The 71,870-nt window shown below is 42.2% G+C and overlaps 3 protein-coding genes across 6 annotated transcripts; 2 read left to right on the top strand and 1 right to left on the bottom strand.

The window, feature by feature from the left end:
- The first annotated feature begins 19,185 nt into the window (after positions 1–19,185).
- On the top strand, positions 19,186–44,233 carry prickle1a (prickle homolog 1a). Of its 2 annotated transcripts, XM_053427542.1 has the most exons (9): positions 19,186–19,530; positions 32,474–32,668; positions 37,301–37,504; positions 39,242–39,355; positions 40,215–40,352; positions 41,061–41,264; positions 41,491–41,677; positions 41,779–42,648; positions 42,776–44,233. In XM_053427542.1, exons 3-9 carry the CDS (start codon positions 37,316–37,318, stop codon positions 43,633–43,635), a joined length of 2,562 nt encoding a protein of 853 aa, XP_053283517.1. In that variant the 5' UTR covers positions 19,186–19,530; positions 32,474–32,668; positions 37,301–37,315; the 3' UTR covers positions 43,636–44,233. The 2 variants fall into 2 exon arrangements, with proteins under 2 accessions (XP_053283517.1, XP_053283516.1); XM_053427541.1 differs by lacking the exon at positions 32,474–32,668.
- A 65-nt stretch (positions 44,234–44,298) lies between these two features.
- On the bottom strand, positions 44,299–61,100 carry LOC128444872 (periphilin-1). 2 transcript variants are annotated; one of them, XM_053427548.1, is made up of 10 exons: positions 60,916–61,100; positions 60,487–60,606; positions 59,208–59,269; positions 57,681–57,911; positions 57,325–57,386; positions 54,769–54,855; positions 53,987–54,150; positions 51,954–52,030; positions 51,025–51,156; positions 44,299–45,206 (listed from the first exon to the last, which is right to left on the bottom strand). In XM_053427548.1, coding segments are annotated over exons 2-10 (1,062 nt in total). In that variant the 5' UTR covers positions 60,488–60,606; positions 60,916–61,100; the 3' UTR covers positions 44,299–44,960. The 2 variants fall into 2 exon arrangements, with proteins under 2 accessions (XP_053283523.1, XP_053283522.1); XM_053427547.1 differs by having other exon boundaries at positions 60,487–60,550; positions 60,916–61,095.
- Positions 61,101–65,924: 4,824 nt separating this feature from the next.
- LOC128444873 (YY1-associated factor 2) lies at positions 65,925–70,706 on the top strand. Of its 2 annotated transcripts, XM_053427549.1 has the most exons (4): positions 65,925–66,083; positions 66,369–66,494; positions 68,486–68,638; positions 68,766–70,706. In XM_053427549.1, the coding sequence occupies exons 1-4, from the start codon at positions 66,058–66,060 to the stop codon at positions 69,004–69,006; spliced, it is 546 nt and encodes a 181-aa protein (XP_053283524.1). In that variant the 5' UTR covers positions 65,925–66,057; the 3' UTR covers positions 69,007–70,706. The 2 variants fall into 2 exon arrangements, with proteins under 2 accessions (XP_053283524.1, XP_053283525.1); XM_053427550.1 differs by lacking the exon at positions 66,369–66,494.
- Positions 70,707–71,870: the final 1,164 nt, after the last annotated feature.

The raw sequence follows: 71,870 nt of genomic DNA, 5'->3' as shown, positions 1-71,870 counted from the left end.
GATGCGGGTCACTGTCACTGCTGCAGGCGAAGGATGGATTTAAGTAAATAGGGGTTGAGTTACACCCACAGCAAGGAAAGATAGGATCTGTTTCCGCCTGGGTAAGGTATAGGGGGAAGTGGGATGGCACAGTAGGAACCAGTTCAGGGATTTCATGTAAAAGCCCCTCTTGTTGGCTTTCCTGCTGTCCAAAACCCATGTGACAGAGATCTGTGTTGGGATAGCACTGCTGCTTCCCACCACAACAAAGGCCTCCTGCTTAAAGGCCAATGCTCCAACAAAAACTATGCCAGCGCATATCCGCTGGAAACGGAGCTGTGAATCCTATCAAGATCCTACAAGATGGGAATGTATTTTAGCTCACCAAACTGGGCTTGTTCTGCAGAGAAGGGATCAGAGTCAAGCTTGGGGGGAAATTGAAAAATAGAGACAAGACTATTGCAAGAAGACACAGTGTAATTTTAAAGTCTTTCAAGTTGTTTTCAGACATGAACTCTGAAATGCCCGAGAAATTGGGTGTGGACGTTTTCAAGAGTTTGCCTCTCACATGTGAAGAGCGCAGCAGGAAATTGTGCAGGGTCAGACGTGTTCACAACAACAGAAACATTTCTGGAACATGCAGGTGAGGAGTAGCACCTGCAAGCAGGGGGAAGGACATGACACATACATTCTGCTTTGGAAAGCACAGTGTTTTCATATACAGCACAATGTCACTAACGTGTTAACCCTCAATGTCAAAAGCTCTTGAATGTCATTGTCTTTCTTATTTTACATCTTCATCAGCCTCCTCTGCTTGAATGGTACCTCTTATTCATCCTGAGATATGTGTATTCTTCCAGTTTCATGCCCGTTGCATTTTAGAAACGTCATTGCCGACTCGCTCACTGTGAAATTACTAGATATTATCCTGCTGTGTTCTCACATGGGCTCATTCAGGTTATTTGCAGGCTTTTTACCGAGAACAAAACAGGAAACATTTTGTAAAATGTCGAGAGCAACTGACTCAGACATTTGCACAAACCGCAACTCCAGAAAGTTTCAGGTAAATTTGCAGACTCCTTTGTCTGTCTGAAAGCAGCTCCAGAGTCATGGCCTCAGTAACCTGCTGCGTAGACAGTGGAGACTTGTTCAGCTCATCCTGAAATCACACCATCAGTGAGAGGAAACGGAACCGGCAGAGTTGTTTTTAAAGCCGGCCCTGTTCAGGGCTGTCTGTGCGGTGCTAGAATCTCAGCTCCTCGTCAGTACAGCGCATCTCTTTGGTATGAGGTCGTCTGTGGGATCCGGGGTGCCATGGGGGCAAACTCCCTATTACGAGACAGACAGTCGTGCATGGTCCTGACAATGAGATATGCAGAGGCATTTACCCTTTATCCAGCCAGCAATCGCCTCAATCATTTGGTAAATATGCTTGTATAACATCAACAAACATGACGACACAGTGCTGACAAGTTTATGACTTTACTTTCATCACTCACTTTTGTTTTTGGTGAGGAATAACAACTAAAGATTAGTAAAAGATTTGATGCAATTTCTTGTCTCAAACTGAGGTGACTGAAATAAATCTGATTAGTTTGCTTTTTAAACATGAAAATACCTTTCCGACACTGAGAATTGACAAACGCTTAACAAGCAATTTAAGGTTTAACAGCAACGCAAAGGTTTATAAATTTGAAATGTCCCAAAAACTTGAGGAAACAATCTGTCCAGATCACATCAGGGGTTTACGCATCCACGGTTGAACAATATAAGAGAACTAAAGCTGCAGATATGCTTGACAAGTTTGTCATTGCGCGCTCTGACTGTGGCACAACATCATGACCAATCCTCTCTCCCAAACAACAGGTGTAGCTGCTCAGAAAAATACAGAAGTACCAGAAAAAAAGAAAAAAAATGCAAAAACAACAGTTTTGCGCTGACTTGTTTACTCCACGCTTTACATCGCCTAGGGATGTGTGCGCTTTTCTGCCTTGACAAACCAGTTGCAGAGGATTTTCCATAGTTTCCTCCAGAATGGTCTTTACCAACAGCCCCTGCAATCTTCCTCGAGGAGCCATGGGTTCATAGAGATGTCTGTTGAGACCAACTTGTTCTCAGACTCTTGGCTCAAGCTCAATACAGTTGCAGTAATTGCACCGCATTTTCCAGATTAAAAATGTTGGCAGGTGCACGACCAGCCAAGATTCTGGTCTACATGTTGCGTCACCAGCTTGTCCCGTCGTTACAGCCATCTCCAAGTATCACAGCTATGGACGAAAATGTTCTTCGGTTGATGTTTTTTTTCCGTTCGCTGTTCAGTTGAGTACTGACATTTAAAAATAAATTTTCCTGAAGTTTTCGCCTTGCTTTTAAATGCTAGTACCTCTTTGAAATACAGTTTGTGACTGAAGCGCAATGAATCATAGGATATCTTGAGCCGGGAAGGATCTAACCAGTGGAGCCTACGTTGCTCAGGGGGTGGAAGGACATATTTGTCGGCCACATTTGTAGGACCTTTCGAATTGGGACAGTCTACTCTCGCCACTGTGATGCAAACGGTCATAAGTATGCATCCGATGAGGGATACAGCCCCTAATTTGAGACACAGTTTCTTTCGGGCTGTAATAAGGCTCAGAAAATACTTTGAGCTAAAGGCTAATGTCAGCATGCTAGCTCACAGATTTTTTGAAGGTATGATCTTCAAGTCATCCAGAGAGGGACTGAATTTCTTTTCTAGATTTCATGGCAGTTCTTCATTAGTTGTCAGACATTTACCCCAAAAATTATAAAGGTGGTCGTCATGGTAGCCGTCGATGGAACATCAGGGCAATCATCATGATCAGTAGACTTCAACCTGTGGTTTCCATGAACGTCTGTACCAAATCTCACTGCAATTAATCCAGTGGTTGTTTAAATATTTCAATGGTGCAAAAGTGTGGTTAGAAGTGACGCTTACAGGATTTTTCCACGAGCAATGCGGCCTGATGACAGAACTGTTTGCTGAGGCCGTGCAGGAGGTGTTCAGCCAGGCCTGATTCCGGTTAGAGGGCTGAGAGATGACACAACACGTTCAGCTCAATCCATCTGCACACCTGCTGGCCAGACACGGGATGTGCCAGAGCATGCCAACTGCTTCCTGTCTGCTGCCCAGCTCCAAGTGTTGGAGACTGTCCTTTTAGTCAGAAGAGAAGGTCATTAAGGAGTCAGCATCAACATACAATAACAATGTTGTGCCAGAACTGTGTTTTGACAGAGCAGTTAGTTATGACACGGTGGTAAGACGTCTTGTTGGCTTTAAACTGGACGCAAAGATTTAAATCCTGACTTCAAGAGCAAAAAAACTGCTTATTGGAAAATCTGTGTAGTTTTATTTGGGGAAGGATCAAACCGAGGGCGAGTTGCCTAATGAAAAGCTAATAAATGAATGTGTGTACTGGGGGAAGTCTCAAGTGTCTCCTATCCAGGCTGCACTCTGATCAGGAATGTTAGTTCACTTCCTTACCTTCTGTATCTGACTGTAATTACAGGTCTTGATATTTCCTGTGCCCATTCTCAGTGCTAACAGAGGGACAGGGCCTCTCCGTGAGCACAGAGCCATGTTCATACTGCTATTTTCGGTACTAATGGCCAAGATAAATGTAGATTTCTCTGATAAACAGAGGATTAGGAAATACGTGTTTAATAAAGTTTCACCCTCAGTTTGTTTGCTTGTCCCGTGTGCCAGAGCGATTTAGTGCAAAAGCAGAAATGGTGCATATTTTTGTGGCCGCGCTGCATAATTGAAAAATGCTGGGTATCAAATGAACGGCCACTATCCAGGTGTGTGTAAAAGTAAATGCTAGCACCTTTTTTTTTTTTGCTGGAATGCAGAGACTTGAGAAAACATTTTTTTTGTGCACCTAGCGAAGGTGGGGGAATGAAAACAACATGGAATGAATGCAGGGCCTCAGAGCGCTGTGTCCGGCATGTGCTGACGAGAGCCAGAGACCAGACCTAATCCACACTCCTGGCTCGAACCAACACAGGCACATGCACACATGCAGAAAAGTGCCTGCTCATGCACAAACGTTAGAGGACTGCTAATGTAGCTCAAAACGAATGAAATGGAAGAGTAGGAGGGGGCAGACAAGTGGATATATACTGCAGGCTACTGTTAAATGCCCCAGACTGAAAGTAAACTTGTGTGATATGTCTGAAACTCACTCACTCACTCACTCACTCACTCTCCAAGGTTTCATTTAATTAGGCTGCGTGCTCCTTGCAGGCCTTTCAAATTGTTTCTCTCGGCAGTCTTGCTGTCTGGGATACAGCTGAGCATTTACAGGGCCACAATGCATGACTCGCCAAGACCCAGCAGGACTAGAAGCCATAAACCATTTTCTTTATTCATCATCATAGAAAGCTGACCTAAGGTATGAGTGGGAGCTTGGTCTGGACTGCAAAGACTCTGGCTTCTCTTAACTCATGGATCCTCTTCTCTTCACTTCCACACGTGTACGTTGCAGAGATGAAAACTCTTTGGTTTTCTTTAGTTCAATGAAAACTGGATGCAGAGCTGATGACGAATGGTTCAGGTTGAATTCATTAATGCTGCTAATAGTGCATCTCAAGCACAGATCATCTAACAGTTGCTTTATCAGACACGTTAGAGCATGTTCCTTCTGTTTCTTTTTAGCACTTTGCACTTGCTTATGTTTCCACAATGAAGCGGGAACAGTCGTGCCTTCATGTAAAGCTGACTGACTTGCCCCATTTCAATCACTTAGCAGTTCATTAAAAACCCTCCCTCACATGGACACACTGGGAATTCCTCTCCTCTGAGTTCTGTTGTGACCTAAATAGAAATCCACACCTACAAAGATGGAAACCTGAGCTTTACAGAGTACATGTAGGAAAGTATATTTCTCAAAGTGAAACCATATGACTCAATCCTTCGCTATGTTTTCAGCTGCAGCATCGCCAGTCAGGGAGAAAAGGTGCTGGGGAAACACAGAGCTATTCTCAGCTGACTGAAAGTTTATCATGGACTTTGCGCATTCAGGCGAGCCGAGCGTGGTACTTCTCTTGGTTTGGCGTTATTAATAAGGAATCTTCTCGTCCAAGGGCAAGGGGAGATGAGGGGATTCAGACCACATTATGCGGTGAATCTGAGGAGTCGCTGTGTTTATAAAGTTTACAAAGACATTGAAAGGTTACTGTCCAGCGCTGCAGAGGAAGAAAACCACCATAGAAGTTTCACTATTGCATGAGAGGGAATCTACCCTACGTGCTTCTATGAAAACTCTAAATATCTAGACATGTTCCAGTGAATAAGTGTATTTCACAGAACGTCAAAGCAGTCATTTTAGCAGCATGCACAATATTAGAAATGTCAGACAGAAGCAGAGCCAAAAAATGTAACACATTGAGCTCATATTTGTTGCTCATTGATGGATAAAATTGCATTTTAAACCTGCAGCACTCAAATCAAAACCCCATCAGTTTCAAGTAGGTTAACGGCAAGGCAGAAGGAATTGGGCGCTCAGCATTTCAGGGACGCCCTATCTCTATTATTGTACACATGCACCAGTGCATTTGGGAACAATTGAGTCCGCGGCCTCCTGTGACAATCTCTCTTTTACAAATCTCCTGCCATTACTCATCGGTGGCATTCAATTTGTCAACCAAACACTCGCAGTAATCTATTCATGTCTGGCTGCAGATGCTGCACAGCCCCCTGAGCAGGGATTGTCTGTGTTCTGTCTGCTCAAAGAAGACGTGGTCCCTTATCACAGCTCGCTGAGCTCACACATCTATTAAGATACAACATCTGCGCTGCAACGTCTCCTATTTCATCCAACGTTTTTCCAGTCTTTTTGAGGGAGATGGGGGAACAAAACTTTAATGAGCCAGCTTGTCCACTGAGGACGGGTTTTATTATTGCTCTTTCTGCTCAGCTCACTTTTATTGCTCATTGCTATAACAGTGACCAAACCGCTACACATAAATAGAGATTTAATAGAAGCTGTAATGACTCTAAGATGTTTGAAAGGCAGTTACTGTGGTAAGTTAATTGATTGTCCTGCATTTTGTCTGTGTGTTTATTCCAAACAAACTACATTTTACTCTGAAACATAGAATGTATAAAAAAGATGGACGACATGACGGCTCCCTAAAAAGTGAAGCCAAAGCATCTTGATCGCCACCCGGTGGCTGGCTGCAGTAAATGTCAGCTGTCCTCCGGGGTTGGGACATGGACCAAAATATAACAAAAGTGTGTTTTGTTTCCATTAGGTATTTCAATAGGTATTTCATGCTATTAAACGAGGAGGGAAATGATGGGCAGCTGAGACTGACTCTCGATTGGTCAAGAGTGTGTAGTGGGACCTCGCATCCATGGCTGCACCCACTGTAGCCACTAGGCAGATGTCTTTGCCCCAAAATGGCAGTGTTCGTAAGCGGGATATCGTGGCATCATTTCTGGATGGTATGAAAGTGTTAAACTGAGGTGTTCCATGTGCAGCAATGGACCAGAGAACTTTGTTTACTGCAGTAATAGGAAGTGCAGTGTCCGGTAAAGGAATCACTACTGAATCACTGTTATACGAACCGGCAAAAAGAGAAAAAATTCATAAAAATGAAAAAAAAAGAAAAGATTATGACTTGAAAGCAGCGAGGTTACACCAGATCTGTCCACCTGCCTCGAAAGGTGCAAGCAGCTGAGCCGTCAGGGGGAGGATGAATGGACCCAGGGCCTCCACATGTCAAAATCTGAAGTTACTGTAGCGTGGAGTGAGGGAGCTTTTGGTGCACCCTCAGCTGACACCCCCCCCCCCCCCCCCCCACCCCCCTCCCTCCTCCCTCCCTCCAGCCCTTCCAGCCAAAGCTCGGAGACACAGGCAGAGGGTGTTGGTTTGTTTGGACACAGCTTGACGGACAGGCCGCGGGCTCTGACAAAGATTGAATGGAGCATCACCGGACCAGCCGCTGGTTCCTTCGCTCCCCAAACAAGACAAAGAAACCCTTCATTGGCTGTGTCTTCATGGCAGAATCATGTGTTTTAATCTGCTTGTTTATTATCAGTTGCTGCAAAGATGACACCGTGCTGGCACTTCATTCTTCTTATAGCCCATAAAAGAAGAATGTTCCACATAATTCATGCTTCTTTTGTGCACCAGTTGGAGTGGGCACTGGCTGCCTGAGGGTTTGGACCATTTTGGGTTATTTCAGCTGTGGTTTGTGCTCAGGCAAAGGGTGTAAATCCTCAGAGCGTGAGCCCAGCATAAGCCTGTACAGACTGTCAGACCTTGTGTTTCCAATTTGGCTTTATGACACTGAACACTTGATATATGTTTTGTATTTCATTATGGAGAAGCAGAGATGTCTTGGAGGGAGTGGGCAGCAGGGGTAATTCTAGATTAATCATATGATAATAAAATTATAAATTATTCATTTACTGTAATATTGTATGACTCATTTCTAAAAAAACAATCTTGATTTTCACAGTAAGGCGCTGGTTGCAGCATTCACAGCTGTTTATTTAACAGTTTGCTCTCTATAGTCATTAGGATGGTTATGACCGTGGAGACTAATGCATTCATTTCACATACAATTATCCCTATTGTATATTTACACTGTTGTCCACTCTCTACACAAACACACACACACCCACACCCACACACACACACACACACACAAACACTCCTTTATTCCAACAGCCCATAACTAAATTGCTGTGCTTGGGAAAACAGCTGAGAGAAAGAGAGAGACAGAGAGAGAGAGCATTGAGAAAACAGTCTGCAAAGTGACTCATGACTCCTCACAACATGGCTTCAGTCCACTCATCACTGTGCGTCTCGCTCACAGTGACAACTGTCTGGCATTGTTCTGTGGTATCACTGTAATAACAGATTGGAACAAGTCTCATTCTGAAGCCTTTATTGTAGTGTTCACCCGTTTCAAGCTGCCCTGAGGGGAAGTCATGAGTAGCTGTTCCCATTAGCTCAAAGCAACTTCTCCGTGACTGAGGGGGGGGGGGGGTCAAAGGGTACAGATTACCCCAGGTCAGGACCCAGACGGGGCCCATGCTGAGGTCATCGGAACGTCTATGATTGGCCCCTAAATGATCTTATGATGATGATTTACTTACTGACATATATCACTGACATTAGAATTTACATGAATTTAAAAATAAATGTGTGTTTACCCCCCCCCCCCCCCCCCCCCCCCCATTGCACCCTCCATTGTTATTTTGAAAATGGTGCAGACGTAACGCTTGACCAGTCAGATGACGATGGCAAAACCTGTGTGATGTGTTCATCACTACAAGCCACTCACATTCAGATGAAAATATTGGTTATTTCAATGTACGCTTCTAATCTTGTAAATAAACAGTTTGGAAACATTTAGTTTCAGTTAAAACACGATTTCACGACGTTCAAAAAGAAGACACACAAGACTGAGTCTAAAGCTGTTTTCAGTCAACAACCTTCCAGTCTTTCACAAATGAAGAACGCAGCAGGAATTGCATAGGTCAGACGCGTTCACAACAACAGGAAAATATCTGGAACATTCAGGTGTCAAGAAATTGAAATTAATGTTATGGAAATTTAAATTTCCCTATATACAGCCAATTGATACCAAAGTCAACCCTTATGGCCAAAAGTAAAAAAGTGAACTTCCCAGGCATGTTCCTGCTGTATTTTCACATGGGCTCTCTCAAATATTTTCCGGACAGTTCACTCAGGGGCCTGAAGATAACAGGACTTCAGTGCCTGTCTGAAAGCTTGAAAAAATTGTTTCATCTCAAGCAAGTGAAGAATGGAGTGCTAATCTGTAAGATTTTTTCTTCTTAAAAGAAGATGCCTTTGTAAGATGGATATTTTTTGCAGCGTGATCCTCCCCTGGCCTGGGCTCCCTCTCTGGGCAATAAACTGGTGCCTAATATAACCCAGAACAATATGTATGCCCTGACAGTGAATTATGGTCCTAGTTTACTTTTATATCTTGGCCTGATCGCCCTCATGGTCCAACTCAATTGCTGTTTCATTGGGGGCTGAAGGAGAATAATTTGTCTTCATCAGAAAGTGCCTGCAGAGAATGTGAACACTTGAACACAAATTTTGTCCATCTGAGATGTGCAAAGCTCTAATTTCCTCTCTTCCAGGCATTTAAAAAATATCCCTTCCCACTTTGAGGGTGACAGACTATATCTGCAATGATGGACACAGCTCTGACACTCAAACCATCACCTTGCCGGACTGAAAGGGTAGTATTGTGTGCGTCTGTGTGATTGTTCACATGATCCATATCTGAGTGCCTCATGCCTGAAGTCGGAAAAAGGAGGGCGATGACACTCTCTGTTGCCCCCGGCTGTTGGTCGCCTGGGAGCCTGGATCACTCCACACCAAGCTGATTGTGCAGGAGACAGTGAAGGAGTGTTGGGTTGAATTGATGGAGAAGCACTTGAACAAGAGAAAGAGATGCTGACAGGGATGTATACACAGACGTTATGCTACACCACCTGAGTGGCAACAACCTTTTGTTCCACTGACAGCTCCTCCGAGTTTGGTGCAACTGATCTCCAAGTGGTTACTGCCACTATAGTATCGCTAACCTTAATAACCTGGTGTTTCTAATTCCCGATGGATGATCCTAAAGTTATGCATGTGTAATGTGCTATGACAAGCAAAGATTTGGGCAGCGTGTATCAGCAAAACTCATATCAGTAAGTTTTATGAAATCAGGATTTGAATTGAATGTATTGTGTCACACCATAGACTGTAAATAAAGACGGACAACGCGTCTCCACGTCCACCCAGTGTCCCGAAATGTTCTGTGGTGGAGGTAGAATTTATGGCCTCTTCTGCAGTAAGACTGTAGGATTTATATCTATACACACAGCTGTGCAGATGAGGCCCAACATAGAGACACGCATGTATGAGTTACTGAGCTGGGTTACATTGACGGTTTCAGGCGAGCATTCTTTTGTTCTCTACAATGTTGGTTGTGGTTCAACTGGAAACAAGAACTTTAACATATGGAGGTAATTAGTATTTTATTTAAAAAAAACTTGAATGAAGGTAAAAACCACAATGTGAGGAAATATTGAAGAAGAAGTATATGTATTGTGTTGCAGATGTATCGACTGGAAATGGAAACCAGCAAGTCCCGAACTTTCTCATCAAACCAAATAGGGATCACTGTTTCACCCAGGGTGCCTTGTCGTCCAACATGAGAGGACAAAGAAATACTAACATCGATTAGCTACCCATGTCGCGGCCATTATCCCCTCAATCCCCAGCTCTTTCCCCAACCTCAGTCATTTATGCTGCTACTCTAGCTGCTCTGGAAAGTTTTTTTGAGAGCTGCCGCCCAACAATGTGGTCCCGAAGACCCCAACTTTCTATAAACATGCTTCCCTGTAGTTGGCTAATTCGGCTCTGCCCCAGTAAATTTAAATGATTTTATCAAGATCAAATTTTGCGTGGCTGTCTAAAAAAGAAGAATGGAAAAGACACCAATTCAGATTATCTTGTAAATGCTGGCAAACCCTGATTTTAAGCTTACTGTAAAGAATGGACCCACCTCTTTGATCTTAAGTGTGAACTATCAAATAATAAGAGCAGCTACATGATGGTCACAATCTAAATTTACATGATTAAGTCGTAAATGAATGTTGCATGAATAACCAGCATTTCCTCAAGATCACAGTCTTTATTCTTTTCGAGGCTGCACTATGTCAGTAATATGAAAAACTGTAACCAGCTTTTGATTGATGCTCTTCATCAGACGGTCACCATCCATCAGTGTTTCCTGAGTCACCCAAAACATTTATCCAACTTTCCTGCACATGGCAGCTCCTGACAATGACTCATGAATATGATAATAGTGTTTGTGTCTGAACGTCACAGAAGACTGGCTGGTAATGGGCCAATGTGACCCTCCACGGTGTGTGTGTGTGTGTGTGTGTGTGTGTGTGTGTGTGTGTGTGTACGCACCCCCTTTCGTACAAGTCCTGCCATTTACATCCTTAAAACGAAGCATGCTTACACTGACCTTGACAGAGAAACACGTCCACAGACACACAGGCACGAACACACACGTGCAGAATCAGCAGTAATAATTGGACATCAGATCTTAGAAACTTTCTGTCTGCTAATGGCGTGATTGTTTTTCGAATTTCAAGAGGTCAAGTGTGTGTTTTTTCCGAAGCCGATCTCAAGGGAAAATCATCTTTTTGGCTAATTGGACAGATCTGTGGCTCAAAGGCCACAAGTTTCCTTATTTCAGACTAAATAAGTGAATTCTGTCTGGTGACACTCTTAATGAGAGCAGCGTACAATGGAAATGGTAATGATGTGCTGTGGCAATAGTAATAGCTCGATCATTAAAAGTAGCACACAGCCGTGCACATGGTCCAGCTTTCTTTCATTGTCCCAACCTCATTAAATCCTGAGACTGAGTGAGAGACCCAGGTTGTTTTCAAAGCAAAGACGCCCAATTGAAACCAGACGACATTCACAGATACAGTGAGTCTAATTAGGAAGGTGTTGATTGACAGACAAACGGCCTATGTGAGAAGACATTCCCGCTCATGCAGTTGATGCTACCGGTTGTGTGTGTGTGGGTGTGTATGTAAGTGAGATAGAGAGAGAGAGAGAGCATACGAACCACAAGGTGAGCCAAAGGGACAAGAGACTGAAAGATAGTACAAAGGCACTCAAGCATTATGAAAGAACATTGTTTATGTCTCTGACATAAAGTCAAACAGAGGAGACTGTCCTCGGAAAATTTGCAACAACAGTTGTTGGCTTGTTCAAAGGCTAAAGATGTTTTCCGTATAATCAACCTGCTGCAGCCAAGAAAAACATGAAATGTAAAAACACAGCAGAAAAAAAGAAATATTGATGAGAAATTTGGTTTTCAAAATTGGTTATAAAAATGTAGCTGTATCGGAAGGAAACTACAACTTTCCGTAAAGTGGTGTATTTGAGCCTGTTCTTGAGTTCAGATGAGTGTGCTCGAGCCAGGACGATGGATATTAAACAGGAGCGATGTAAAAAGGACAAAATGTGATCATCAGCAGTTGGCTTCACATATGGTATCATGTAGTGGCTGCCAAATGAGAGAGCTGAGACAGATTCACAGGGTTCTTTTTGTTCTTAACTCTTAACTCCTTTCCAGCCTTTGATCGCCTGCCAGCGGCTGTGCTTTCTGGGTAGTGTAGTCCAGTTTTGGAGCCTGAGGCCTGAGAGGCTGGTTGGAAGTGGTCCTCTCCAGAGACTCCGACAGCCAGTCTGCACACAGTCATGAGTTTTAAATAATGCTCAACATACTTTCCATTCACCATCACCATATAATCACACCATCAAGCCCAAACGGGCAGTTCTACATGTCTTCTACATGTCTGTTTCCATTTGTCCTGCTCACTGTCTCACTCATGTTTCACTTCCTCAGTATTTCTCTCTCCGTCTCACCCTCTCCCTCTCTCCCTCTCTCTACTTGTCCAAGGGTTGTTTTGACATTTCCGCTGTTTATATCCTCCACAGACATCTGTGGCTGACCCTGACCACACTGTGATGTCCCCCAGGCGTGAACCTATGTTATTATCATCCAGTAATATTTGTAGAGTGGAAAATGATTGTCAGGACCACAACTACACCAGTTTCAAATTAGGGCTGAAGAGCTGCAGTGGGAAGTGCACACAAATCCCTCATCCTGGCTCAGCCCCTGGTTGGTGAAAAACAACACAGGCGAATGGCGAGCCCGTGCAGGGATGGGTCTGCTGATAAAGATCTGTCAGTGGCGCATTACCACACGACAGAGCGTTGGAGGGAGGGAGGGAGGGAGGGAGGGAGAGGGATGGAGGGAGGGAGAAGGGAGAGTTTAAAGTGATTGTTGGGAAGAGGAGGGGACCAAAGTTCTAGATTTGCAGAAAAAACTCCTGCTGGGCAGTGACAAACGAGCATCATCAACTGAAACACACTGCTCGGAAGAAAGTTGCCTAGCAAGGAATTCGGGGAATGGGGCAGATTCCTCTGTGGCGCTGCTACCTTCCACTACCTTGCTGAGACCACCCCACCCCCCACCCAAAAAAACATTCCCACATCAGCCCATCTTGCAGAGGTGCAGACAGAGTTGAACTGGCTCAGCCCCAGGTTGATGATCCTCAAGATAGTGATGTAGAGCAGCATGAAAAAAGCCTTGCATGGAAAGGCAGCTTTCACTGAAGCAAATACCAGGATCCTGGTGCCACAAGCTGAAGTCAAACTCAGGAACCTGTGCCTGCAAGGGCCGATAGTACAAGCGAGGTAGTAAATCTGGTTATCTGGCCTTTTCTTCAGCCCCTGACAAGTCTGTAAAAAGTAATGTGTTATATGTGAAGTGTCGCCCAGAAGTGCATCTGGCCTCATTTTGCTAATGTATTTTTTTTGTGGCGGAACAAAGCTGTTGATGGTATTTTAGCGGAGCAATATGACCCAGCGCTGAATTCCACAGGCACACATTAAATTACAGCCCACTGCCGCTGAAAGCTGCCCGGGATTGCCGTTGAAGATGTACAGCCTCTATTATGAGGGAAACAGACACTATCCACTGGGTCGGCCCTCTGCAAGTGGTTCTCATTGCCAAGTATAGAGAGGATAATGCTGAAAAGGGATTATATACAGGCAGGGTAAGAATTTTACAAATAGCTTCCAGGCGACAACTCTCAACCACAGCATTTCTCCAACTAACGTATGCTGCGTGTGTAAAAGCTGAACTCTCATCAGTTTCTCCCCTGGAGTTTGCAATTCAGTAATCACACACTGTACATATACCTTTACAATTGCCTATAATGTTAGTCTTTGCAAGTTCTTATAACAAGGGGATAACTACTGGGGGAGAGCTCCCTCAGGGGGTGTTGGTTGCAGTTGTGTGAAAGAGCCACCAACAGAGATATAGAAACCAAACACCAAAGCTGGTGTGCTACTTCTGATTGGGCCAAGTCTGGAAACTCAAACAGGGAGAGGGATGTAGCAAATCCAGTTGGCTACCGAAGCATCAGGAGTCATAAGTGAGGACAGAGGGTAAGAGGAAGGAAGGGAAACATTAAAGAGAAAAAGAAAGTCAAGGCAGAGAAAGAAAGCAGAGGTCCTCTTAAGTTCCTTATCTGGGTAACATAAGGCATCTTAATAGTAGTGCAAGTTGTGTGCTCTGTGCTATCTCACAGGCGACAGAAGACTGGGCTGGGGAATGCAGCATGCCTAAAGGAGCTTCAGTCCACTGCTGAGGAATTAATAGCAGAAGCACTTCAATGTCTGGGATAAGAAAGAAAGGCTGGGGGAAGACACTGAGATGGAAAAAAAGGCAACGGAAACCATCTAACATCAGGGTCTGATCCTCTGGCAATTTATGTTTGAGGCATAACATTCGGAGGGGCTTAAAAAATCTCAGCAGGGAAACTCGCCCACACAAACAAAGACGCAGGGATAATCAGCCGAACTGCATTAAGGAGAGGAAGATAATGCACTGAACTCAAATCTGTTTGGTGGCTCAAATTAACCCCCTTAAGTGTTTTCTTTCCCCCAAGCTCCCTGGTTTCCCTGCTTGGAAGCCTGCAAACCTCACTCTGTCAGCAAACCTGGGACTGGGAGTGAAGTGCACAGCATCAGCTGGTGTAGTCCCTCAGATGTTCACCCTGCACATTCCCTGCAGAAGCTCCACAACTTAAAACCCCACTAATTGGCAGATGCAAAAGCACTATACCTCTGAATTGCTTTTATGGAATTTTGATGGTTGAAGACAGGTCAACATCTATGAAGGTGCCTATACTGTACTTGCACTGTGAAGGTCTATGCACTAAGCTATAGCCTGGCTCTGTATAAAAATAACAAACCAAGCTACCAGTACATCCACAGATAACTTATAAATGCGTTGTATCAATTGAGTTGACCAAACTATTATCTGCATTTGGTCTCTAACAGGAACATAGACCTTAAATAAAGATGGATGATGTGTTTCCACTTCCTCCCATTTTTACAAAACTAAATATATATAATATGCTGGATATAGGCTCCGCCATCTTGGCCTTTAATGTCATTTGGAGCCAGAGTCTGTGCAGTGGTAATAATGGAGTGGAGACACGATTGCAAGGTCCCACTGGTTCATGTGTTTGACCAATCGTAGTTTCAGCTGTCAATCGTGACGTTTCCCACTGTTTTAGAATCAAATAATTAATTAAAACCAAACTTATTGGGAAACTGAACAATTGAACATACATCAGTGTGAAGAACAACCTAAAATGACAGACAAATAATTAATCTGCGTGCATTTGCTCTGACCATTCAAATATGCTTGGAACTAAAATATTAACCAAATGTTTAAAGTATTGTATTCCCTCCCACTTCAGCCTAGTTTTTACAATTGACAAACAGTGATCTTACTAGAAAACATGGGGAATGAGGCCAGCTGATGTTATGAAACAACTTTGAGCATTTGGTTTCTACTTCTGCAGTGTAACAATTCCATAATTAGCACGCTGTAAGCAAGCACGCCTTCTCTTGCTTCAGTGTTTGCAGTTATTTTGGGAGCCCTTGAGCAAGAGCCAGCTAGAGACTACAAAGGCTTAAGTGCAGCATATCAATTATAATAGTCTCATGTTCACAAACAGAGTGCCAATACTATATTGTTGCTGCAGCGCTTCATGTCAAGTCATTTACTGCCTTTCTTTGTTTGTGGGATCCTACAGAAACAGAGGAGACCAATCCGGATCTGACCGGCTGTATCTCCCGCTCGTGCATTAACTTGCTTGTTTAAGTAATGTGATCCCATTTGTCAATCTGTGACATGCTGTCCAACAACAATTCCAGTTGACAGACTGAGCAAATTTGGGCCTTTTGGGGCTCTGGGACGACCAGTGGTGCCTAATTGGCCAGCAGTGTTTGAGTATGGACAGCAGCCAGGTGACTGGTCAAGAGGTCCAGATGCTCTGTTGACTAGTCCCGCCTTTGCCTTCAGCCATCAGCCTCTGTCCCATCACCTGTTTGTTTGTTTTCCTGCCTTTGTTTGGATTAGAGCTTTCCTGTGTAAACTCAGAGAAGCAGGATCCCTTTAGAAAAAGAATCCCCTCCCAAATGAGTTTGAATGCACCTCAATGTGTTTATTTTCTCTCTTTGTTGCACTAATGAACCATCAACAAGCAATTTCTGGGGAAGACACTGTTTCCATCTCTATCTCTGTATCTCATATGATAAATATGTTTATATACCAGCAGGTTACAGGAAGTCATAACTAACTAAGGGCAGAAAAGGTCTCTGGTTCGTCTCTGGTTCGACTCCACGGAGAAACAACAAAAAGACGAACCTGGATTGCTCTGTCCAAAAATCCAAGAGGATTCTCCCTACCCTGTCTAGTGCCCCTGAGCAAGGCACCTTACTCCCCCAACATCTGCTCCCTGTGCGCCGTACATGGCTGCTCACTGCTCTGTGTGTCCTTCACCAGATGGGTCAAAAGCAGAGGTTAAATGTCCCTTCCTGCATGAGTGTGCCTGTTCATGTCTGTGCATGTGTTTGGGACAAATAAATGTATCTTAATAAATGTATCTTAATTAGAGAAATCGCATTATCTCAGCAAAATAAGCTGCATGTTCAGTGTGCCCAAGCAAAACGCAACCACACACTTAAAGCAGAGCAAACTTGAAAGCCAAGCCTCTTGATTAGACCACGCTAACACTCCTATATCCTCACCCAACCTTGCAACCAAGGTTATAACTAAATTCCGACTGGCGGCCTGAGGTGTTAAGCAGAGACACGATCTCTTCAAAAACTAATTAATGCAATTTCATGCCAAATATCAAGTAACTCTAGTGGTAAAACTTAAACACTTTGTGACTATAAATATCGATTCAGATGGAATGCACCGGAGCTGAGAGCCACAAGCTTAATGAAACTGGGTCTTCAAGTCAGTGGCGTGACTTTGAGAAATGCTCCGTTATTGTTTCTGCACAGCTGAGAATACATCGGCTCACACTGGGAATTTTCTTTCAATAATTAATAGAAGAGAGCTTCCAGGGAAGGACACAGTTCTGCAAGACGCAGACAGGGGAGTGCAGAGAGGGTCAAAGAGTTCTTCAATGTGCAGACAAGACGTGCAAAAGTGGAAGATGACATATTTTCTAATTAAAGCAGATTTGCTAATGAGCTCCTTTTAGAGGGCCAAATACTTGCAATCTTAATAAAGGGAGTTGGGGATTTATCAACACTATACACAAATACAAAGCAGCTGTTAAGGGAAAAAATAAACAATGGATTTTCGACTGATCATGCTCAGCAATTCACTGGGTTTACATTTGATACACGGCAATCAGAATCAAGTCCTATGTTATTAAAATCAAAAGGTAAAAACATCACATGCCACATTACCTGAGATATGCTGGAAAGTATGCCGAGCATCTTTATGGTCCAAAGCCATGCAAGTGATGCTGCTCTGAGTTTTTTTTTTTTTACAACACCACCATAAATATCCCATTAGATAAGCTGCAGATAAGCTCTGAAGAAAGACAAGATAAGTGATTGAGAAGAGCTTTAACATTCAGGTCCAGCCGGTCAAACATCTTGGTCTGAGGCTAAAAAGGCATCTCAAAATAATAATTACACAACCCGTTACCTCCGTCTTCCTCCGGTCAGCTGTATTTTTGGTCTATTCCATTGAATTTGGACTTGTTTTCATTCTTCATCAATCAGGAAAAGGCAGAACAGAATAAGGGCAAATATCCATAAATACATCTAAAATCGTAGCTCTGATGCTAAAATGAGAAACGTCACGAATCAGGATGAAAGAGAAAAATATTTTGAGATTGGTTTAATGTCTCTTTTTTGGTTTAAATGAGGTATCGCTCGTGTGATTAGATAATCATGGATTCTATTAATAATCAATATATTTCCAGCTTGGATAAAGACAATACAGCGTGTTGGGCTCCAGTGAAGCCTGATACCAAATAGTAGGGATAGCATCTGGTCCATATAAGATCTGGCACAGTGTTGATTTCAGTTGCCTAATGCCAAGGCTGAGTAAAGAACGACTGACAGGTTTGAGCTCGCTAAGCCTGTTCCTACTTAAAATGCATTCTCACAGTCACATGTATGTGATGGCCACCGGGTCGTAACCCAGGTCAGCTGAGGATGTAGCGTCTGTTCCAGTGAAAGGGCGAGCCGTAAAGGTCAAAGGTTACACATTTAGTCTGTGTATTTGTCACATTTATGTTTCATGTTTCTCCTGTCTGAGTGTTGCCCTTTTAGAGAGATGGCCTAATTACAAAGATGTAATAAGATCCTGATTTCAAAAGCTTCAAAATATCTTGATTTGGTTCAGTTGTCCAGGGGCACGGTGTCACTTTGGATGTCACGGAAAGACCTTATCTGGGTCGCGGCAGGTCAGGGAGCTCTTTAAAGGTCCACCAGTCAAAAAACGTATCTCAACCTTATTTAGTTTATCAGCGCATGAGTTCATGTGAAACCAAAACAGGGTTTAGCTCCTCGGACTGTGATAGAATTATGTCAGAAAATCAACAAAAACATTAGGCTGGATCTATCAACACAGATCAACCTTTTGTATGACAACTTTGAATAACAAACCTCGGTCGTTATTGTATTGTGTTCATGCACTGATTTATGGGTGGTGGCCGCTGTCTTCAAATCTTTGATGATCCCAGAACAGTTTGTCTCAATAGACAGTGAAGTAAAAGCCTCTTTTCAGTGTATGCATATAGGCTTACCTTTCATGACCTGCTATAGGGGTAGGGTTACACATGCAGTGTGTGGGAGGACATAAAGTAGGCCTTGTGAATATTTCACATTGGGGGCAAGAGGGAGACCACCAAAATAAAATAATAATAGTTTGGACTTGGTGTAAAAAATTATGAGAGGATGGAGATGCAAATATTTAAATTGAGAAACATAGGATCTTAAAATGCATTTTTTCATTTCAGAAAGCATAAAAGCAAAAGTCTACATGGAGGTAAAGATAGCCAATAAGTTAAGGCATCAAAAGAAGATTAACTCACTTAGTAGTTTCCAAGCGCTTAAATTACGCAAACACTTCTCCTTTAACTCACTCTTTAACTCACTCTCTTTAACTAACAGCAGCAGGAGTTCAAACTCACAGGAGCGTTTGTCCGCTCTCTGCTCCGCACTGGTCCTCTCTCCACGATTGGTGGGGGCCACTGGTTTAAGCCAATGGGCAGGGCGCACCGCTAATGTCATTTCACCATGACCGACGAGCGGAGCAGCACCACAGCGCACCGTGCGCCACTGGGATCACCGGGATGTGGTGACATATGAAGTCAGACCAGACTCTCTCTCTCGCTCTCTCTCTCTCTCTCTTTGCAAGTGTTCCTCTTCTATTCACAACAACATCTGAGCTTCAAAGCTTATCGCTGTGCACAGCTCTGGGTTCAGCTGCGCGGCACAGTGGTGCACCCTCCTACCGGGACTTTTTCATCCGATGCCAATGAGACGCAGCGTGAATCGCCCTTCTCACTCCAGGAATATTGGTTCTGGATACTGGTTTTACTGAGACTGAACGCTTTGGAGGGTGAGTGGATCAAGTCAGTGCATGTTTTCTGTCTTTGGACATTATTTTCACAATGTTCATTATCAATGGATTTGTTTGGCAAACTTTATTTTGAAGTTTTACGCGTTGAAATAGCTCTAATTGGTCCAGTTTGACCCACATTGGTTGCGTTAATAAGACAGAAACACATGTGTAAAGTGAGAATGCAGCTCATATAACCTCCTCACTAATAACTTGTGTTGATAAAGTACTGATGTCAGCTCAAGAAGTCAACAAACTGGATCTAATGAGTTCATCCTCAAACGTCGCTTTGCGCTTTTACGCAGCAGAGACACGTTTCACTGTCCCGTGCGCGTGTAGCCACAGTGACTGCATTTCTCCACTGATGAAAAAAACTTGGTGGGGCTGGTGGGAGAGTGTGGAGTCCCCGGGGCCTCCAGATGTATGGACTCAGCTGTCGCCTGTCACTTCGGTGACAACTGGTCTGCGCTCCGTGACCGTTGCCTGTGCGCCACCGCAGGGCTCTATAGCTGTCAGGAGAGCTGTTGAGTGGTCACACACCCCGGCCAAATATACAGTAAGAGGAGTCACTAGCACTTTCCTCATTTCTAGCCTTGGTGGATAATGTTAAACCCACTTGGGGAATAACAACGTAGGCATTTAATCTCAAATGTAGTCTGGGAAAGTTTTATTGAAGCAAGGGAATCCATCTGTCAACTTGCTATTCACAACATTGTTCGGTCAGTGCTGGCTCTCTTTATAGTTTGATCTACAGAATCTCCCAGGATGCTTTTAAAAAGGAGCCAAAGTGGTTTATTATGATGCACAGATATTGTATAAAAGCTCCTGCAAGTTGCTCAAATAAACTCCTCACTCGTTATCTCACAGTGAAACCTGCCATGAAGGGTTTTCGTTTTGGAAAACAAAGACGCACCCACAACATCTCCAGACTCATCTTTGATCAAAAGTGTCATAGAAGAGCAGACACTGCCATATTTAACCAAGAATGTCTGAATTTTATATTTTGCTTTCAGTAAATATCACCATGAGCCATTGAGTCCTGTTGGTGTCCTCTGAGGAGGGAGGGGGGGGGGGCTGACAGGATGACAGAACGACAGATCTACTTGGTTCAGACTGCATGAGTGAGACTGGCCTGAGATCTGTCACTATGGCCACAGCTGACACAAACACATTGCTCTTGTCAGCTATAGGTGCAGAGCAGGCCCAGGACATGTCTTCACACGTACACGTTAAATATCTAGATGTTGGTAGGGATTTGTGGACAATTCAAGAAGGGGATGGGACTTTTTTTTTAATTATAAATTGGATCGCTTTAACATTAAAGAGGGAGATAAGCTGCACGTTCTGCACCATTTCCACAATGCCACTTCAAAATGTAGCTTTTTTTGGTCCCTTAGATTCATGATTATATCACTTTCAACATTCACTCCAGACACTGTCCAGTGCAGAGAGAGAGAGAGAGAGAGAGAGAGAGAGAGAGAGAGAGAGAGAGAGAGAGAGAGAGAGAGCACAGAACCAAGGTGGTGGTGTCACCTAGTGGCTGGAATAGAGGTAGACGGCCTCACTGCCCAGCAACTGAACAGTAGTGTTGAGTTTATGACCTGGACAACTTTACATTGTCATCCAGAGTAACTGTGAGGTTTTAAAGAAGTGTTTCAGGTTTCCTGTTGTGAGGTTCAGCTGAGCATGAAGGCTGATTTCAACAATACTCCAGGCCCATGGTCAAATGACAGCGTGTATGTCTTAACCTGACATCCTGCACGTTCTGAAAACATTCTGTTTCCACAGGTTTTCTAATGAACGATGCACGTATATTCACACTAAATGTTGTTTCACGTATTGTATATCCACAAATCTGGCTCTCTTACTTCGCAGCTGCACTTATTTAATGTTTAGATGATCTTGCAGGCGAGACATGTGGGGGAGATTTGAGCTGAGCTGGTATTTTCAGTGATCCGCTGCAGGTGAGAATTCTCTCTGATGATTTAAGTTATTTATAGACGTAATGATTTAAGATTCTTTGGAGCAGCCTCCCGTGTCAAACGGCGATGGTTCACATCTCATTTTCGGAGCCTCTGGGGGAATTGTGCGTATTAATAGAATCAAACGACTTTGAAAAAAGAAAACGTTTTGTTCTAGATTGTGTGTGAAAGTGAAAGGGAAATAAAAACGACTGGTCTTATCGTCATTTTTCTTGGACGCAGCAACGGAAAAAGTCCAGATTCTCCTCGGCTGAGTGTGTTTGATTGCTCACTTAGTAAATGGGGATCATGTTAATGGTTTATTTTAGCACCAAAGTGCATTGTTATAAAACTGGAGGATTTAGGATCGGGCAGCAGATATACAGACAGGTCTGTGTTTTGGTTTGAGTGCCTCCATGATGCAGCTTTCAACTTGAGAAACTAGCTATAACATTAGCTCCCTTAGTGCCTGGCAAGACGGGTGGAGGTGGAGACAAATCGCAGACATGAAGTCGGCCTCAGACATAAACAGTGTGGCATGTTGTGGTGTGTGTGTGTGTGTGTGTGTGTGTGTGTCTTTTGTCTAAGACTACTTTGTGGGACACATTTCAGGTTAAAAAACAGTCATTGAGGACAGGTGGTTCCATTAGGGGTGGTTAAGGTTAAGGATCAGTGGTTAAGGTTAAGGTTAGGGTAAGTCTCCGGGAAATGAAGGCGAGTCCCCTAAAGATGACGCATGATAACGTGTGTGTGTTTGTCTGAGATGGACAGAGACAAAGTGTCCACCTCTGTGTGTCTATGGCTTCTCTGTACGTGTTGGGAGAGCGCCTGGATTTGTGGCAGACACCCAGCTGAGTGGGAATGAGCAGAATATAAGTCCCAGTGCCCGTCTGTATACGTTTTCCACTGTTGATTTAAAAACCCAGTACCAGTGAAATGTACACAGAGGCCTGTTTGTGCGAGGCTAGAATGAATCACCTTCGCGTCCGTGTAAATCGCCTGCAAGCCAAACACTCTGGCAGCCTTTTATCCCCCAGACGTGGTGCAGCTCACCGCAGCGGCCGGGCTAAAAGCAGAGCGGGACAGGGCCGTGTGTTGTGAGGAGCTGTCAGAGGAGGCCAGTCTTTCATGGCTCTGGACAGGGAGATGTGGCACGGAGTTGGGCCGCCATAGATAAGCTCTAGAGAGCAGAGCCCCGTCGACTCTAAACTGTTTGTGGTAGGTTGGCAGGAGGCTGGATGAAATATGGCTTGTTTGAACGCCGGTGGTCCCAGATATCTGCGGGCACTGGGCCTGGGCTGAGGGGACGGTGGCCTGGACGGTCATACTCGGGGCACTGTTACACTGCGGTCTGTGGATGTTGCTGTCTGTGGGAGAGATTATAACCTTTGTGCCTGCCGTGTGGTTAAAGTCCCTCGCCGGTGACTTTCAACGTGTCTGTGAGAGTCGGTGGGATGGGCCTGAAGCGGTGGCACACATTGGATCCACATGCTCAGCATTATTCTAAAGTGATTAAAGGTAGTTAGTGATTTTGCGCCTGCAGGCACAACTCGGTTTATTAGGGAGCTGCAGGATGATGTTAGAGGAAAAACGTTTTTTGGCTCACACGCTGGATTTTAGTGCCCCGGCAGATCTCTCGTAACCACACGGCTTAATTGCGGGACCGACCACGAGACCACCGCGATGATGAAAGCCGTACTCAACACACATGTTTCATTATCACCACCATGTATAGACACGATGCTCAGCTCTTGACTGGATAATAACCACGGCGCAGTGCTGCTGAGGTGCTTATTACAAATATGCCTGTCTTTGATAAAGGGGAATAACACGTGTTAGGACGCCAAATGTCAGCAGCTTTAGCGACGGAGCTGCCGGAGAGTTGTTCTGACCCTACCTGACACAAACATGGCTGTCTGCAGGAGGGCGTGTTTGTCTCTCCGTCCCTCCACATCTACAGGGATCCATCCAAACAATCACAGCATCACAGGGCTGGAAGCGAAAGAAAACACATTACTCTGAGATAGTCATTAAAAAGCCCAGCTCGTTTCCCCGGCACACAACAGGGGATTCAGTTAAAGCTTTCCGGACTCTTGGCTGGAAAAATGTAAAATACCACCCCCCCTCTCTCTCTCTCTCTCGCTTTCTCCCCTTCCTGTGGCTCTTGTTCCTCCTGCCCTGTTGGCATTGTCACAGGGGTGGAGTCAGTGAGCGTGGATGATATGGAAAAGGTCAATGGGGTTTAGAAAATGGGCTCTGCAGGGCAAAGGGATTTTTGGATGCTGAAAACAAAGGTATTTCCTGGGATTTTTTTCAGAGAGGTTACAGATGATGGGGTCAGTCACTGGATATCAGCCAGAATATTCCTCTCAGAACATTTACTCATTAAAACTTTGAGCCTGTCTTTTTTTTAACTACCTTCATTAGTCAGGCTTGGAAACACATTTCTGCAAAACAAGAGAACGAGTTTAGGCCAATTCCAAAATTGCTAAATACACAATTTAAGTCTAATAACTCACAAGTTAAATGCATTATAAGAAGAAACACAAACAAAAAGCAACGTTTCAATACATATCCACATATTTAGCATATTTAAAGATCATTCATCCATCAAAAGTAGTGAGTGCACTGTAAAACATTTGATTTTTATACAGTGGATTTTCAGTTCATAATGAAACTCTGGTCTTCCTCCCATTTCAGTTGGACTCTGGTTTTGCTCCAGAGGCTTTGCACATTGACATCATTATTATGTATTTGCTGCAGTTACAGTTATTATATTTTGAGCCAGTGCTTATTAACAACCAGTTGAGTTGGTTTCAAATCTATGACAACTGAAGTTCTGATAAGGGACATGTTTTTGTGATTCTTATCATTTGCTCAAATCCGAGTCTGGATCCAATCTAAATCCAAATACCTTCCTGGTGCTCAGCAGGATTTAACTTCCTTGTATGCAAAACAGAAACTGAAAACCCTGAAAGTTTCTTCATGCAAAATACAAACTGTCCATCTAAGATGCCTGACTCAAATGGAAATAGGTGCAAAGCAGTGAGCACTCAAGTTGTAAAAGGCAAGAAAAATAAATATATGTGATATTTCTTACTTACGTCTCATGACCGTTCACGACCACACTTTGTCAGCTCAAAATACAAAGTTTTGGCTTTAGTTTTTTATTGTTGGAATTAGAATGAATACAATCGAAACAACATTGACCCTTAACCAAGTTGACTGTTGGTGCCATGATTTATATTTAGCGTAGTGTTAGTAATTATTTATTTAAGCTGCGCGTATTCGTTTTGTTAATATAACTTCTGGGTAATGGGGCCAAGGGTGTGGTCTCCGACATTTTCTGTTGACGACAAGTCTTTGTTAAAAGATTGTATTCAAATAAATGTAGGAAAACGTGTCCAAACTCAGTTAAGAACCTATTCAGCCTCTTAGTACTTTTTCTTTTTCATTGACATCACTACCGTGGCTAACCACTTCTGTTGTATCATGTTATCATTGTTGTCTCTCTTTTGATAACATTGTATTCAAATGCTTTTTTACAATACATTTGTTTAAATTGGCTTATTGCATGGAAATGTATTATTATTATTATCATCTGAGAATAGTAAGCACAGTAAAGATAGATGTTGAAGCACAATACAAAGATTGGTCAATATTGACAAAGGCCAGCTGAGGACATGTCTTGCAGAGCAGCAGCCTGAGGCCAACAATGGTCCCACTGAGCCGGCACAGAAACAGTTCATTTGGCCACAACAACCTGACGGCAGCTCCTAGTGAGAGGCCAGTTGAAAGAGCTGGGCTTTTGTTTGCTATGCTCGCACTGTCTTCCTGTTAGGGGCTGGGCTCCCAAAGAAAACAAGAGCAGTGGCTCACCAGATGTGCACATCTGTGCATGCGTCCCGGCCGTAGGCAAACACACACATACTTGACCATTACAAGGGAGAACGTTTTATGATACTGAGAAGGCATAAAAAAAGCAGCTCCGATTTTATGGGGAGGATTATTATTTTTGAAAACACAAACATTGTTTGCCCCCACTCACATGTTCTCTTATGCTGGCTGGAAGTGGTTGGGTGTCATTAGTGACCTCAGTCCTAGCAGCTCCAAAAATAACACACTGGTGGAGACCCAAACAGACGCATTACACGTGATTTGTCTAAGAATAAGAGTTGCCCTCGAGGACTGGTATCCTTAATGAAGGAGGGTGATAAGCAGCCAGTTGTGTCTTTTTTTCCACTCTACTAATACATTGTGCCAATACACACACACACACACACACACACACACACACAGACAGACAGACAGACAGACAGACAGACAGACAGACAGACAGACAGACAGACAGACAGACAGACAGACAGACAGACAGACAGACAGACAGACAGACAGACAGACAGACAGACAGACAGACAGACAGACAGACAGACAGACAGACAGACAGACAGACAGACAGACAGACAGACAGAGACACACACACACACACACACACACACACAGACAGATCACAGAGACTGACGGCTCTTAGTCAGGCCTGTATATCTGTGAAACTGACCAAGGCCTCCTGAGGGCTCCAGACTAGAACTCCTTAGACCTAAATACAGACAAACTAATTTACACAGTTACATAAAGAGAACCAGTTGATCTTCATGTGGAATTTATGATTCCTTTCCTTTACTATTGACTGTTTGGGTACAGATGCACTGATCTGATCCAAAGATTTTCCACGATCAGTAGTCAACTCTAGTTTTAAGAGTCACAGCAGCCTATGGTCTTACATAAAAATAAAAGAAGTGAGGGAAAGAATTTCACATGGTGAGTTTTACACATTACAAATTTTGGAAAATACGGTAGACAAAGCAGAGGCTAATGCACATTGACTTGAATTGTTAATTATTAGTTTTTATGATAAGTAGTTACTATCATAATATAAACCAACAATCTTGTTAAAATGTTGAAAAATCCAAATTATACTATATACTAAAGTACTATATTCCACTTGTTTCCTATTACATGCTGTCATTCTAGTATCCCATCCAATTTACAACTTCCAAAGGAATAATGTCATAGCGATTCATCTACAGACACTATGTCTTAAGTATTAAACTTTATGTTGAAGCCAAAGAGGACATGGAGAGAAACTTAGGGTTTCAAACAGACGCATTGATAATTTGATGTAGCCTCGCCTCCCAAGATGTATGACCTTTATACATGCATAGCATCTATATGCTTTTCAGAAATTTGAACACGAGACAAACATCTAACATCCAGACACGTCTCCTCAGCTAGGACTAAACGTCCAGTGGTCTCATAATGAAAGTCAGTCTAGGACTCTTTTTTTTTCTTCTGTACATTTGAATGTGAGTCACATGAGGAGGTTAAAGGGTCAACAACATCAGAGCAACAGGGAGCCTTACAGGGCAGATGATTGGGCCTCTCCTCTGGTCTTTCTGATGTTTTTACCACCACCTTAATGACTTATATTGTGTCCAATTAAGCAGATCTGGAAAGAAGCATCCCCGCTCTGAGTTCCCTCTATGCTGTGGCATTGGAGCATGTGTTTAATTAGAACCCTCTAAAAAGACTGTAACAGAGTGTTTCTCCTGGAATGTTAATCATTAGTGGGATCCTGACTGAGCAGCTCTTAACTGTTTTAGAGTATTGTTGGATTCCATGGTTTGCCTTTTGAAGCCGTGCGGCTCAGGAAAATGCTTCCACGTGTGGGAATTACCAACTTTTTCTTCTTTTCTTTTTTAAAGACTGCATCCTGTCCTACGATGAATTGCTCGTAGCACTCTGGGCCCCGAGTATATTGGCTGTTTTGTTACGGTGGGCTCATTCGTGTGTCCGTTTGAGCCCGAGGCTGGAAACACAGGAAATACTTTTCTTGCCATATGAGGGATATACTGTTTAACTTTGGGGGAGAAAAGCCCAGATGTGTGTGAAGTGTGAGGTTTTAAACGCTTGTGCGAGTTTAGACTCTCTGAAAGTGTGAGGTCATAAGCTTAAAATTCAGTCTGAAAGATCACAAGTGTTGAACCTGGAAGTTCATGGGGTGCTGCTCCAACTGGAATGATCAAACCATTTCATCTTACATGAAAATGGATGGATGGAAGACATGACAGTGTCCTCATGGGGGAAGTCTTGTTGAAGAAATTAATAAGAATGATGGTGAAAACAGAGTCATGTGGAGTGAATTCATTGGCTTAAGGTGTTATCGGTGATCTTTTGTAATTTTACGTCTATATTCATCCCAGTTTGCCCATGGAGACCACACAGGACAGGCTGTGGCCTTTTGCCGATCCAGTGCTTTTGTCAGCACAAGTGTGTAGTGTAAGAGCAGCCCATTCATCCTTGGCCTGCTCTGTGCGTAGACAGCCACAGGCTTTTGTTGAGTTATAGTGTCCTCAAATAAAAGGGGCTTCCTCCCTTTAACAGCCCCGGGTGCTCTGTCGCTCCACTTCCCATTGTTCCCAATGAGGTCCGGCTTTTACAACTAGGTGAGAGGATGTCAAATTGAGGGTGAAATATGACCTGTCCCGATCGTACATCTCTGCAATGTTTAGAAAAGTGGTTAGCGAGCAGTGTACTTATGATCAAGGGAAGAAACCACCAGTGTGCTGACACCGGGCTTTGTTTGGCAGAGACATGTCGTGTCGTACAGGTTGCTTTATGGAAACCGGACATTCATGTTGTGTTACATCATGTGCAACACAACAGGGCTACAGTAAATTACCTGAAGCAGTAATAAATAGGTAGATAAGTAAGATGTTCCCTGATTGTTTCCATGTAACTATTATAACTGACATCATAGACCCAATCATTATTGTGCTGGTTTTATACGATACCATTACAAACTGTAATCTAATAATTAAATACAGACAGCTTGTTTATAGACCTAGGATTCAAGCTTTGTGACCTTTCTTCTTTGGTAAGTGGGAAAATTAGATTTTCGGGCAGAGTTGAAAAGTACAAATGGAACCAAATCTCATTACCAATTGGGGCCGATAAACCGCAATATCTTTTTGTTTTTCATTTTGATTTCCCCTATTCTGCGCTCTTGAGAGCCACATGATCTTAAGAAAGGTCAAGTGTCAAGTGAGTAGATATTTCGCTTTAATTTTTTACAAATGTCTCTTGTCAGAAACAAAGCTCAGATCTAAGCTCTAGCCTGGGCTGCCTCCAATGTGTCAGAGTGAAACAGTAAAGAGGGGTTATGTGAGGGTTATAGGGCTAACAAGCCCACAGTCTGACCTGAGTTTGTCAGCGCCAATCTAGCTAAGTCAATATCAATGCGCTGACTGCTCCACCAGTTGACCTTTTCCTCCCTCTTTCAAGGCGTAAAAAGGATTGTTGTTACAGTAGAGTGATAGGCTTTTATTGGCCTTTATAACTGAGGCTTTTGTTGGGCCTGTGTCCTGCTAATACCCGTTGGCAAGTCATTTAAACCCTGAGAATGCCTACTTTTTATAAGCAAGCTCACACACCAGTGAGAGCTATTCTCAACAATGGTCATCAATGAAGGTAAGTTGGAGACTGACCCTCCCTTTGCCCCCTTGGTACCCCAATTTATGATGTCGTTGGACCAAACTTTGACTAATTCAAACAGATTACATGAGACTTTAATTTAAGATAGAGTCCCTCTCCGCTCAATCTTTCACATCAGGTTCACGTCTTTACCGTGAGATATCGTCGGGTTCAGCTTTGACAAGATGCCTCATTTTATGGGTCCTCTTCTTCTAGGACATGTTTAGACCAGAGAAGAATGCAGCTTTATTGTTTTTAGTGGGTGTTGGTACTGACGACGACCATCCCTGTCCTGTTATTGTCAGGGCATGCTGGTCCTGGAGTACCTTGCTGCTTGCACAGAGTGGTGTTTTTACTTCTTTTACAGCAGTGAGAAGGTGTAGACCAGGTGTGAGGTGCTGGTCAGGTCATTGTGGCTATGACAGGGGAATGGGCCGTAAAGCCCCGGGGCCATAGATTTATGGGTCATCTGGTGCTCTCTAAGGTCAAGGGTCAGGGATGCATGACTTGTCCATCTTTATATTATTCAACTATCTATGGCGAACCTTGAACTGTGCGGCCTGCTGCTTCTAACTATGGAGTCGTGCAAACTCATACAGATTTTCAGAATGCTGTTATTCTTTACAACTAGAGAGACTAAATATAATCCACTGATGTCTTTAAATACTTGTCCAAACCTCATCGCCAGAGGCCATTGTTTAGCTATTTTAGTGTAAGAAGTTCTCACATTTGAACTTCAAAGAAGTTTAAAACGAAATGATGCTAAACTCTTTTAGGAAGGGCTTTGTCAAAAGGGAATAATGATTCTGATCATCTATACATTTTCCAACTATTTGAACAGTTCTGTTCCCTCATAGTGCTTTGGCCAACTACAGTCTGCAACCTTTGTCCAGGTTAGTTTACCATCTAAGCTTTGCATTTCATTAATGCCTCCCCCTTCCAGGGCAGGATGCTGTGTTTCCCTCCCCTCTAAGACTTGCTAATGGAGCGGGGTGCTGGGTCTTTTGGACCAGAACAAAGGCCTGAAGTTTGCTGTGAAAGGGTTACTCTCCTCCTGGCCTTGGCTGCTACAATGGCATTGTCCGCACACCCACCCACACGTATACAGTACATGTGCCCTGCAAAAAAAAAGCACATTAGCTCCCATTTTCTTCTTTTATATGTTTCCCTTTTGGACAAAACTTTAAGCTGCCTTTCATTTAAATGTAAATGACAGTGAGATGACAGTCCCCATACATCGCCCACAATGTGATATTTTAGCACATAAGGGTGTGAGTGTGAAGTGGGTGAGCATGCAGAGGATGGGGAAAGTGACCATCAAACACTGTCAGTCATGCAAGTGTGTTAACGTAGGTAAGAGTGGTCGTGGTTTGCTCTTCTTCTCTTTCTGACATTTCGATTACACAACATGTGCTTACTACAATGTCTAATGACCAGTTAGTGCAGCAGAACATCATCGTCTACATGCAAAGTTCCACATATCAGCTAATCAGTTATCTGATTAAGGGAGACTGTGGAATTTGCACCAGTGAGTATTGTGTGGATGCTGGCTAAATGGTGAAGTTGACAGTGCTTGTTGCCTCGTTCAATGTTATTCGAAGATACATTTGTCAAACGTTTAAGTTGCATCCACTACACAACCGTGGTAGTCTTCATGTAGCCCGTTATATCGGCCCCCATGGTGTAAACGCTACTTGCATGTGTTCAAGTTCACGGAATCACACCCTGACGTCATCGCCACAAAATTAAACAGCTGCTAAAATGTTTTTCAAAAGAGCAATTTTAGCTGTTTTATAGATTCCTTGCTTCCTAGTAAAATGTGCCACGGCTTTGTTTTACAGTCTTACAAGTATGTTAAACCTCCTCAACAAAACCTCACAGTGAAAAGGATAAAGCTGCATTTATCCAAGAATAGTCGTTTTCGCTGTAAAGCACGTCCTTATGGGAGAAAGTAACACTTTGACATTGCAACCAAACAACCACAAAAGGATGCAAAAGGTGCAACTGTTCAGGATTCGACTTAAACTGCTCACTTTTGTTTTCTGAGGCAACAGGAAGAGATCACGCTCTGACATTCCTGGAGAGGTGAAGGAGAGGTAGAGGTCAACTGTGTCCTTCGAAGGGAGTTTCAAAGGATGAGTCGTTACGTGCATTTGGGTTTCAAAGAACACGTCTGTAATTTAAGCTCCTGTCTTTTTAGTACATGATAAAGGCAAAGAGAAAGCCTGGATATAAGCTGCTGTTAGGTTGGTTTTAAAGCTTGCTTCAAAAAAGTTTGAAGATTCTCGTTATTTAGGTTTGTGAAGATAAATACAAATGAGCTGAAGTCGGGCTGTAACTTAAAATTCCTAGTATACGTATCCAGCAACTTGTTGAGATAATCACATTCTAAGTTCAAAACATAGAGATATTCACTTAACTATGATAAAAAACAAAGAAAAGCAGCAGATCATCAGATCTAAGAGGGAACTAGTGGGTTAATGCTTTAAAAATGACCAACATTATCAAAAGAGTTGCTGAAGCCTAGTTGTGACCTGATTATCATGTGTTTTTTTGTTGCGTTTCTATTTAGCTATGTTCTTGAAACATTACATTTACAATTTTACTTTACATATGCCTATAATAAAGTTACAAGTTCATAATTTGTACAATGTAACAAAATTGAGCTTTACAATGTTACACCCTCACTCAGATCATGTTTGGCTGATAAAAACAGATTTGTGGTAGCATAAGATTTCGGTGATTTATATGTCAAAGGCCTGTCAGCTTGTCTCGTTAAGACTTGCTGACATCATATTCAGTAAGAGCGGAGGGTTATGTGAGGCCGAGCCAGAATGTTGTAGACGTGCGAAGGGATAAATAAAGCATCTTTTGTTCACTCAAGCCAGCAGCCACTATGTAATCATAAAGCCATAGTTTACAAACAGCTCTCTGTAACTTGGGGACATTTTGGGGTGCAAAAAAAAGAGGGACAACCACCAGATAAACCAAATCCTGAGTTTAACAGCCACCACCTTCCCCACATCTCTGAGCTGTCGATGGGGAAAGAGAAAGAAGAATGTCATGTGAAAGCTGTTGTGGATACGAGGCGGTCGGTGTGGTAAAACGAGCTCTGCCATCACTGATGTGCTACTTAAAAGTGCAGTCCCTGTGAACTGGGGCTCTACCGGTGGTTCTCATTTAGGAGCATATGGTCGAATTATGAGGGGAGGGTCAGCGGAGGAGAGACGCCTCACTCCTCCATACCCTGTGGTGACTGGCTGCTCGGAGGTTAAGGGGGCGGGCTGAGGTTAAGAGGGCTGGGTTGGGGGAAGCAGGAGGAGGAATGGTTGGTGAGAGAGGCAAGGGAGGGATGACCATCTGGTTGAGCTCCTCCATGTACACGCACGCACACACCCCTCTTAACACTGTCTCCCACGCACTCAGACAGACATCTCCCTGACTTTTTACAGCCTCAGCTTTGATATGGGCTGTTACTGTGCTGACAGCTCGGGTAGAGGAGGCTGACTGCTTCTGTCCTGGAATCAGAGCTCTGAGGATCTTGCACAGACATGGAGCCCGGAGGCCGGTGAGGAATCTAGGACTGGATATAGTGGTGATCAGAATCCTTTTTTCTGCCCACCTCAGGAGACTTGGCCTACACTGAGGTAAGACCTGCAGGGAAATGACTGAGAAAGACATAATTAGGTTTCTCAAAGGAACAGGCTTTGGTTGTAGTGAAGCGGGAAAATAATGTGTTGTTTAAAGAAGTCGGGATGTTAAAGTTTTGCACCATAAACCATCCTGAAATGTCTCTGATGCCGATATACATTTACATGGAATCTTTTGGATTGCTTAGTTTAATTGGTGGATGATTTAATTATTAATCACAGTATTGCATGATTTACAAGAAATACAGCATATTAAAGTTAGAAAGGAAACAGAGCAACTTCTCATTTATAAGTCATGGTCTTTTTTTCGAAGTAGTTTTCTTCCAATTAAGGTGAACAAGGTGTGAGTAATGTCCTACCCTGCAAAGTGAATCCACAAGGATTTAGGGTTAGATGTGTTCAATGTCTTCTACGTGACAGTAGCACGTGTATGTAGAGTCAGAGTTCAGTCTGGCCGGTGCATGCAGGTGGTCTCCCTGGTGCAGATCCCTGTGGGGATGTCACTCCCATCCATTTGGGCTTGAAAAAACACTCTCCACACCGCGAAAGAGGCCTCTGGAAGTTGACCAAACTCATGTAGCACCAGAACACTGCCTAAACCGAGCAATACTCTCTGGTCTGACTTTCAAACAGATGGATTCAAACATCTCCTCCCTCAGTGTTGTTTTTTTTAGTTCCTGGTTTAATGATGCTCAGTCGGTTTATATGATCTTTCATCACATGTTTAACCCCAAACAAGTTTAGGTGTGCATGAGGCTGTTGGCTTACACAACAATCTAATTGTTTAACAAATCTGATCCGGCCATCAGCTTTTGTTTCATACAGTTAAAAAATTAAGTGCCAACAGTTGACAGGGAGCGGTTGACACTTGTCACATCAAGATATTTATAGGTGCCGGGAGGGAAATAATATGATGTATTTTCTCTGCAGTTAAGACATATCATGTCTAACACAAAAAGTGTCTGTAACTTTTTTGAGTTCAAGCTGAAGTAAGCAAGGAATCCTTGTTTTTCTCTTTAACTAGAGCCATTTCCTGCATTGCAGAGCTAGCAGGAGCCAAGTTAAACATGTTGGGCCGGTCCAAACTGACAGAGAATACTGTGTTGAGTTGTGTGCATGTCCATCATCCACCTCCTAGAGGAATATAGACAGTAATTCAGACCAGAGTCTGCTTATTTTTCCTGTGCACTCTCTCAGGGGTTGTTAAGTCGTGGCTCCACTCTGGATTTTAGGGACTTGGGACTTGAGTGGAAGTGTTGAATACTCTTTGAAATATCACTGGTGGCTGTATTTTCTTTTAGTCCGTCTCTGTATGAGGTCCTCTGAGAGGTTTATATTCCTTAAATTGATAAATAAGATTATCCTATAGTTCACAGAGGATCTTGTATTTACAGGGTGTTCCTTAATGAATCACGTTTTTTCGCCCACTCATTCTGAGTCTGTTACAGGGAGACTGAGGCAATAGAAGCTTTCAGGGTAACAAAACTAAGTCATTGTGCACTTTTTTTTTGACGACACAGATCTCTTCATTCATTCTACATACTAGTGGGAGGCTTTCAAATCTTCATACAGTGAAAACCTTTCAAGGCGAGGATGTGTTTGAGCTTCCCTCTTTCACCTGCCTTGACTTACATTTCCCTTTTGTCGAACAAGACAAATTAACATTTTCATACATGTCACTCACCCCATTTTAGCCTCAACCTGATAACACCCCCACTAGACTCTGGCCCTCTGTGGGCAGATCGGTCAGATATGCAGGCCTAGAGCTCCCAGATCCATGTTAACAAGCCCCTTTACAAAAGAGTGAGAGGCTGTTAAACATTCAGGACTGCAGGGGTCTGGCTAGTGGGAGGAGGGCAGGGCAGGGGGAGTGGAACAGGGAGAGGGGAGAGTTTAAAGAACAAATCTCACAAACCGTCCGTTGTATGAAGAAAACTTTTAAAAGCCAACACAAGTGATGAGTCAGTGAGTTGGCAAGTCAGTGTAAGCATGGTTAAGGTTATTTGGCTCAGTGTTTCTGCCATTCAAAAAGTTAAGGGAGCGTTCTGGGCAAAGTCAGAGGAAATGAGCTGCATGACATCCAAAAGAAAAAATTAGCATGCGAGCAGATGTGGTTGTATGAGAAGGGTCTTGGCCTAACACCAAGCTGTGTACATCCTGTATTCCTCTTCGCGAGCTTGGCTGAAGTTCAAGCCCAACATTCCTATGAGTCAGGTTTGGCTGTGTGAGACATCCTCACAGAGTCTTGGCCAGCACGTGAAAGCAAACATCTTTTTGAAAAATGTAGCGCGTGAGTGAGTCTATGCCTGATAAAACGTGAGGCTGGGACATTGGTGTCTGTTGGCTCTTGACCGAACCTGCCTATAGTTAGCCATCTCCCACGTGAAACCCTAGCTTCTCTCAAACAAGGCCACATTTTTGCAGGTTATTTTGGTCTCATTTGAAAGTCAATGTAGCACAAGAGAGTGTCTTATTTGTCTCCGTGCTCTCTCATCTGAAGACAGGTTATCTGGGTTTGAGGGCTTTAACTGTCATGGAAATGGAGATAATACACCACATCTTCGGGAGAGAAAAAAGGAGATGAACAGGATCTTGATGGAACAAGTATTCAGCGGATTCCTCCACAATGGCACCATTGTTCAGGATGGCAGAGGCGTTTTAATGGGACTTGTCATAAGCCAATCCACCTGACTTGACACTTTGTGATACAATGGAGTAACAAAAAGACCAAGAATCCATCAAATAGCCACCACTGATTGTCTCTGAAGGGTCAGACTAGATGGGGGTATGCCAGTAGTTGGCAGTGATGAGGCCATAGGTGGATGACTTGAAGAAGATGAGTTGAAATGAATAGCCAGTAGATGCCTGGCGTGAAGGGGTAAGGAGGAGAGTCTGGCTTTCTGTTATCTCAGAGGGTCGTCACTAAATAATCTGACAAGGTGTTTATGATAATATGAGTGTTTTGACAAGCATTGCCTATGGTGGCTTCTCTGCACACCTGTGTCCATGTTGGTTTCAGCAAAATGTGTCTATTCACTCTTCATGTATGAATAGGAACTCTACATGCGCAAGGGCAACCAGGCCTATATATCACTCCAGGGGAGAGCGCAGATTTCCAAGCCCCTTTACCGTTACCCTTGTGTTCAAAGGCTGCATTCGAGTGTGTCTAGTTTTCTCAGCTGTCTCTCAGCGGCCCTTGTTGCCCTTGCCAGCCATAGGGGGTAGAGGCTTTGGGGGAGGTGGTGTAAGGGCCAGGCTGCTGGACACTGGCTGGGCTCCCATTTGATCTCAGTTAGAGCCCCTGGCCTGTGAGGTATGACCACAACTGGACACACATTCATCATCTCCATGTCTGATTGGTACTACTGCAGCAGGAAGGGAAGTTATAGGATTTAAAGAGTGATGTGGTCAATGGCAAATGCTTTTTCCAACTAGAAGGTTTTGGTTCCAAAACTAAGGGAATTCCTTTTGTTACACTGAAAATTCATTACTTTCTCTTTTATCACTATTTAACCAGCTGTACACTGGTTTATATTTTATTGTATCTGTATTGCTGCTTGAGTACCATCCCTTCTGCAAATGTGTGGATAAGTAGAAAATGTATTTGTGACAATTGCCACCACACACGTAGTGTCCAAGTCTTTGATCTCATTGATCTATTTGTTTCTTTCTGTTGCCTTGTCAGTGTCCAGCCGAGTATCAGTCAACCCCGTCCCTCAAGTTCTTCACCTGTCTGGCATTGCTCTGTCCATCTTAGAGATGAAAGAATGAGCAGACACTCAATGTGGCAGGTTGGAAAACAAATAGTCCAAAGAAAAAGGGGAGATGAAGGGAGGGACCAAGCTTGAGGACATTCTCCATATGTTAGTCCTGTCTTAAGGCCAGGCTTGTGTTTATACAGACCTATGGCTAAACTGATCAAACCAGCATCGGTTCCCATGTGGTCGACCCTCTCAAAGTATGACGCAGCCCCTCAGCAGGCTGAAGGATGACCAAAGCTCTGTAGATAAGGTGAAAGAACCAGTCTCTAGTGTTGCGCTTACTTTTGTGTTGGTGGCAAACTAAATTACAGTGTTAGAAAAGAACAAGTCTGCTCAACATTCCCCAGCCATACATATAAGAAACTCTGAATTCACTGTGTGTATTTATGAATAGCTAACTGCTTGTTACTGTCACAATAATGAGATCAGACGTCACCTCGTGAAGCTTTGGGAATTTCCTAATGGCCTCTATATCCCCAAAAGCCACATGAGGGGGGCACATGTTTAACTTCCACCACAATAGCAGTGAAAGGGTATAGTTATTTTTACGAGTGTAAACACATAACTAGAAGTGAACTGAGAAAAACTTACTCATTTACCGTAATGGCCTTTGGAAGGGGGTTGTGGGCCTCATGAAAGGGACAGTGATGCAGCTGGTGGTTAACATTCAGTGGAATGACACAGACATGAGAGAAGCAGATTAGATGGAGTGAGGATAGCATTATGTGGGTACTGGCTGATTTTATGGCTGATTAACCAAATTTTTATTTTCTTGTCACTCAATTCCTCCCTCCGCTTATTGTCCCTGCCCCAATTATTTTTTTCTTTGTTTCCCTCATCCTAAATTTTTTTTACTTTGTCTGTCTAGTAAAAAGCGAGCCTGATGAGCCTGGCGAGTGCAGCATTGTCAGCGTCTGGCTTCCCGGGTGGGGCACGCCAGCGGGACCTGATGATGGAGCAGAAAGTCAGCAAGCTGACCCTTGGCTTCCAACGCAGCTCCACGTCCGATGATGACTCAGGCTGTGCGCTGGAGGAGTACGCCTGGGTACCACCTGGCCTTAGGCCCGAACAGGTGAGCAAAACATAGCTTACGGTCTATTATTTTTGTTATTGTCAATGGAATTCATAAAAGTGTTATGAGCTGAGATTAAACAAGCATTCATTTAGTTATGGCCCTCTAGTAATAAAAATAAGACTTGAAGCACAATATTGTTCATTTTAACTATTGTATCTATTTCATTGGTTCATAAATCCTTAATTCCCCTAATCACGAAAATGAATCCAGGTGTATCCTCTGGACAGAGAATAAAAACAGCTCTGACCTGATTCTAACTCCCTTCTAGCCCTTTTGCCTGGCCCAGATAAATGCTGTTCAGTTCATAACTGAGTAACTTACCAGCTTAAGTCTCTGGATAATTGAGCCTATGGGACAGACAGCATATTTCATAAATCTTTTGCTTGGTCCCTTTGTTTGACGCAGACTTGACAGGCTTTACCAGGCAGTCACTTAAGGGCAGGATGTGTGTACTTTTATTTACAAAAATGCGACATGGCAAAGTCTGCTTGTGATTATCAAGTCCTCTGTTAGGAGGATGACTTGGTGGGTTGAGCTTAATGCTTATGGCGGGATCAGGAATCAAGGGGCAGTCTTTTAACAAGCCTTCCTCTCCACACAGGCAGGACTGTTAGTTGTGTCCGCAGGGCAGCCAGTGTGATGTGGCACTTTCCCAATCCCTCCTCACTCCTCATTTCTCTCTTGCCACGATTCTGTCCATCCACCTTCCCTTGTTAAACAACATGTATGGAAGCAATGTTGGGGTGGTGGGCAAGAAGAGACGGGTTCGTAGCAGCAGCAAACTTTAAAGCCCAAACACCCAAGGCCTTTTGTTTGGAAAATGCGTGGGTCAACTGTAATGCCTTTACTGCAGCTATTGCCCTGTATAGGTCACGTATTATTGGTCATCATTACAGTGAAGAAACACATAGGGCCTGGGCAATAGCTGACTGTTCCCCAGCCCCTAAGGAGCTGGATGAGGGCTAATAGCAGCATGAAAATGTGCATAATTTACGGTGGGGGGCAAACGTTGGGTTGATTGTCAGGGTAAATTGCTGTTAAACCCCCCCCCCCCCCCCCCAGACAGCCAAAGCTGCAGGAAGCCCCACTAACACACAAGACAAGCACATCCCACCTCTTTATCTGGCTGGCTGTTATAGCCCCTCCCTCATAAAGTTTAGTTTCCAGTGGCTAGCCCCAAGGGTCAAAGTGCCACAACAACAGGCTGCTTTGTCCTGTCCTGAGACGAACATATGACTGGAAAAATACAGCCTTTAAACCAATTTGACCTGTTGACCTGTTTGGACTTGTTTTAGTACAGAATTAAATGATTTATTCAGTGCCATAATCAAAGAGCACTACTGCTTTATGTTGTCTTTTAGAAATATGCTGATTCCACAAACTAAGTCGCCCATATATCTAATACAGAGCTGTCCCAGAATGTGTCTCTTCACAAATTAATGTGCTGGTTCTTTGGTTTTTAAAAAAGATTGTGTCCTCAGAGATATGGGCTGTTATATCCAAGACAATATATTGCTGGGATTCGATAGATGAAAGTTTGGGTTTTAAATTCTTGAAAAAAGAAAAGAAATGAAAGAGCAATATATCCAGATTGATTACCCAGCTTAGTTTTTTTTGCATATGACTTTTGCCTTACTCTCACTGTGTTTTACTACCAAAGTCTCAATGCTTTTACTTGGTGTCATATGGTGTGTTTGAGTGCTTAATAACCTTACTTCATGCTTTATTCTTCAGGTCCAGTTATATTTCTCCTGTCTGCCTGAGGATAAGATCCCCTATGTCAACAGTCCAGGAGAGAAGTTCAGAATCAAGCAGCTCCTCTATCAACTGCCACCACATGATAATGAGGTGAGAATATTTTGTGTGCATGGTTGTCAATGCATTGCGGGATCAGAGTTTTACTCTTATTTCTGTCAAGCTGTAAGAGAGATTGACGCTAGCTGGATCTGTTGCTGCCTGCTAAACCCACAGCATTAAAAAAAACTTGATGTCCATGCCATCCCACTAATGTGAGCCCTTGGCATTCTTGTTGACATCACATTGGGGGATTTTTGTTCCACGATCGTGTAGACATGTAGTGTGGGCACAATGTGACTTTTTACTTTATGATTTTATGATGTTTGCTGGGAGCCCCCACCAGTGGGATTCCTGTCATAGCAGGGTTTTTTATGAGAACTGCTCAGCAGGCAACAAGGATGCTGGCTGAAAGAGGTTTTATGTGATGCCACCACCACAGTGGCACCACAGTTCAACTTGGCTGTCTTTCCTCCTTTGTTGCCCGTCCTCTTGGCTTCATTCTAAACACAGGCCTTGTTTGTGTAAACGTCTGCTTTCCCTCTTGTTAAGGCTTTGGAAACATCAAGAAGGCCTGTTGTAAAAATGAAGTTCTCAATCAGGGACTGTGGGTGGAGATATGTTGGGGGGTGTAGAAAGGGCAAGCTGGGGTCAAGAGTTGGCTTTGTTCAGCATGCTTTGGTATGCTCTCTGCCCACTTATACTTACCAATCACCTTTATTAGAGGCCAACAGTCTTGCAGTTTGATCTTCCAAGGGGCATAATTTGAAAAGGTCACTAAAATTATTCATAAACCGGACAGCAAGTCGTTTTTCAGTACGAGACCCTGAAAGGAAGGAATCACCTTTATTCCTGATGATTAACTGTTACACTGGCCGTCTTTTTAACCATAACTTATCACTTTCATTTTCAGGTACGTTACTGCCATTCCCTCAGCGAGGAGGAGAAGAAGGAGCTACATATGTTCAGTGTCCAGAGGAAACGGGAAGCTCTGGGGAGGGGTACATTAAAGCTGCTGCCACGGAATCTTCTGAACACCATTTGTGAGCATGTAAGTTCCCCTTTTTACATGTATTATTTAAAACTGTATATATGGAGAGGACTGAAACAATGCCAGTGGTATGATGTTGGACTGAAGAAAAGGAACAATGAGATATTCTTCTATAATCAAAACCATTCTCCAACTCTTTTTTAAAGATTTGCTGCCTGTTCACTGGGCATCTTCTCCATGGGTATTGAACTCATCTTTATCCAGTTTTAACTAAACCCAGAGGGGAAAGACGACATAAAGATCTCAGTGTCAGCCATGCTATTTAAGAGATCCCTAAACACAAGCTGGGGATTTGTATCCCTGCGGAGTAAGAAGTGTCATCTACTGTGCAGCCTAAGGTGGCTCAGAAAATGTTTCATTCAGAATTTACAATATTCATTGAGCAGCCTAAGGATGTGCATAAACCTTGTCAAAACCTAGTTCCGTTGATATAGATCTTTACAACACACTTATGCTTTCTTACTCAACTTATTGGAAATTGTTCTTCATGTGATACACTGGTAAGGAGGATAGATCAGTGGGAATGAATATTGGTCACTCAAGGACTAAAGTTAGGACCATGCACAGGCAGCTGGGCAACACATACCCCTCATCAACTGTACAAATGAGCTTGGAAGCCATTTGATCTGGTTTCTGTAGATTTTGTGCAAATTCAGAGTGATTTTAAAGTGTTATAATCAATCGTGTCATCATGTCTGGATTTTTCAGTGCGGGGAAAACATCAATGGTGGAGAAATGGCCGTGTTCGCTTCGAGGGCGGGGCCTGGGCTGTGCTGGCACCCTGCATGCTTTGCCTGCTCCACATGTAGAGAACTGTTGGTGGATTTGATCTACTTCTACCATGATGGAAACATCCACTGTGGAAGGCACCATGCTGAGCTCCTAAAACCACGCTGCACAGCCTGCGATGAGGTAAACCCACAAGACTGATATACTAAGTAAAAACAAGATACTTGGGGAAAAACGTCCAGTCTGAAGTTTATGGTTTTTCACATTTCCTTTGGGATAGCACTTACATTTATTTTACTTCCTCACTGACTTGATTAAATTCCACAACAATGTAACGTGTAGACCGATGACAACCAGAAAGGCAAAAGATGGCAATTCTGTCTCTTACAGTGAACATTTTTGTCAACAGATTATTTTTGCTGATGAGTGCACAGAGGCAGAGGGACGACACTGGCACATGAAGCACTTCTCCTGTTTTGAATGTGAGACGATTCTGGGGGGGCAGCGCTACATCATGAAGGATGGAAGACCGTACTGCTGTGGCTGCTTTGAGTCTCTCTATGCAGAGTACTGTGAGGCTTGTGGAGAGCACATTGGTAAGACAGTTCTTTCTTATTCTTGTGTTAAAGTAATACACCTATCATGATAGCCTAGCGATTTGTTTTGCTAACCATCTCAACATTTCCCCCGTTTTCAGGCGTTGATCATGCCCAAATGACCTATGATGGCCTTCACTGGCATGCCACTGAGAGCTGCTTTAGCTGTGCCCAGTGTAAGAGCTCTCTCCTGGGCTGCCCCTTTCTGCCACACCAGGGTCGTATTTACTGCTCAAAGACCTGCAGTCTTGGGGAAGATGTACATGCCTCTGATTCCTCCGACTCTGCCTTCCAGTCAGCACGCTCACGTGAATCCAGGCGCAGTGTGCGCATGGGCAAAAGCAGTCGCTCAGCTGATCAATGCAGACAGTCACTCCTCTTCTCACCTTCTGCCAACTATAAGTTCCCTGGCTTCAGTGGAAATGCTGATGACACCCTGACCAACAAGCTGGCCCACATGAACTTATCTGATGAGCATTTTTGGAGAGGACGTGGTGAGGAGACTGAGGCCCCTGAGAACCAAGAGGAGGAGTGGGCTGAGCATGAAGACTACATGACTCAGCTGCTATTAAAGTTTGGAGAGCACGGGGTCTTTCAGCAAGCCAATGATTCCAGACCGACAGATTTCTGGATGGCTGAAAAGGATGCAAAGGCAAAGCAGGAATTGTCTACAGCTTGTGGCGGCAGTGGAGGAGGAAGGGGCAGCCTGGCTAGTAAGAAGTACCAGGCTGACATGTACTGGGCCCAGTCACAGGATGGGCTAGGGGACTCAGCCTATGGTAGTCACCCGGGCCCGGCAAGCAGTCGAAAAATCCAGGAGTTGGAGCTGGATCATGGGGCTGGAGGAGGCTTCCAGGGAGAGGAGTCAAGATGGTACAATGACTCTCTGGAGTGTATCACAGATGAGTTCAAGAAAACAGATCAAAGTGTCAGAGACTCCATGGACTCACTGGCTCTCTCAAATATAACAGGTGAGTAGACATGACATGATCAGGTATTAGAAATATAGATTTTACCTGTTAGCAATGATTAGTTGTTGAAACAGATTCCTGAGTACATGAGCAAACATTTTATATATTTTTTATCTCTCCTCTTTAGGTGCATCAGTTGATGGTGATAGTAGAGATAGACCTTTGGTATATTCCTTGCAAGGCTTCCAGGAACTGGAAACAGAAGACTGTGACAAAACCAGTAATATGGGCACCCTCAACTCTTCTATGTTACACAGAAGTGCAAATTCCCTGAAGAGCCTTGTATTTGAGCACGAGGAGGTGGAGGAAATTGTTCCAGAGGAGGAGGTGCCTGCTCGGCCAGTGGACAGTCCCAAACCTCATGTCCCTGCAATCAGAAGGTCTCGTTCACAGTCTAGGCCTCAACAGGTCAAATTCTCTGATGATGTGGTTGACAATGGTCACTATTTTGATCTCCCAGTGCGTCAACCCCCCATGAGTGAACGGACTCGAAGGAGAGTGTACCACTTCGAGGAACAGGGCCAGGGACTTCAATCTGGTCGACACCATCACCACCACAGGAGACGCCACAGTCGCAAGTCGCGCTCTGACAATGCTCTTAACCTTCTGCCTAAGGAGAGGGCCCAGATGAGCTACAACGTGGAACACAGAGGGAACGGCCTTGGACCCAAGGGTCACCAAGCTATTCATGGCCAACCAAGTCCTTCTGCTTTGTCAGACTGTGGGCTACAAGGCCCAGCCATGGGGAGGTTCTCAGGGCTTTATGGGGATGATGACTGGTGCTCCACATGCTCATCTTCTTCCTCTGATTCTGAGGAGGAGGGCTTTTTCCTGGGTCAACCCATTCCTCAGCCTAGGCCCCATAGACACTACTACACTGAAGACTTGCCCAGCCCTGTGGTAGGCATGTCTTCCTCTCATTATGGCCAATGGACTAAGTCCAAAAAGAAAAAAGGACACAAGGGGAAAAACTGTATACTTTCATAGGCTTTCACTCATCTATCCTCAGCTTTGGATAATGCTCTGACATACACCTGTCACTGCTTGCTAATAAATGCTTCGGAGTCAATTTACCAAGGTGTTTGTGTAAGACAACAGCCCTCATACCAATTTTTCATAGGTCTTCGCTTCTGTAGCATTACAACCTGCAAGTAAGAAAATATTTGAGAGTAATGTATATTTATAAGCACCATCTGAACTGTAACAGTGCGGATATGAATGTATATATTGTAGAAAAAACCCCTCAAATGGCAATTTTTTATACCCTTACGTTAATGGCATGCTCTGTACCAAAATGCCTTAAACATTTAATTATTGGTAAATGGTACAGAGACCTTTTCCATGAGGGTATCAGAAATGTAATGATGAATTGACTCTGACCCAAGCTCTTCAAATGTGTTTTCTTTCAGGCTTGTGCACCGCAAACATATTAAAAGAAACACTGAGTGTATTAAAAGGCCTGGCTGAGTGGTGTATTTATGGTTCACTATATCATAGGCAAATCATTGTAATCTGTATAAATGTACAAACCGGAATATAAGGCTAAGATAGATGATAATTGTAATAAAAATATCTATATATCTTGGTTGGTGTTGTTTTGTTCATGTGCAAAAGTATTCGATAGACATAAGAAACAAGGAGTGTAATCAATTAATTCAAGATGGTAACATTTATTTACAAAAATATCTTAAAAAGGCACAAGTTACATAGATAATATATGATCTACAAATAATTTTTGATCTTTTCTATACAGAATAGTGCTGCACTGCAAAACACCCTATAGATTTGGACCCTTAAATACTGGTTGGAGAATACAAATGTGTAAATAAAGCCAGACTAAAATCGTCAGTAGGATTCAACAAATAGATCAGGACCCATGCTGGTTGTATGATCAGTTCAAATGTGATCGGAAATAAAGTGAATGTAATAATATGTGATTGATTTTTCCACATCATTGACCTAAGTAAAAGACAGCTGATATTAGACTCTCGTGCATCTCTCTCCACAAGGCTCCTCGCATTAAAACTTCCCTCATAATACTTAACGGTTTTTCACTGTAAAAGCATATCCATTTTAGGAATTATTTAATCCGATATGAAGAATTAAATCCTTTTTATGTTACAGTTAGTAGAAAATTGCCACAGTTTACTCTGTTCCTTGTATATAATCACAATGAATCATGAATTAATAATAATAATTACTACACTGTTGCTATTACTTGATTAAAAACAAGATTGAAATGAAATATTAAAGATATATATTTTTATAAATTCTTATTTGGACATTTTTCTCATCATTTTAGAAATACGATTTTAAGACTCCTCTACCACATTATGTTGCTCCTGTGTCTTGGGACCTGTCGTTTTTGCTGAGGTGTCTGGTTGATCTAATACCTCGTCCAGCTCCTTCACAAAGTGCCTGAGGGCATCTAGGCAGCGCTGTTTCATCTCCAACAGGTTCTTATCCAGAGGAGCCTGCAGCAGATTGTCCAAACTAGGCTCCTTCGCCACCAACATCTTCACCACTGTGCGAAATGTCTCACAGTCCTGCCTGTAATGCTGCACATACAAAAATGACATTAGAAATCTTAATAATATGTACTCATAATGACAATAACAATTTGATAAAAACATTAAAAAAATTATAGCATACGTTTGTCTGTCCTCAAGACACTATTAATATTTAGAGGTCATCCTGACGATAAAATTGGTTATCTAAATATTTAATTTAATTATTTTGTTCTAATTGTAATAAAAAGCACAAGTTGTCAATATGAGTGATGCAGATTGAGAACACTGCTAAATCCAAGATATCAGGATGTTAGACATTTCCACATATGGCGCGCACCCACAAGAATGCACACATAAAAAAAAACAATTCATCGTTGTGTGATTGTCATTTAAAAGTCGAATTTAATGCATAAATCGTGTGCCACGTGTGTATAAAGTGAATCCCATGCTTTCGTTAATTTGTGATATTATTTAAAGGCCCATTGATCAAAAATAGTAATGGACCCCACAAACAAGGGAGCCGCTCCACCTGTCAGCTCTTTGAATTCTACAGGTCCACTCTCGTCATAACCATCTTCTGGTAAATTGGTATATTCTTTGAAACAGGTGTGTGAATGTGTGCGAGCGAGCCCATTCAAGTGCAGGTCCGCCCATAACAAAGGGAACATGAGGTGTCAGAGTATGTTAGTGGCGCTGTAGCATTCTTTCACACCCCATTGTAACAATCTCTCACATCCCTCTCAGATTTTACTGCCGACACAAAACGGCTGTAAAGTTCTTTATTAGAGTCCCAGGTGCAAGCCTACAACATCTTTATCACCTGGGGAGAAAAGGCTAAATGTGGGGCCCTGTGCTGAAGCTGCAGAGAGATTTAGGACAAGGTTAGCTTGTCAAGAAGCAGTCTGGTACACCAGGGGTCCTCCAGTGCTGAGTTAATGCAGCCCAGACCACCTCTTCCCTCAAATTAGAGTCACTGGGGAAGACAGAATGTGTTTCTGTGGCTTAAAACAACCACTCTGCTGTCCAATACAAGAAATCAAATCCAACTAGTTCTTAAATATTAGAGAATGTCTACAAAAAAACAGCATTGAAGGATATACTTATCTCCAAAAACATGGTCATTATCGTCTGTTTAATATCTTTTTTGGATCTACTGTAGGAAATCACTTAATCTGATGGAAAACTTTGTGTCACTTTTACTCAAGTGTCAGGACAAATGACCTAATTCTTCAAAGTGGTGACTTAAAACAGGCCTCATTTTCTTGAGACATACTGAATATCTGTGTCACGTTCATCTGCATAGACATTTTAGGAATGTGAGCAGTGCGAGCTTTTGTCGTAGAACAAAAATGTGTTGACAGTATCTCATCCGACATTTACTCTCTGTAAAACGCAATAAATCCTTGGTTTGGGTCATTTTGACAAGGAAAATGCTGCCTGTCAACCTCAATCAGTGTCCAGTGTTGAGCAGAATGTGAGGTTAACCGGTTAAATGGGTATATTCCAGGGTTCTGTCAGTTATGGGGAAATTTTTGACCACAAGTGCTGTTTCCTTGCCTAGATACACATTACATAACGTGTGTCGAGGCTAACTCATGTTCATGTATCCAGGAAGTTGAGCAGTGAATTGTAAATTAATTTAATCACACTTGCATGCCTTAACTGTACTTGATGACAGTTTCTGGAGATTTGGGGGCAAAGGGAGTGTCTGCAATAAGCTCACACACCCACTGGTTAGAACTGTCCTTACTGAGTGAGAAAAGAATTGGCATTAATTATTTTTGGTATCAACAATTGGTAACAATTCCTTTCCATGTGAAATGTGAGAGGGAGCTCAGCAGGGTGGGGTTTTGAATATACGGGTGTTTGAAAAGGTCAAAGAAACCAAAATACTATGACCTTCAGTTTGGAACAATGACAAAAGAAACAATTCACCACAGAGAACTGCTCATTAGGTTTCTAAGCGAAAGAACCGAGGCATGCTTTAAAAACTAGAAGATGAAAGAGGCTGCCGAGCGTACCTGTTAGGGAGAAAAATCCCATGTACACAATTTGTTGCACGTCTCTGACTGGGTTAAACTAGGCTAAGTAAGGTAATGTCAAATGATAAATTTACAAACAAATTTTGATGGGAGAAAAAGAAAGGTCCCTATTTAATGCTGTACCTGATAATTATATGATGTTAAAAGAATACAATGCCTCCAGCTTAGACATGATAGCTTTACCGTCTCTCACCTCTCTCCCCATGATAGTTCCCCTACTCAACTAGCTACAGCATGTTCAGAAAGGAGATTCTCACTTATCTATTCATTCCTGTAACCCTAACCCACATTGTACATCAAAGTACATATATTCAGGAAATTGTTTGCTCAGCATACAGGGAAAATGTAGGGTAGAGTAACTATTGATTATGAATATTTAAGAAATACGTGTTATTATCCCAATACGTATTATACACACACACGCACGCACACACACACAAACACAAGGGAAGGCAGGTCAAGTGAATTTAGACAGAAATATCCCAGACTGTGGGAGATATTTGGACCGAGGCTGATGCTTTAATGTCTGCAGATCATGTCAAGCGAATTTGTGGCCCCACATAATGACAGGCCTCACCACTGACCACAAGGAAGTGAGAGACTCACAACACGTGTGGCCAGCTAAGCTCAGGGTCAACTTCATTCAACAAAACAAGTTTTGGTTCTCCTTCAGCATACAGTGTCAGCTGTCCCATCTTAGGCTTTCCTCCACCTTTTATATTATATATTCTTAATTCAATAACACGCAACCATAAGTTGAAGTTGATTTTTACACTCTCAAGTGCAAATGTCTACTTTTGTAAACATTTTCACTCAGCGACCATTATTTGGGAGGAAGACGAATTTGTTCCAGGTTTGAAGACGTGAGAGGAACCGAGGAATAATGAGACACAAACATGTGGTGAATGTCCCACAAACCAGCACTTCTCTAATCACTTAGGGTTGATTGTGTTTGCCATCTCTCAAAACAAAATCTACCTAAGCTTTCCCGGGCTAAAGCCTTTGTTGACAGTGATTACATTTTCACTACATTACGTTGCATATACACAGTTTTATACACGGCAAAGCTTGAAAAGAGGACAAGGAAAGGGAAAGAGGCCTCGTATGGAACTAGAATGTCACTCAATAGAGGGCATACCTCCGCCGAGGCCCAACAGTCCTCTAATGAAACCATATTTAAATTCACTAGATTGCTAAGTTTTTATTAGATTCTGCACACACCCATAAATAGGAAATCAAAAAAAAAAAGCTAAAAAATGCTCTCTCTCGCAATGCTGGATTTGTACCAAAATTGTATGGGTTCTTCCCCAACCCATGTTTTGAGGTTATCTGTCTTGTAGATTCTCCCTAATTCTGCAGACAAAAAGACAGAAAAACAAACAACTGCAGACAAAAACATGCTCCCATGTTACTTGAACAAACAGGAAGGGTTCTTCTGACCGGAGCGTGCTCTTTATGCTGTGAGAAAAGGTTGCAGGGAGGTTTGTGCCTTCGCTCCCTGGAGTGGGAGCCATGAGCTGATCTTTTAGACTGATACTGGGGGCCACACAGGAGGGGCTGGAGGCCCTAGAGAAACTGCAACACTCGGGGCCTTAAGGAGAAGGCTTGAAAAAGTGGGCTTCTGCCCAAATCGGATGTTTGTGGAGGTCCAAATTGTGACCACACTGACAGGAGTGTGGGGGGGAGTTGGGAAGTTGAGGGTTTGAGTGAGATTATACATAAGGCGCTCACATAGACATTTAGTGAGGCTCTGTTCAAGTGAGCGCTGATGTAGGCAGGGGTGCTGCATAATAGGGGAAGTGGGGTAATGACTTGAGGGCTGGTACACATTAGGGGATATTAAAAGAGCCATTTTAATCACTCAAGCTGCAAACCGGACCTCTAGATGGAGGGGCCAACAGTTGAAATGGATAGGTTTCATTTGCACTGATTGAGATGATGATCAGACTTCTCTGAAAATCACTCCCAGGCACTTCTGAACAGATATTTTTCTGGATTCCTGTTGTTGGAGCTGCTGTTTTACATGCTGCGATTTGCTCTGCGGTCACTCCAAAGAGTGATGCATTACTCCACACTTCCCAACATGCTAGTCAACTTGTCAGAAATGAAATGATTTCATATTGTGAAACAAGTTATGACAAGCAGAGTCATAAGCAGGGATGTTTACCGTGTCAATTAATTTGTTTGAGGTTTCTGATTTCCTTTAAAACACTGAAACACAAATAAAAAGTATGCAAGTTTAAGTGGTGTGAAAAGTCTAGAGGAACCAGCCTCTGCTAAATGTATACTGTATACACAGTGTTAAGTACTGGCTGAAAATATAAGAATAAGGAATGACAAAAGAATTCAAAAGCATGTGGTCGCTGAGATTTAAGTTTTAGCCTCTTTCCATTTATTGTGTTTTTCAGGATTAGGCAAAATAACTGAATAGTTTTCCATGAAACTTGATGGAAGGACGGGGCATGGGGCAAGAAAAAAACCATATAATGTTAGTGTGGATTTGTACAAAGTGGTATATCCAGGATTCTTTTATCACTTCCTTCAACCTTGCGAGACATTTTCATTGTTTTCCCTAGGACTAATTAATGGGTCACTTTCTCCGAGTGTGTGAAACGTGCAGATTGTTGGACTTTGGTGGAGGTGTGTGCTCAATCAGTTTTGTGATGCAACACACAAACTGCTGTTCAATGAATCAGTTCCTTCAAGCAAGTTTAGGAAAATATGAGGTCCTGCTCCGCCCACTACCTGAACTGCTGTGTGTGTTGAACTGAGCCTGGGACAGATGTCGCAGTAAAGTCACTGTGGAGGTTTGTGCCTCTCACCACGTCTGTAGAAGCAGTTTCAAATGGCTGGGTAAGCATGTGTCTGCTTATGCCAGGAGACGTACCACACTGTGGGTGGGCCGCCTGCATCCTTCAGGGCAATTCCTGCCCGGCTTTAACGGGAACAGATAAGTGGTACTGTAGTGGAGAGCGATGAAGGGGAGGGAAAGAAGTGCAACTCCAAATAGCAGGCCGCAACAGACGTCAAAACCTGATGTGCAAAGGACTGTTCTGCTGAATCATCCCTCTCTGCTCCGACAAATGTTTCTTCAATTAAAAACCCCCAGCCACACTATAGAGCTAATGTTAATGGTTTGTGTGAATCCATGAGCCACCAAATCATTAGAGTGAAAAACACATGTGGCGAGGGCAACCACACAATATGGTGAACCCAAGAAAACCCTAAGTCCTCTGGGGCTACAATGTCTCTCTTGCAGTGTACAAACTTGTTTATTTTTTTCTATATAATCTCTCAACTACGACCCACTGGCACCCTGCCTGACCTGTGCCCACATCCTGTGTGACCCCTTCGACTCAGAACAGTCACAGCCGTCAGATGTGCTGAAGAGAGGCAATTAAGGGGTCACTAAAAGTTAGAAGGATAAGACTAAACACAAAATAAATGTCAAATAAAAAAAAATCCCGATGAGGGGAGACAAGACTATAGGTTTCCCTTGCTGTTTCAGGATTATAATTTTTTATATCCTAAAACAAGACAGAATTAATCAGATTGTACTTCATTATGAGGACAAATGTATGCAAATCTTGGTCATTGAAACAAGGAAACAATCTCAATTCCTTGGCAGATTTTTCCACTTGTTTTAAGAAAATTATATTTTAAAGCTCAGTAATACCCTGTTCAAATTAAGGGATTGATCCAGTGATAGTGGAGCATGGTTCAACTTTGACAAAAAAAAGAGGCAAGTTAAATGGTGGTCTATACAAAAGAGAGTTAAGAGTATTCACAGACGTTAGGTGGTTTAATGGACAAAACCCTGCTACCTTCTCAATTTCCAGAGCCTTCTCCTTAATGGCTTTCAACCGGCCAGTCTTCACGTCGTCCTCTGGTGTCGGCTTTGGCTCCATGCTGGCAGCAGGCACATCCTGCGTCTCCACTACAGATGCAGTTTTTTCCTGGCGGGCCAAAGGTTAAGGGTTAGAACCAAGGTCACCAGGTTTAGAAACTGGTTCTGATTTCAAAGTGTTTCAAATAGAGACAAGTCTACTCTCTTACGGGTGTTGAGGTCCTGTTTTCGTACATGTCTCATTACGCATGCCGCATGTCAACAGTAAACAGACGTGACCAAATACAGTACAACTCTCTGGATAAAATAATGAGCCAGTATGGTAGATGCTACTGAGTATTATTACCTCCCTCAGTTTGTTGGGTTTTCAAGATTCCACAAAAACTTTTGCTGGGAAAAGAACCCAATACATTTTGTGGCAGACCCAGAAAAAGGCAGATCCACAAATGTCTTATCAGAATATAAGAGGGGTTATTTTCCACTGATTTCCCAGGGAATAGTTAATAAAATCTGATAAAACAGATCTGGCATATTTAGATGACTGATATCTACAGCCGTTTTCCGACAAGGCCTGAGTCCGGAGTATTGGATACAGAGTTTACCCGAAGTTTGCTTTTCACATATGAACAACACAGCGAGAGGTTCTTTGCACAACAGCAACAAATCCTCTGCAATATTCAAGTCGAGAGGAGGAGCAGCGGGACGAAGAAGGCAGAGGCAGCGGGTGAACTATTAACTCTGCTAAACAGATCCAGGTATTTTCTTGACAACAGCTCATATCGCCACAAACTCTCTTGACTTTTTTGTGTGTGTCTGACAAGAGATATGTGCTCCACTCAGTGCCCTTCAAGTTATATTTTTATTTTACTCATGCAATGTGTTTCTTCTGAGAGCATATTATTTTACCTTAGAAGATCCTAAGCTGTGAGGAGACTCCTCCACAGGGCTGCTGGGAGTGCTGGTCGCCAGCACATTGGGTTTATCTACAGAGAGAATAAAGACAATTGGAAATGGAAAGAACTGTGAGCCAACATGCAGATAATCAGTCTCAGATAAATAATGGAAAATACAACGTTCTCACAAAGAGGAGACAACTATAAATAGAGGGCGACCTGTAGAATACATCAGGGTTACCATGGCATTTTTTTATTTAATTTAGCTTCGTACAATAAAACCCATGGGGGAGCTTCCCGGTGGGTCGGTGGTCTGGGACCGACTGTCTAATGAACGGTAAAAAAGCCATAACATATAATAAGAATTTTAAAAATACAGCAGGGAACAATTACTTTCAACTATGAGACATTAGATAATCAGTCCTTATTGTGAACAATTGTGACGCCATGGCATTATCCAGCAGCTGAAAAGAGTAAATCATTATTTTGTTTATCACTCCCTTGTTAGAGCCTCCCACACAACAGTGGTCGAGGAGTTTGGCTGTGCCGAAATTGAAATATTGTCCCTTTTGCTGGCTCCACTGTGTCTAGAACAAAACGAATATATTAAAGTTAGTTTTTTAAGGAATCTACCATAGTTATGAGAGTGAGCCTAGGTAACACACCCTAATTTGAGTCCCTCAGTGGGACTATGGACTATACACAAACAATAGCGGTAAAGGCTCAGGCATTCAAACAGACTATTTATAAATTATATAACAATAGTCATCTCTGACAAAGATTTGAGTCACTGCACATCACCAAATCCCTACTTAGCTCTGCTGCCCTAATTAATATCCCAGATGGAGGTGGAAGAGGGAAGTACAACTGTTTTCTCACAGTTTTATTGCATCTTCAAAGGGTGCTACAACCATGTTGCTAACACATTAATATGTTTATGCATCTTACAAATCAAAGCACTGGAGAAATTACTATCCTCCTTTCTCTCCCTCAGACTAATAACAGGCCTTGTGTCAGAACAATTTTGACAGGAGCTCTGTTAAAAGTAAATTTCATTAGCTCCACATTGTTAATTAATTTTAAGCTGAGAAGCCTGTTAAAGTCATAAAAGAAAACACGTCAAATGACAGGCTCCCAGTGATTCTGAAAACATTGTTAAACCAGAGCATGAGTTGGTTTCTCACTGAAGAAAGAGGTCAGAATCTGAATCCAAAGCCAAACTACCCCAATAAACCCAGGGTATCCTTTTCCCAGCCTCTAAAATGGGTGGTGTTGGTGTAATTAACATCTTAACGTGTTTCAGCATTCCCTGACCCCTCACACTACACCTCCAAAAACAGATGCTACACCTGGAATGGCTTAATTCTTTTACACATGATAATTATACACGTTTCTGTAAAATGGGGAAAGGGTCTCTTTTGTTGTCCTTACAAAACAGCTGCAAGGACACACATTGTATTAGATAAAAGGGTAAATTCACAGCTCTACTGGCTACAAGCCATCTAATTGTCTCCTTCAGGGTTTTACTTGCCGTGACCAATCTCAAAATGGTCAAAAAACCCACAAACAACCACTTACATCTGGCTTTTGTCTGTAATGGATACAATCGGCGTTCACTCCCAGGTCACATGACGCTGCTTATGTTCAAACAAAACAATTTGCATAGTTGCTTTTGGCAGCTATCCTGCATGAGGAAAAACGGCGGGCTGAGTCAGTAGCTTCCGTTACATCAATGCTTAAAACATACTTGTCTTGAATGCCATTCCCTGATTTTTCGATTATTGTAATAATGATCTTTTTATTCTTCTAGGACTGTGTTTTTATTTATTTTAATGAACTTTTACTTTGCGTGAGGCACTTTTTAACTTTGTTTTGAGAATTGATAAATACATATAGACATTTTTATCATGAAAAATAAGTCAAACAAACAAATCATAAGAGGCTAATAAAATAATCATATAATTCTTCTTGCTCAACGTCAGCTATTAGGACTTTATTTCAGAACATTCAGCTGATCACAACACAGGGTTGTAACTCATCACTTACGTTTCTGCTCGGCCGGCTGAGCCTTTGAGCCTTTGACCTTGTCAGGGGAGAAACTCCTGCTTCTGCTGTTTGACCCAGAGCATCCAGGGATCTGGGCTTCTCTCCTCACAGGGGAGCGGTGCTGCGTAACGGGGGCAGAGCTCAGGCAGTCATCAGGGTCTCCTCTACAGAAATGAGCAATAATCAAGAAGTTCAAGTGTCTAATAAATCCTGCAAAAGGTTGAAGTTTGAAAAAGGTTCTGTGCGGCAAACAATAAATAAAATGAATTGTCTTAAAAAATGCTTTGGATCAGTAATATTTATAAAAAGGTATTTATTCAATTGTATGTGTGCATGATAACCTCAGGCAGAAGCATCTTTAAAACAGTGAGCTGCACTTCACATACGATCAAATTCTTCTGAGGAAACTTCTACTAAAAAACAAACTCTGATTTTGACTGATTTGACATTTTTAAAGTTTCCTTATGATTGAGATTTCAGTACAGGATCTTTGTAGATAAACTTAGTGTTTCCTGTTATGAAAACCTTCCACACTGGACACTAATTTCTATCTATAAAATATAAGAGTGGAATATAATGTTTGTTTTTGAATATACAAGTTAATGCAATAGCCTCTAGTAAGTGTTCTATGTAGACAGGAATTGTCACGTTTAAATGTAAGCGTAAGACTTAAATCAAAAACTAGACATCTGATTTCAATCTCTCCCTGCTTACACAGTTGGCAGTTTGTTTACTGGTTTTACTAGTAAAAAAACAAAGCACATGGACATGAGGGGACTGACTTGGTTTTTTTGTCCACCGCTTGTCTCCGAGCAGAGCGAGCCCTTCGGCCTCTGCTGCGGGGATAGGGAGCAGGTCGGCCATTGTTCCTGAAAAACATGGGGGAGAAAATTCTGACTCGGACAAATCAACGGCTACCAAAGCTGCTTTGAACCCTGGAAACGACTGCTTGGTAAACAACGGTCCACGGAAGATTTGATAAACAAATCAAGAGTTTGTTGACTGCAAATTCAAAATGCATAATTTTCATCATTAATGGTTTTAAAAAGCAACAGTGTTGGGTATTCGTCAGTGTGTGCTTACTAATGTGTAATGGAAAAAGCATAAAAAGGAGGCAGAACCACAAAGACTTAAATTCCGGCTGTGGCACACTGATCAATTTGTGGAATGGAGGCAATCACCACTTTGGCACAAGCGACATTTGGCCGACAGTTGCACGAATTTTGGTCGTCTTTCACCATCTCTCCTTAACAGTAGGCATAGGCACAATTGCACTAAAAACGATCCTGAAGTCATAACGCACAGTAACCATGTGATGTAATGACCATATCTGATGTTAAATGTAAAACCATTAAGTTGTGAAATGTCACCGTTCACTGAACCTTGCTTTTAATGATTTTCCAGACTCAAAGAAAAGCTTGTGTGTGAACGAAAACCTTTAGGTGCAGAAGTATAAATGACCCACAGGCACCTGGTTGGCCCGACCTCTGCCTGAACTCGAGCCACATCTCAAATAAAAAGCAGGTCTAACAAGGCCTCAAACTTTAACGACTCATGCTGTGTTTGAAGTAGCCGAGAATCAGCCTGACATTTGCCAAACGCCTCGACCGCCATCCATACAGTACAAAGCCCACATCAGAAGGCGATGATAGAGAAACTTATAAACTTAATTTAAGGGGGGAAAAGAACTCAATAAAAGGTAAATCAATCTTTTAACAGACATGTTAGGGGTTATGCCTTATTACAGAGGGAGAGATTTTCCATAGGAGCTATATTTTTGATACCGACAGTCATCATAGCAAGAGATGAAAAGTTTCTTTAGATATCCTAAAGATAACCTGCGGGATTGAACAAACAAATCATGATCAGGAATATTTGCATCTACATTTCTTTGATATCGACGAGATTACAAAACTAAACTGGCTTCAGGTAACTGGGTGGATTTACAAAGGTAGTGAAAAAATTATAATTTGGAATTCAGTTCATTTCATGATCTGTGGGCAAACCTCCATAAGGATGCTAGAAGAGTGACTCAGGTGTTTGTCACTATGATGTTGTACATTAAGGGTCACGCTGTAGCCACTGAGGCTGCGCCATTACTCCATTGGTGCAAACTCTCCTTTGTATACAGACGCTGGAATGCCAGGACTTTCTGTCTTGTGTTGGAGTTGAAACACTCATTTTTTTTTGCCCGCTTGTCTTAAAGGCCACGGAACCACCTTGTGCAAAAATGAATCACACACATAGGCTTCCTGCTTTGTTGTCAGGAAACAGGAGGAGGGAGGCAATCACTTTAATATTGCTATAATTTATGGTCAAAGTTGGTGCAACGTCAGCCTGAATTCAAAGTGACTTCCATGTAAACACCCAAAGCATCCAAAAACTGAAACAGTGACAAAATGGCTATGATCTTTCAAAAAAAGAGTTACACAGTCTGAAAGTAATTAAATCAGTGAAGTGTGATTACAACCTCTCGCAGTGTGTCAACAGGTAAAGTTTTCACAATAATCACTTTGGCATATTAAAATTATTCTAAATTTGCAGTGTAGGTTGCTGAGATGCATTTGAATAGTGAGCATGTCTTCCCCTTTGACTAATTTGACCAATTTGCAGCAGATTGATTTTAAAATAATCTGGACACTATAGATCTATGCTGCTCAGAATATCTGCGAAGTGTGCGGGTGTTAGACTGTAGAGGGAGTGGTCCAGCTGTTTTTGCTCACAAGGTGGGGGTGGGGTTGTTTGGCGGAGTGAGTAGACACTAGTGCCCTTTGTCCCTCTCGCTAGCCTGGTATGACTCCTGGAAAAAAATGGGGCCTGTGCCTATAAACTGCAGGTATGTTGAAGTGGCTGGAGCGAGGGGCGTATGTGTTGATATAGGAGTTATAACCACTGGACTCAGCTCCTCTGTGTTGGGTTAAGCTCTTAAACTTAACTTAAGAGTTGTGTGCTCACAGCTAATGAGACATGATTCCTAAATCTATTTATCAAAGCAGCACTTTCCTGCCAAAAGAACAATTTGTACCTATGGATGTTATATTCTTATATTGTCTTGGATGGAATGTAAGGGTTGAGAATTTCAAATATATTGTAAAACAGATAGCTTTATAAGATTTCTAAGATTTATGCTCATTGATTGGTGTTGGGTAAAACCAATCAAGCTTATAATATTCACTTTTCAAAACAAAATACTTTGCCTCCACCTACAGGTCAGTTTGATGCAGTGCACAGAGAATTCAGTGAAGCAACTGAGGATCTCACACGAAGACCGTGACAAACAAAAACTGGTCAATTAACAAAATAAGAACACTTGAAATAGAAGGTGTGATATAAATTACCTCGAGTCCAACTGATACCTCAAGTCGTCTCTGGGATAACCCTGCGGGGAGTACTGGTCCTCCTGAAAACAAAAATCACATGTACAACAACATTAATTGTGAAACACTGGTCCATACAAACATGCTTATAACCACCGCAACAACAATGGACTATGCTGTTGACTGTATGTCATGTATAGGTTAGTCACACACACTGAGATGCAATTTATAGTTGTTTCGATTTGATCAGCAAAAAATTATTAGTCTAATCATCGATTGAACCGACTCTGACTTGGCTATAGTGCTATGATTCTTTTTCAGAAGAAGAAAAATAACTGACTGTGATTTGCAAACTATGCACAACAAGCTTTTCTTACATTTCGCGGGGCTGAGGGATTTCTGTGAAAGTTGTCATAGTTGGAGTGGTCATCATAGTAATGACAATCTTCGGGTTGGTAACTGCAGTCCTTGTGATACTCTCGTGCATCCTGGTGATTACGGGCCCCACTGTACCACTGGTCTTCACGAAAGTCTCGGTCAGACTCCAAACTCGGTCGAGGCACAACACTCCGCTTTTCAACAACGTTGACGACTCGACGATAGCTCACCTGACAGGACACAAAAATATAGGTTTTTAACTATAAAATAAATAAAGCCCATTGAATGTCTATAGGATTTAACATGATAAAAAGCCCCAAAGGGCCAGTGCATAGCCTGTGTGTGCGGTTTTGAAGAACCATCATCAAGTAATCAACGTAATCAACCAAATTCTGCAGAAATCTAAAATTTAAATTACCTTCTGGAAACCTCACAATAAACAACGTTTTAAAAAAGCAGTATTGTGATGTGTAACAGAATTTCATGTAAGAACAAAAAAAATACAATCCAACTAGTCGAGGCAGTCAATGGCTGAGTCCAGATCTGCTAGAGGTGTGAAAAAAACTTTTTACATTTGATGATTTACCTGCTAAACAGAAGTGTATTTGATTGAAACAAATGTTACTATTTAAAGGTCAAGTTGTTGTGTACCCATGGATATTAAAACAAGTTATCGAATTATTATGGTTTTGGGAACAATGACCCATCAAATGTTGGTCCTTTGGCAAAACTTGGTGGGGGTAAAACGGTCATAGTGATGCCAAAGAGGTGCAGGATCTCACGAGTTTAGCAAGTAACGTCATAATTCTGGTAAATAGCAAGAAAAAGAGGAACAGTTCTATGTAAATAAAAAAACTAGCAGTGCGTGAAAGGAATCAGTGACAGGGTGTGGAGCAGAGCTAGTAGCAGTTAAACAATGTGTGTTTACTGTAAAGACCAGTTTATTACCTTGTTTTGTAGCTTACAGTGACATAAAGTAACATGTAATAATTTCAGAAAAGTATCTTTTTTAATAAAGATGGAATAATGATAACTTTAGTAACATGATGAATCCCCTTTGCATGACAAAAATCTTTGTTTGTTGTTTGCTTATCACCCTCTCCATGTGCTTGAGTCAAAGATAGAATGAGTAATGTTAACTTCTCGTCCTTAATATGTGGTGACATGATTACTTACAAGAGAGCCTTTGGTGATAAAAGCCATACACTGGTGTTGATGTGCTGTAAACAAAAAGACTTGACATCCACTGGAATTTATGTCTGGAAAAAGCTCGATATATTTTAGGTCTCAACTGAATTGAACTGAGCTGAATAGAAGTGGATACAACATCCAAATTCATCTTGAGAGCGACTTTCCAGAGAAGGAAAAGCTGATGAATAGCAAAAACTGCTGTTAATGCCTACCACTACTCATAATACAACAATTTGAGGAACAATAACAGAGTGAGGATCTGCTAAGTTTACTTAGGAATAACTGAGGGGCCTTTGTCCAACTAACAGACTTTGGCCTTGCAAAACAACACTTACCTCTCTTGAGAACATTTCTTGATATGTCTGTCTAGTTGAAGGTCGATCTTGTCGATATGCCACTGCAAAAAACACAATATATTTTTCAGAATTGAAATGAATGGTGGAAGAATATAACAAATTTGAATAGATATGGATAGTCAATAAGGCCAGGTACTTTTTCAAACAATACTGCGATGCATAAATTACATTTTTGTTTTCAACTCCCTCCCTTTAGCCAAACCACAAAATCTTGAGCAGCCAATGTGTCCGCCTTTTAAGGATAGTGTCAGACCTTTACTCCAACCATATGAATTCTGACAAGCTGGAGATTTAAAAGGCCCCATATTTTACATTTTTCTGGGATTTAATTTGAGGTTTTGGTCCCCCTAAGATGATACTTCAGTGGTTTAAAGTTCAGTGGTTTAAAAAACTGCTGCAATGTGTATTTCCATGTCCTCTCTCCTGCCTCTTGAGCTCCTCCTCTGATTGACTGACTGCACTTTGAGTGAAACGCAACCAGGCATATCACCGGGTGGAAGTCACACTATGTTTGGATACAGCTATAGAAGAGCAGCCACATATTTACGGTCGGTTACAACAGAATGTTTCTGAACAGTAAGTTACACCGTCCTCATGTTTGTTCAAGTTTAGCAGGATAAGCTCATATAGATTTGCAATGCAACATGTCACTAGGTGGAATGAAGTGACATTACATTTCCTTTAGCTGACGCTTTTATCCAAAGCGACTTACAATAAGTGCATTCAACCCCGAGGGTACAGACCCAGGATGACAACAATCAAGAAAGTACAATTTCTTCAAAATGAAGCAAAACTACAAAGTGCTAAAAGCAAGTGCCATTTAAGTGCTATTTTTTTTTTTGTGATGCAGCCAAAACACTTTCAGAGGTCAAGGGGAAATAAAGGAGTAAAGGAAATATCAATAATAACAGCGTTAATGGGCTCCAAAATATTCTATAAGGAATCCTACCAGGTTATAGTTTATATATAGAGTCTATTAGTTGATTGATAGTTAAAAATGGTCAGTAATCGTATAGACAATGATTAACAAGTTGTTTCCTGCTTCTCTTATATAAAGGTTTCCTTCCCGTTTTAAAAAATATTAATATCTTTTGGTTGGGACTATGGTAAACAAAACATTTGATGGTTTCATTCTGACATTTTTTTAAAACAATTGTTTATCAAGACAATAAGCTGCAGATAAATTGGTACTGAAAATAATCAGGTCCTAATAGTTGCAGTTGTATAAAACATGGAGAATGCCAGTGTTATCACTTACTGTTGTTTGAACCTTGTTAGTACCGTGGGTGTGTTCCAGATGACAGAGGAGAGAAGGATGAACCCTGAAGAGGGAAGGTGAAAACAGACTGAGCATGAACTGATTTACCGCACCCCAGATCTGTCACATACACAGAAAGACATTTGTTACACACCCAAACTCTGACCTCGGTTCAGCAGAATTTCCAAACCATCTCCACCAGTAACGCCAGGACACTTACACACAGCACTGCTAATCTACTCTACTCCTTCACCCTTGAAACAACCAAGCTAAGCATCCAGGAGAACGTGAACAGTCCACACGCGGGACAACAACAGGACTTCCGCTGCTCGGATGTTATTCTACCTGAGCTGACAAGCTGCCGCAGCACTGTTGTTAGCAAACCTGGCTAGTTAGCATCGTAGCACAAGTCCAAAGAAGCTCACTCACCAGATGACGACGTGAACGCTGCAGGCCACCAAGTGCGGTTACATGTTTACATCTGCTCAGCCTCTGCACATGAAGTCAAGTTCCATCTTAGTGAAGAGTTTCCTCTTCCTGTTTGCGTGCAAATTAACCCACACAACCATAGACACAACCACTGTTACGGCTTCTTCTTTTTCTCTAAACTGGCAGAGGACACGCAGCGATGGTGGTTGGCTGCCGCCCCCTAGGTGCGGAGGCCTACTGCAACAACCTCTTCTTCTGCTTCCTCCCCAGATGTTTCCTGCCTCTCTTCCACCACACTCCACGATTCCCTTTAAACTCACTACCTTTAGTGCTGCTTCTGTAATTCCCTCTGTCATGTCCTTCCTTGGTATATACTTCCTGCAATTAACTAGTACATGATCTACGGTTACTGGTACCTGACAGTGTTCGCAATGGCCTGTTCAATGTTTCCCTGTGATGGTGAATGTCCTTTTCAGGTTGCTGTGCCCTATTAGTCGAGTCATTACCACCTCCTCTCTCCTATTTCCTCCTCTCTTTCTTTCACCTCTGTCTCCTCTCTTATCTCCTGGTCCCAGTGTTGCTGCCACTCTTTATTGATTTCCTTCCACTCACTACCCTTTCCCTCTGATTTTGAAAGTTTCATTCGACTATAACTACTTCTTCTTATGAAATGATCATAATAATAATAATAATAATAATGATACAAATGATAATTGCTATTATCACTATAATTGATTTATTATTATTTTTATTATAGTTATTTTTTGTCATTATAACATTGACTATGTTTCTTAATGCCTCCCTCTTTAAATTATAGTCATTACATCTTCGTGTTATGACATTACAACCTAGTCTTCCTCCATACAAGCCAGTGGTGTGGAGGATTTTCCATTAGTTTTTTTAATTAAGTATGATTGAGAGGTTAAAGGCAGTCTTCCCCAGTTCTGATCTCTTCCCTTATAGAATAAATTGCACACTGCCAATGGGCATGTTTTATGGTCTCATTATGACCACCATGCCCATCAGCCCAATTCTATGCCCACAGTGAATTAACCTCATTCCCAATAATTGAACTTGGTCTACTTTCCCTCTGGAAATCCTATATTAAACCAAAGGCATACAGTGCCTTGCATAAGTATTCACCCCCTTTGGACTTTTCTACATTTTGTCATGGTATAACCACAGATTAAAATTTATTTCATCGTGAGTTTATGTAATGGACCAACACAAAATAGTGCATCATTTGGAAGTGGGGGGAAATATTACATGGATTTCACAATTATTTACAAATAAAAGTCTGAAAAGCGTTGAGTGCATATGTATTCACCCCCTTTACTGTGAAACCCCTAACAAAGATCTGGTGCGACCAATTGCATTCACAAGTCACATTTGCAAGTCACATAATTAGTAAATAGGGTCCACCTGTCTGCAATTTAATCTCAGTATAAATACACCTGTTCTGTGACGGACTCAGAGTTTGTTGGAGATCATTACTGAACAAACAGCATCATGAAGACCAAGGAGCTCACCAAACAGGTCAGGGATAAAGTTGTGTAAAAATATGAAGCAGGGTTAGGTTATAAAAAAATATCCAGAGCTTTGAACATCTCTCTGAGCACCATAAAATCCATCATAAGAAAATGGAAAGAATATGGCACAACCGCAAACCTACCAAGAGGAGGCCGTCCACCCAAACTGAAGAGTCGGACAAGGAGAAAATTAATCAGAGAAGCAACCAGGAGGCCCATGGTTACTCTGGAGGAGTTGCAGAGATCCACAGCTGAGGTGGGAGAATCTGTCCACAGGACAACTATTAGTCGTCTACTCCACAAATCTGGCCTTTATGGAAGAGTGGCAAGAAGAAAGCCATTGTTGAAAGGGATCCATAAAAAATCCCGTTTGGAGTTTGCCAGAAGCCATGTGGGAGACACAGCAAACATGTGGAAGAAGGTGCTCTGGTCAGATGAGACCAAAATTGAACTTTTTGGCCTCAATGCAAAATGCTATGTGTGGCGAAAACCAAACACTGCCCATCACCCTGAGCACACCATCCCAACAGTGAAACATGGTGGTGGTAGCATCATGCTGTGGGGATGCTTCTCTTCAGCAGGTACAGGGAAACTGGTCAGAATAGAGGGAAAGATGGATGGAGCCAAATACAGGGAAATCCTTGAAGAAAATCTGATGCAGTCTGCAAAAGACTTGAGACTGGGGCGGAGGTTCATCTTCCAGCAGGACAATGACCCTAAACATACAGCCAGAGCTACAAAGGAATGGTTTGGATTAAAGAATGTTAATGTCTTAAAATGGCCCAGTCAAAGCCCAGACCTCAATCCAATAGAGAATCTATGGCAAGACTTGAAGATTGCGGTTCACAGACGGTCTCCATCCAATCTGACTGAGCTTCATCTTTTTTGCCAAGAAGAATGGACAAACCTTTCCATCTCTAGATGTGCAAAGCTGGTAGAGGCATACCCCAAAAGGCTTGCATCTGTAATTGCAGCGAAAGGGGGTTCTACCAAGTATTGACACAGGGGGGTGAATACTTATGCACCCAACAGATGTCAACTTTTTTGTTCTCATTATTGTTTGTGTCACAATAAAATTTATTTTGCACCTCCAAAGTACTATGCATGTTTTGTTGATCAAACGGGAAAAAGTTTAAGTCTATTTGAATTCCAGTTAGTAACAGTGCATAATGGGAAAAAGTCCAAGGGGGGTGAATACATATGCAAGGCACTGTAGTAGAGTAACTGTAGCATATAAGATCTGCTCTCATTGTTTATGACATATTTTTGAGTTTCCAGTTTCGATTACAGAACACATCTCCAGTGAACCATATGAAGGCAATATAGCATTATTTTCCTTGAGGGTTGTTTTTACTCCATGTTGACTGATGCCTCATTCTTCAGCCCTATAGCTTATGTGCTGGCACCAGTCTGTGGCGGGCACCCACATGAATCCAAGACTGCATCCCGTTTTATGTATTCTGTACACTGACATCATTATCTCTATCACCACATCTGGCCTGGCCTGAGACGTTCCAAGATGTATTGCCTCTAATGCAGCAAGATAATTAATACAAATTACCCTTGACTTTGGCGTAGAATCTTCAATCCACCGAAGGCTTCATAGGATTGCCGGTTTCTCTGCAGTGGATATTGAAGTTTGACCAGAAAACCTTCACACTTATCGTATTTAAGAAATATGCCACAAATTCTACTTTGCCAGTGGTTTCATTTCCAGAACCATCATGTAAATTTGTAGGCAGCGGACTCACACCTCCTTCTGATGCTCACTGACTGCTTACACTGGATCTAACACAGTCTTCCCACTGATCAAGCTTAGAATATAAAGATCTAAATCAACCTGCAGCTAAATATATGTAATAGCAATCTGAATGGATGGATTTACAAACAGTATTTATGTAACTGTTTACCTGAAGTTTCCTTATCAAAGACAGTCTACATGGAAACTTTACATTACTTATACAGAGCAGTGAACCCTGTTTTTAAACATTTATACAGCTTAATTTACAAATGTTGATATAAACATTCATGGAAAAAAGCGGTGTCTCCATATATTCTTTAAATTCACATAAAGATCCTTTGACATTGGGGGTATTGATTGACCTGCCAAATTTATGGATGGTAAAATTGACCAGAAATGGAAAGTACAGGTATCTGTACTTTACTTGAGTATTTATCTTTCTGACAGCTTTTACTTTCATTCACTCATTTTAACACAAATATCTGGTCTACTCCTCAAATTTTCAAAACAGGTGCGTAACTTTGGGTTTTAATGCATTTGAAGGGAATTATCAGTTTTGTTTTATTTTGTATGATCAAGAGCCACGTTTCCATCATCAAGGCAGATTGAAACTTAAATGGACAATAACATAGAAAAGACTTATCCTTGTGTATCTGCAAGTTCACATCACACAACAGACATAACACAGCTTGAAAGATATATCAAGATGAAACAGACATGAGAGAGAGACGCATATGTCCATGACAAGAAGCAACAAAATGGAAGAATTGATCAACATCAATGATATTGTTGATTAATTGTTGATTGTTAAAAAAGAGCAACACATTTCCCATCTCTAGCCTTCGTCTCAGTTTGCAACAGATAAAGCACGTAGAGAACCTTTAAGGACATTTCAGAACCAGTACTTTAATACTTTACTTGAGTAAAGAGGTTGAATCTCACTTATACGTTGTTTGTAACACATGTATCTGTACTTTGAGTCAAGACTGTGTGGACAGTAGAAAATCATTATAGGTATAGTTCACTGAAAAAAAAATTTACTCATTATCTACTACTCACTATGTCGGTGGAAGGGTAAGTGAAGTGTTAGAGTCCACAAAACACATGTGGGGTTTTCGGGGTTAAACAGTGTTCTTACTGATTTCATCTCGCGAGAACTGCAGCAGTAACTAGGAGGATATCAGAAGACATTTAGGCAAAAAAAAAAGTGTTGATGACACCATAGGAGCCGTAGTATGAATATTGTTTTCTTTACGTTTGAAGAAGTGGTCCACCCTTTATTTCAATTGGATTGGATTTTGCTGCAGCACTGTTTACCCCCTGAGAATCCAAGTGTTTTGTGGACTCAAACACTTCACCCACCCCTCCATTGGCTTAGCAGTGAGTAGATAAGTGAATTATAATTTTTGGGTGAACTATCCCTTAAAGTTAGATCGTCTTCCTCTCAGTTTGCTTTGCACAGACACAGCAGGTACAGAACTTTTTGATTTTTGAGTACATTTCAGAGCCTGTACATCTATACTTGAGTAAAGAGGTGGGAATCAGTACTTATACCTTCACTTGAGTTGTTTCTAACACAAGTAGCTGTCCCTCTACTTTGAGTAAACACTGTGTGTACTTGTACCACTTCCGATCTGTACCACAGAGACCCGTTGAGCTGGAGGAGGGGACCCTCCATCTTCATCAGTCTCGTGTCACTTCTCCCACTGCCCCAGTGTTGTGATCACATGAGCGCTGATTGGCCGAGGGCCCGTCACGTGCTCCTCCTCCGAGTTTCCCCCGACAGCTGAGCCGCAGCAGCAGCAGCTAAATGCGTCTGTTCGCCTGCATCATCGCAGCGTTTCCACTCGGAACTGTCACAACTTCCACAACATGGGCGACAAGAAGAGTCCCACCAGGTACAGCTGCCTCTCGAGCCGCCCGACGAGCACTTTAACCGGGCCGCCAGAGCCCGCACGGCTTGGTCAATGGATGGAGGGGTTGTACTGAAAGTCTTCATGGCGGCCGGAGTTAATACGAGGAGACTCTGCCTGTTTAACCCGAGAGCGTCTCCCTCTCTGTGACTTGACTCGTGAGCGTAGTTTCCTGTTGTGTCGCTTCGCGTGCAGTCTGTGGCCCGTGTGTTAGAGAAGCTTTGCTGCGTGTGGTAAAGCGTGTGTTTGTGTTTTGCTCTCTGTGTGCAGGCCGAAGCGGCAGTCCAAGCCCTCCGCAGACGACGCGTACTGGGACTGTAGCGTGTGCACGTTCAGGAACAGCGCTGAGGCGTTCAAGTGCATGATGTGTGATGTCAGGAAGGGCACGTCAACACGGTGAGAGACGTCATGTTTTCGAACTTAAAGGTTCAGTGTGTAAGATTCAGGTGAAAGTGATCATCTAATAATCCAAGTTAGGTCTTCACTAGTGTGTTTCAACTGAATCGTACGAATTGTAGTGGTTTTAAAAAAATAGAAAGGGCCCTTCATATTTAAATACTATATATATATACATCAGGAGCAGGTCCTCTCTAAGGAGACCAACATGTTTTTTACAGTAGTCCAAACTGAAAAAACTAAACACTTTTTTTTTGTTTTTATGACAATTGGAATTGAAGGTTCCCACAGGTTCTACTCTGTGTTTGGAAGGGGAGGCTGAGGGGTATTCAACTGCAACATGCAAATTCACCACTAGATATCAGTAAATTATACACACTGAACCTTTAAACCTGCAGCCACTAATTCCTTCATAATAGCAAGGTTAACTAAAACTACTAAAGTAAAAGTTGCAGGAATGTGAGATACTCCCAGTCCTGTAATAGAACCTGTTTTAATGTTCACTGATTGATGAAACTGTTTCAAAGCGTTTTAAACCATCGGCAGGGCCGTGCAAAACATCACTGGGGCCAGGTGCCTAAGTGAAAAGGAAGGGCAAGACTCTAAAAGATATTTCCAATACACTGACATACAGACGTTTGGGTTCGGCGATACGGATATAAATAAAATATTATTTTTCACATCAGTTGATATTGATATTAAATCAGTTCACAATTTCTGTAATTTTTGCTTCAGATGGTGAAAAAGCTTAGTGGTATTACCTGTTGTTCTGGGAAAATGTTTTCGACACAATTTACATTGCACGCTACTCTGCTTCTTATCAGACCTTAAATGGCCAAAATATGTCCACACTACCGAATTCCTCTGACTCCTCTTTTCCTCGTCCCTAGAGCCATGGGCTGTGTGTTGGGGTGTCTTCTTCTGCAACGCTGTCGCTCTAGTCTTCTGTCGTAATTTTCTCCCAGTCTGACATAGTGGTGTGTGCAGCTGAAAAAGCCCAAACACTATCACATGTGCTGTTGCTGGCTGCTACTCCTACACTCTGTGCTGTGTGCGTCAATCTGACCTGATGTGGCTGTATTTCAGACACATGATTGGTTTGGCGCGGTGCTTTTCTCACTGTTAATGGCTGTTTGTGTTGTCTGTCAAACCTTGGATGGAAGGAGTTCTATCGACTATGTCTTAAATTTCTGTTGAGGAAAAGTTATATTTTTTTTATCACCCAGCCCAAGTAAATCTTTATTTAATCAAGTACGCATGTACACACATGAAGATGTCTTATACTCATTAACAGACCTTTTTTTTATTGTATCAATTCACAGAGAAGATGGTCTCGCATTCACTTTTTCTACATTTATATATTGTGTATATATAGTATTGCATGTACCATGCACATGCAGGGTATGCATTGGCCCTATGATAAAGTGACAAACAATGTTCAGGCATTTTAAACACGTTACCTAGTTGACAGCAAAGAGAACAGGTCAGGGAAATGTAGCCTTAATGTTCCTCTGCATGGTGTTAGATCCAAATGCTGAAGGGCCTGGTCACACATATGCAAAGTGAGGTGGGTCAAAGTTCACCAAAGTTAAACTACACTCAAAGCCATGGTGCAATCTGCCTCTCGGCTGGAAGGGGATGTTTAATCTGCTGCCTCACTCTCACAGATTGGAAGTGAACGGAAGGCAAAGGAATTGATGCCATTAAAAAGTTGGATTGCATTAAGAAAAATAAATTCAAAAACATTTTTAGAAAAGGAACACTTATTTAGTTTAGCTTTTTGTGCAGCTTCAGGTTACTTTGCAGCAGCCGGCCCTGCTTGCCACAACTCAATTACTGCAGGACACTTAAACAGTTTCAGAAAGAAAGCTGCAAACCACATTACCACAGACCAAGTTAACAGAACATTCAAAACAGGCAGGTTGAGAACAGGTACTGCACGAGTTGAACTTTAAAACAATAACAATAACTTTTTCTCTTGTCTCTTTCAGAAAACCACGGCCAGTTTCTCAGCTGGTTGCACAGCAAGCAAATCAACAGTTTGCACCACCCACACTGCCAAAAAAGGACAAGAAAGAGAAATCAGAGAAAGACAAGAGCGATAAAGAACCAACACTGAAAAAGAAAAGCAATAAAAAGATCAGGTAATTAATCCACGTGTGAAAAGAAAATAGTAGAATATCTCAATATTCCCTTTTCTGTGATATATAACTAACATTTTTTGTATCCTCTCATCAGTTTTCATGTTTTGTGAATTTTTCTCTTCACCAGGCCAAGGTTAAAAAACATAGACAGGAGCAGCGCTCAGCATTTAGAGGTCACAGTTGGAGATCTGACTGTAATAATCACAGACTTTAAGGAGAAAGCCAAACCCACACCCACTTCTACAAATGCTGCCTCCGCAGAACAACACAGTCAAAGTGGCTCAAGCTCTGATAACACTGAACAAGGTGTCTCCAGGTGCTCCTCACCCCGGGGAGAAGGCTCGTTGGTCAACGGAGAGACTCACTAACCTTCACACTCCCATTCAGCACAAGTGATTCTTCTGCACTCTCAACAGCCTCAACCAGAGATTAAACTTCATGCACATCTTTTTTTAGAATACTTTAAAAGCCAGTACGATAGCATTTACTTCCATCTGAGGTTGTATTTTTCACGGCCCTCCCATAAGGATTCAGGATATCAGAACTGTAATAGAAAGAAGTAATGGATGTTGGTGGAGCTGTAGCACATGATGTGGTCTGGGGACTTTTCCTCTCCCACCTCACAGTTATGTTAGCATCACACTCGGGCCTTGTTCAGACTTGGTTATATCTTTCGTTACAGGTGATCTGATCACAACTGGACAGCTCAATGTACAGTTGTGAATGCGGTTAGACCACATTCCTTTAGCAGTGTGAATGTAAATGTCTCCTGAGCCATGTTGACGGACCACCTACTCAGCTTGCGTCCTCTGACCCGCTACAGCTTCATAACGAATTGAAAGAATTTTTGCACTTTTCAAGCTGTTTATAAACAAACTCCCCGAAATGTCTAGAAAATTTGGTCAAGATATTAACCGGGGTTTCCCTTTTGCATATGAAGAATGCAGCAGGAGATAATCTGGGTCAAATGCGTTCACAACAACATGGGCATTTCGGGAACATTCAGGTGGGGGTGGCACCTTGGAAGAGCCTGCAGGGGGCAGGACATGACATATATATTCTGCTGCAAAAAGCTCAGTGATCTTGTTTATAGCAAATCGACACCAGCGTTGGCCTTTACAACCAAAAGCTCTCAAATCTCATTCCTTGTCCAAGTTGACATCTTTGTCAGCATCTTCTTATTCTTTTGCATCCTCAGGTTTTTGTATTCTTCCAGTTTTGTTCTGTTACGTGTTAGAAATGTCATCAACATGCCCAAATGCTCGCTGTGAACTTTTCCCTGCTGTATTTTCACATGAGCTCACTCTGATATTCTACTGGGGGGCTGGCAGGAAAAGTTCCAGAAAATGTCTAGAGCAACTTACTGGGACATTTATGTTTCTCCCAGCCCCTCTGGAAGATTTCAGGAAATTGTCTCGTTCATGTCTGAAAACAGGCTCTCACTAACACATGAACAACAGACACATCTGTTTAGTCAGAGTAGGTGGAAACAACATGATTTGGTCTTTAAAATTAGAAATGAAATGTGTTTCTATTTGCATATAGAGCAGGTAGGTGAGATCTTATCGAAAGACGTCTCTGGAGACACATGAAGATGCATTCTATAGTCAGGTATGAACTGACGTCCTCAGAGCTGTCCACTTGTGATCATATCTCTGAGATGCAAGTTAATTCCAAATCTGAACAGGTTCTTGGTTTGTCATAGCTGATGAGAATAAATGATGCATTGTGAAAGAAAATGTGAAGAAGTCCTCGGAGAATTGTAGTTTATCCTTATATTTTGTTATTAATTGCACTTAATGGCATCCTGTGTTCATGATAACACGTCTTAGCATTATTTCCACTTTGCCATTAACAGTAAATCATAACACTGTTGGTTACTGGCCTTATCCAGCTCTCATTTTATGACATTGGATGCAATAATTGTTTCACTGTCCAACATTTGAGTAAAGATATTGGAACAGTTGTTCTAAGTATGCTTCTCTTTCACTTTGTTGAGTTGAGCATGATGTAATCTATAGAATGATTTATATTGTACAATAATGTCGAATAAAATAAGCTGTAGATACTTGGATATGTTTTTATTTTAAATGTTTCAATACAAACAGGAACAGTTTGTAAAAAGTTTCCATATTATGGATTGTATGTTGAATTTGTTAACAGTAAATTATCACATCATGACTGATAAGTTCTATAAAATCAAGGCAGGAAACATAACAGAGTTGTTCTTTAAGTTGCTACGTTGGACTGTGTGTTTTATTATTACCTGTCACTATTGGCCTTTTACTCTGAGAATTGGCATTGAATATAATATCATTCTCTCTCTCACAAAGACACATAGACTCTTTCTCTCTCACACACACATACATACTATGTCTCTCTCACATCAGTCTCACACAGACACTGTCGCTTTCAGGGATCTTACCAGACGGACTGCCCTCAGAGGTGAAACTTTCCCGCTGGGCAACGGCACGTTCATTAATCTGCCGCTGTAGCACTTACGGACTTCTTGGACTATGTCAGCGGGTTCGTAGCCCTCGAGGAGGAGAGGAGAGAAGATTGATAAGAGCTATCAGATAGAACCCTGTTGGTTCAGTTCAGCAGACTGCCTCGACTTTCAAACGAATAACACAACCACAGGGTTTCAAGCAGAGCCGGCCCTGGCAATGGAGAAGCCCTAAGCGAGATGTCAGATTGGCGCTTAATACCACTGGTGTCTAAACTTAAGGATGGAAACCCTCAACAGCAGGATTTTTAAACAAACACATGATTATGCACTCTAATATTATGTTGACATAAAAATAAAAAATAAATGAAAAGACACTTTCAGTCCTTATCATAAATGGATATTTGTTTTTTATACTAAGACGTAGTGGAATTAAAAGGAAAAAATATAAGGAAGCTCAATATAAGAATTTGATTGCAAATGAATGCATTTCCTCCTTTGGTCAGACAATTTCTTGTCGGTGGTGCCTTGGAGATCTTCATCCTTTAGTTTTTGTCTCTGGTCTTTTTAGCTTTGTTTGTTTATTCCTATGAGCAAAGACGTAACCGACTGTCATGCGATAAATAGGGAAGATCCTGAGACCAACCCACTATATTTAATAAAGTAAAATGACAAAGCAAATTAAATAGTTGCATATAATCCCATTCTTCCAACAACACAAACACTCTATGTCTCTCGCAGACTCACATGCAGACACACACACAAACAGACTCCCACACTATCTCT

Source organism: Pleuronectes platessa, chromosome 7 (genome assembly GCF_947347685.1).
Source record: "Pleuronectes platessa chromosome 7, fPlePla1.1, whole genome shotgun sequence".
NCBI lineage: Eukaryota > Metazoa > Chordata > Actinopteri > Pleuronectiformes > Pleuronectidae > Pleuronectes > Pleuronectes platessa.
The sequence above is the reverse complement of the archived record's forward strand: the minus strand, read 5'-3'. Positions and strand labels throughout refer to the sequence as shown.

Bases quoted from the DNA above. Each gene is read 5' to 3' on its own strand.
- LOC128444873 (XM_053427549.1), top strand. From the start codon at position 66,058: ATGGGCGACAAGAAGAGTCCCACCAG. The intron at 66,084-66,368 runs GTACAGCTGCCT...CTCTGTGTGCAG, and splicing joins GACAAGAAGAGTCCCACCAG to GCCGAAGCGGCAGTCCAAGC. The intron at 66,495-68,485 runs GTGAGAGACGTC...TGTCTCTTTCAG, and splicing joins AGGAAGGGCACGTCAACACG to AAAACCACGGCCAGTTTCTC.
- LOC128444872 (XM_053427548.1), bottom strand. The intron at 57,387-57,680 runs GTAAGAAAAGCT...TTTTGTTTTCAG, and splicing joins ATCCCTCAGCCCCGCGAAAT to GAGGACCAGTACTCCCCGCA. The intron at 54,856-57,324 runs GTAATTTATATC...CATGTTTTTCAG, and splicing joins AGGTATCAGTTGGACTCGAG to GAACAATGGCCGACCTGCTC.
- prickle1a (XM_053427541.1), top strand. From the start codon at position 37,316: ATGAGCCTGGCGAGTGCAGCATTGTCAGCGTCTGGCTTCCCGGGTGGG. The intron at 41,265-41,490 runs GTAAACCCACAA...TTTTGTCAACAG, and splicing joins GCTGCACAGCCTGCGATGAG to ATTATTTTTGCTGATGAGTG. The intron at 41,678-41,778 runs GTAAGACAGTTC...CCCCGTTTTCAG, and splicing joins GGCTTGTGGAGAGCACATTG to GCGTTGATCATGCCCAAATG.